Raw genomic sequence first — 60948 nt, forward strand, 5'->3', positions numbered from 1 at the left:
GGTGCTTTTCCTCGCTTTCTAGCATCACAGCAGTCAGGTCATCAGTGCTGTAATGAGACAAAAGGTAAGCATGGATGCCTTCCGTACGAGTACGGCGGTTCTGGTCCTGCTTACAGATGGTGAGTGGAAAAGGTTGTAGTTAGAGGACTTTAGTCCGGCCACAGCGTTGCCAGAGGCAATCCATGGCTCCTGGACCAGAGCTATGTCGACGGGCCCTTGCTCCATGGCGATGAGGAGCTCCGTCGACGCGAGTTTGCTCTTATGGAGGTTGAGCTGCAGCACCCTCACTGACATGGGAGGCTGGCTCAACTACACTCGACGGGTTGACTATTACTGTCAGGTCTCCGTCCTCCTCCTCTTCGGAGTCGTCCAGCGCCATACCCTGAGCGGCCTCCACGATGGACTCCAGACCGAGGTCCTTCTCCACCTCGCCTGCCTGCAGGGTGTGCGTGTCCTTGTCTTCGGGGTGGCGCTTTTTGAGGCGGAGGTATACGCTACCCATGCCCCACGCCATCTTCCCGAATCTGGGGTACAGCAGATCCTCTGCCTCCTTGCTGATTTGGAGGATCGCACTCTGGGCCCCGTTGGGTAGTGGGCTCCCAATGTGCAGGATCCTCCAGTTCGCCGTTGGCACGTCTGGGTTCTGCCGCTGTAGCAGCCTCAGCGCACGGTCTCCTTGGATTGCGATGGGGAAGAGTACCTTCGCCTTTGGTATGGACGGGATTAGCTCCCTTTCCACAACCTCCAGTCTGGCCCCCTCCCACATCGCCTCCATTTGGCAGACCGTTTGCGTCAGCCACTTGAGTGTGGGGTCGTCCATACATTTAAGTATTTTGACCCCGTTAAGCCACCCAGCACCATCGAACGTGGGCATGGGGGCTGTTGGGTCCTCCTCCATTCTTCCGAACAGCGACTCTACGAGCTGCGCGTGCACCATCTTCCACCGCGCCTCCGTCATCTTACCATTCTCGTCACTCCGGTCAATGAGTGCCACGATCAGATGTCGTTTGGTCACCTCATTGACCTTCGCCTTGGGTTTGGGCTTCTTTGCCGTTTTGGGTGGAGGTCCCACCCCCTTGGGCCCGCGTTGCCGCTTGCTCGCCGGAGTGTCCTTACTGACGCTCTCGGTCGAGCGTTGCCTTTTGGTGGCGAGAATCTCCTCCACCTTATTGGCAAATTCTCCCTTCGTCGCTTTCATTTGCGGCATTTGCGCAAAGTGTAGGCGGCCCTCCTCTACCTTTTGCTCGGCCCAGGCTAGCTTGGACTTCTCCTCTTGGGAGATGTCTTCTCTGCCTTGGAGCCGGCTTCGGATCTTGAGCGCCGCCTTGTATTGAGCCTTAGCCTTCATCCCCTCCCTAGAACGCTTCGGCCCTTCCCTACGCAGGGAGCTGGAACCTGGTTCAGGCGAGCGGAGAAGGCTATCTTCCTCCGTCTTGCTGACCGAGAGCACGCTCTCCAGGTCCGAGTCTGTCTCGACTAAGGCACCTGTGCGGCTCAGCTTGGAGTGAGTCCGTTTTGTGGCAGTAGCATTGCAACTGACATGACCTGCTCCCGCCATATCAGAGGTGTGACCGCTGGCGACACGCAGAGAGGATTGCTCCTCCCCGTGCCCGCCGGTGGTAGCAGTCACGCTTTCCACCGACGTTTGGGTTGACATCCCAACCCGTGTTTGACCTTCTGTCCGCTCCATATTAGGCCCGAAGGTCCATACGTGGTTGATGTTTTTGGGGGGACCACCCCCTAGCGTTTTATGCCTACCCCGCCAGGCACCTCCAGCCATGGCCGTGGTTCAGTTCCCCCGATTTTTGGTCGGGAGGACCTGGACCCGGCCTTGGCTAGACACTGCATTACCCCGGACAGGGCAAGCGACAGTGCATCACCCGATCCGGGATAATGCAGTGCCCATTGCCCGGCCGGCACCCTCGGGGCGGGTTCAGCTGGAGGATTTTCGCCGGCCAAGGGAAAACATTGAAAATACATAATTTTTAAATGTAGGATATTTATTATATACTAGCGGACCCGGTGAACGTTGTATCGCCCCATTTTAACGCCTTCAGATAAACTCCACATTGATTAATCGAACAGACTATCAAAGATTGGCCTTGCGATTTATTGTATGAATGCAGCTCTCCAGCGATTTGATCTTGTATAATGGAATTCAAGCTATCGACATCCTTCGTCTCAACCCGTGTGTCGATTTTCCGACAGTAAACTAATCTTTCAGCTGCGCCTTTTTATCCGTTTGTTCCACATGAAAATCATTTCTAGAGGACCCGACAGACGTTATGCTGTCTTAACTATAAATATAAATTTCGAATTGGTATAATTTACTAAAAAAAATTTCAGAAAGAAAGTGTTTATTATTGTAATGCTTTATGATAAACAACATTCTTTGTTTTTTTTCTCTGGCGCGTATATAAATAATTTGGTTGGTACTCCGACTCGGGAACAGGCGACATATAACTGGCCATGCGAAAAACATTGATTTTCAAGATTAATGCCACAAACAACTAGCGACTGCCCTTGAGATTTATTTATCGACCTTGCAAATGCTAGCCTCACTGGAAACTGTAACCGTTTAAAGTCGAATGGCATGTCGTTCGAAATCAAAGGAATCCGTGGAATCAAAACGTCTTCTCCTTTATATTTCCCTTTCAAAATTGTGGCTTCGATGACGTTGTTCATTAGTTTCTTCACCGAAAAAGAAGTGGTTGGTTTATATTCATAATAATTACCGATCCGATCTTTAGTTGCAGATTATGAGGTGGTAGTCCGGACAATTCCATCAAATCTAAGAACTCCGTTGGATAGTTGATAACATCATCTTATTATGTTATCTTATGTTATTTATTCGCCAGCAATATTATTTTGAATTTGGAAATTCATTTCGTTAACATCAACGTTTTTTGGAGCCAATATAACTCTTTCGCTCAACCATACATGATTTTTGAAATTTTGAGCAATGTTTGGGAAAACCTTCTCAATGAGTTGTGTCTTTGTTTCAGTAAAGTTACAAAAATTGGTAGGAAATGTGTATCCAGACAATAAGTCAACAGGTATTTTTTCTTTACCAACATCTAGCAATTGTTTGGAAAAAACTTCTCCAGATTGCTTGTTCTGCAATTCGACTCGCTTGTTTATATTTAATTTGAGCGTTTTAACGTCTTTTCATAAAACGGATGACTTTAAACATCGGTTAAGTTCGTCGGCTGGTGTTGATCGAGGTATTACCGGTATTGTTTTGCGAAAATCTCCTGCTAATAAAATCAGTGCACCACCACACCGGGTTTGGTTCTTTCGAAAATCTTGCAACGTGCGGTCTAATGCTTCGAATGATTTTTTGTGTGCCATCGTGTACTCATCCCAAACTATTAATTTGATCTGTTGCAACTTTGGCCATCGCAGAATTTCTTGAAAGGTTGCAATTTGGTGTTTTATTTATTTGCATGTTCAACGGCAACTTAAGTGTGGAATAAGCTGTTCGACCGCCTTCCACCAACATAGCTGCAATACCTGATGAAGCAATTGCAAGTGCTATATCATTTTGCGATCGAATCGTTGCGTAAGTCAATGATACCAAAAACGTTTCTCCAGTCCCACCGGAAGCATCTAAAAATAAAAATCCGCCAGTTCCATCGTTCACAATTTTTATTAGCGTACCGTAGACATATTTTTTTTACTCATTTAAAATGGGGACGTTTCTTTGAAGTGTTTATTTTTATGCTTCGGAATCATATATCGTTTCGCGTCTCAACTCTTGATTAAGTGCGTCGTGCATTTGGCTATTGGGCGTTGTCATTCCTAACTGTATTAATACTTTGTTGGCAAGCATCAAGCACATGTCTTCAATTAAAATTAATGCTTTATTGTACATTTCTTCATTTATTTCCAAATTATTATTTAAGGTTCTAACACGCTACTGATGTAATATATCTTTGGCCATGTGATCTTTATATTTGTTCCATAAATCAATCGGTGTTGATGGGAAGCATGTAGACAAAAGTGTGGCAAACAATGTTCGTGTTTGTTTGGCATTTGACGAAATCACAGCATCTTCGAGAGTGTGGTCCCAATTAGTGTCATTTTCGAGCAGTCCCATACGTTGAAATGCTTCTCTGTATGTACCGCACAATACACCATTAACAGCTCGCAGATATTGGAATGATGTTGGGCCACGAACATTGACTAACAGTAAACGCAAATAAAAACCCTCGTCTTGACTCCAGGTACAATATCGTGACATTTCAGAATAAAGCAGTGCTCTTGCAAAGTCATCATTCTGGCACATTTCAAAGAAGCTGGTCAATGTTGTCGATGGCGGCCTCTCAATTCGTTGTAATACGTTTATCGTTGTAAGTACACCCTTTGGCCATTTTCCAGATGTGCGGCCAAATGAACAACAGTGGGGTATCTTTCATGTATTGGAAATTAAAAAATACGCCACATCACCTGATTACTACTGACATAGCGTCCCATTTAAAAATGAGTTCTCATCGTTTGAATTTTCGGCAGCAACTCCGAACACAGCGATGTCACTAGCTTTTTTCACGTACTTGCAGATATATTTGATTGATTTTACGGAATGGCAATATTCTACATTTATGTGTGCTTTAAATGTTTTGGAGAGTAACGGCGAAAACGGAACAACCCAACGATTATCAACTTCAATGTCATGCTGATTCACTTTGACTGTTGTCGTCAGTGGATCGCCTGCGATAAAGTGGGTAACCATCATTTCCACTAATAGTTTCTGCTACTAATTGTCTTGGAAAGAGTTTTGAACATTTTCCATTCACCATACACGGAGAATTTTAATTTAATGTTCCACAGGGACATTGTTTTTTGTAACAATCTCATATAACAATGGATTGTCATCATTATTAGCGTCAACCGTCAACGACTACAGACGTATTTTTGTATCGCTCCGCGGTGAAAATCAATTAAATCAATTAATCGCGATTAATCATAAATTAAATTCGCGAAAAAGCGCTCGGGGTAGGCATGGGTACTAGTGATCGTGCTGCCCATGAATACCATCCAATCGAGTAATAAAGAAAAGAACAAATGTCAACGTTTAAGAGCACCAGCTCGGTAAAGAGCACAAGCACTGTAACCAAAGCCAAAATGAGCCAAGCCCGGCAACAACAACAAGACGAGCGTCGGCTCTCGCAAGCAAAAAAACAACGCGTACTTCTCTATACGCTCGCCAAAGGCAGCAGTACCAACAAAAACTGCATCACTGCAAGTGAACGAGGAGAGAGCACGCTCTCTCTCCCCTGCATTGCAAAGTGGGTCATGGAGTGCTCAGTGCCCACCCCCCGACTCGTACTGCCCAACCAGCGATTTGTTAATATCGACAACAACTAGTACAATGCCCTCGCTCAAAACTGTGTCTTCGACCACAACAACGACAACAACCACTGCAATTGCTCAGCGCCCGATACTGTCGACCCACTGCGACAAGCCCCAACTCTCCCAACCAATAAGTTCAAAAAATGCTAACGGAGCGTTAATTCAGACTGGGCTCGATCGCTATGTGCAAATCAAAAGAAAATTGAGCCCACAAAATGTGAAGAACAACAATGCAGCTAAAATAACTAAAATAACCGAGAACACTGTGCCACATAAGGCACTAGCAAACAATAGATTTGCGATACTAAGTGTCCCAAATGAAGATGAGATCACCCAAACACCCAAGGCCAAAAAATTAAGACCGCCACCTATTTATGTTCGACAGGCAAATTGTGCTGAACTGGTTTAAAAAATAACTGATACAATTGGCGCAAACACATTCTATGTCACGTACATAAAAAGGGGTAATATAAATGAAACAAAAATACAAGTCAATGACGAACAAAACTATCCATCAGTTGCGAAATACCTCGAAAATGAAAAAATGAATTACTACACCTACCAACAAAAGAGCAAAGGATTACAAGTGGTTATCAAAGGAATCGAACCAACAGTCCCAATCAATGAGATAATAGATGGACTGAACGATAAGGGCTTCGAAGTCAAAATGGCAATGAACATAATAAATAGAAATAAAATTCCCCAGCCAATGTTCAAAGTAGAACTGACACCTGAAAGTATGCATATAAGTAAAATTGAAGTTCACCCAATATACAAGCTTCAATACCTACTGCACCGTAGGATCACCGTTGAGGAACCACACAAACGAAATGGACCGGTCCAATGCACAAATTGCCAGGAATATGGACACACGAAAACCTATTGCACTCTACGGGCAGTCTGCGTTGCCTGTGGTGATGTTCATCTTACTGAGGCCTGCCCCGTAAATAAGGAGGACCCATCTGCCAAAAAAATGTAGCAACTGTGGGGGAAACCATACTGCCAACTATAGAGGTTGTCCTGTCTATAAAGAATTGAAAAATCGCCTTAACCAACAAATAACTGCAGCTCGAAACCCGGTCGTCCGACAAAACTTAACATATATACCATAAACTACGACTCCAGGAGTTTCTTTTGCTCAGGCGTTAAGTTACAACAACGGGTCGTACGCCTCAGTCTCTAAGCCGACACTTCAACCAACCACAGCTGGAATAATGCAGAATCAGGCATCAAATCAGATCCCAGAAATCTCTGCCCAACATACCCCTGCTAATCCATCCCAATTGCCTAGTGGAATTGAGTCAATGCTGGTAACTATAACAAATACAATGGTAGCAATACAACAAACGATGCAGGAGATTATGCGCAACCAAAATCTCCTCCTGGAGCTCCTAATCAAACAGAAATCTGTTTAAATGTCCTGTCTTAATATATGTTTCTGGATTGCAAATGGCATTTCGCAGCACAAATGCGAGCTCTTACAGTTCCTCGCTCAACACGACATTGATGCCATGCTCATATCAGAGACTCACCTAACAAATAAAAACTATTTTCACCTCGATGGCTATAACTTCTATGCGACAAATCATCCCGATGGTAAGGCACATGGAGGTACTGGCGTTCTGATCAAGAATCGCATTACGCATTATCCATTGCCTTCATTTGCTACACCTTATCTACAGGCAACAGCAATTCATATTGAAATTCAGAGCGGCTACCTAAACCTAGCCGCAGTATACTGCCCACCACGTTTCTGTATTTCCGAAACAGAATTTGTAACATTCTTCGACCTACTAGGTGACCGATTTATAGCAGCTGGTGACTACAATGCCAAGCACACCCATTGGGGATCTAGACTTACCAACCCGAAAGGAAGACAACTATATAACGCTATAATAACCCCACGAAACAAGCTAGACTTTATCTCTCCGGGCAAGCCCACATATTGGCCCACAGATCCAAACAAGCAACCCGACTTGATTGATTTTGCAGTTACACGAAGGGTGCTGCAAGCTCAGATTAATGTAGATCACTTAACAGATCTATCATCGGATCAGTCGCCCATTCTACTTCACCTTTACGACCATCCACAGCTTTCGGAACGCCCACACTTTCTAACTTCTAGCAAAACAGATTGGCTCAAATACAGAAAGTACATAAGCTCTCATATTGATAGCTGCCCAAACATTAATTGTAAAGATGACATTGATAGGTCAGTCGAAGCATTGGTTTCCTCAATGTCACTGGCGGCAAAACACTCAACACCAATATTAGCATCTAATAAACTTTCCAACAGCAGTCGTATTTCTAGGCACATTGAAGTGCTGCTACGCGATAAAAGAAGGCTTCGCCGAGAGTGGCAAGCACACAGATCACCTGCATCGAAAGAGCGGCTAAAAATAGCCAACCACCTACTACGCAGAGCCCTAGAAGATGAAAAAAACCGAGCTCAAATATCCTATATGGAGCAACTCTCCCCAACTAGCAAACGATTCCCACTGTGTAAAGCAAAATCAGGCGTATGCCCACCAATCGAGAGTGAATCACCTTTGCGTACACAAACAGGAGAGTGGGCAGCAACAAAGAGAAGGCAAATACATTTGCCGTCCATCTAGAAAACGTCTTCAAACCACACCCAGCATCGAATAGCTTTGTGCTCCCACCAATCAACAATCCCGAAGCTACTCCGCCTATCATATTCCAATCAGGAGAAGTCACAAGGTTCATTAAAGACCAAATCTCAAAGCAAAAGAAAGCTCCGGGCCACGATTTCATCTCTCCTAAAATGATCATAGAATTGCCGAGCTGTGCAGTGTATTTCCTTACTATGATATTCAACAACATTATGAAATCGGGCTATTATCCTCAAGAATGAAGGAAATCAGTCATCACAATGATCCATAAAGCCGGAAAAGACAAGTCCAAGCCATCATTATATAGACCTATCAGCCTACTGCCTTGCCTATCAAAGATATTTGAAAAGCTGCTCCTGAATCGTATCAAACAACACCTACACATCAACGGTGCCATCCCGACTCACCAATTTGGATTTCGCGAAAAACACGGAACCATTGAACAAGTAAACCGTATAACCTCTGAGATACTAAATGCATTTGAAAAACGGGAGTATTGCTCCGCTGTTTTTCTGGATGTCGCACAGGCTTTCGACCGCGTTTGGTTAGATGGCTTAATCCACAAAATATTACTTCCACGGAACATCCATGGAATAATGGAGTCATACTTACAGCAAAGAAGTTTCGCAGTACGATGCAAAGATTTCCTCTCTGAATATCATCCAATTGAAGCTGGTGTACCACAAGGCAGCGTGCTAGGACCGACACTGTATATCATATTCACAGCAGATCTACCGACAAACAGCCTAACCACAACTTCGACATTTGCTGATGATACTGCCATATTAAGTCGCTCCAAGTGCCCAAGAAGGGCAACGGATCACTTATCATCTCATCTCGTGGCCTTAGAAAAATGGCTAGCAGACTGGCGGATACATGTAAATGAGCAAAAGTGCAAGCATGTCACCTTCACGTTAAACAGACAAACTTGCCCTCCATTATGTCTGAACAATATCAACATTCCACAAACCACCGAAGTAACATACCTTGGTGTTCATCTGGATAGAAGGCTTACTTGGAGTAAGCACATCGAAGCGAAGAGAAATCTACTTAAATTTAAAGCTAGTAATCTATATTGGCTAATAAACACCCGTTCACCACTAAAACTGGAGTACAAAGTACTTTTGTACAATGCAGTTCTCAAACCCATCTGGACATACGGCTCCGAGCTATGGGGAAATGCTTGCGTTAGTAATTTAGAAATAATCCAGAGAGCTCAATAGAAGATACTAAGAACTATCACTGGGGCACCATGGTACATACGGAATGAAAATATCCATAAAGACTTAAATGTAGGATCAGTTAAAGATGAAATTGGCAAAGTGAAAGCAAAGTACCAGGCCAAGCTTCAAGCCCATCCTAATAGACTTGCGCAGTCTTTAACTTGGCACACTAGCCATACACGACTCCGGCGAAGAGACCTTCCCACCCAGCAATAATACTTAGCTAGGGACGTACTCTAAGTAATTAAGTGTAAATAATTAAATAAATATATTAGGCTAAGATTTGTATACTTGTCGTAAGTCTCTAATAGGGAAGATTCGATAAATAAAATCCCGTAATAAAAAAAAAAAAAAAAAAAAAGTTTCAATATTATTTGAAACGAGAAGGAACGTGTGAGTCGCTTTTGGGGACGCGACTCTACTTATACCCGTACTCAGTCAGTATATACATTTTTGAGCTTATGATTTTTAAGACTTTTAGAAAAAAAAAAAATTTTACATTTTACATTTTTTTGCTACATATGCTATCTACATCTACATATACAATGTATATTCTACATCTAACATGTAGATTGTACATGTTCCAATTAGATTCTACATCTCCTCCGCTAGGGGTTGCTCGCGCACTCAACGCGGCAGAGTGTGCGAGCGAGATGGAAAATGAGTTGAGTTGTCGTTGGCTAGAGGGGGGGCAGGGAAAGCAACAGAAAATTAATTTCTTCATTCTGGCTATAATTATGATCCGATCTGATTCAGATTTGGCAATCTGGTAGATATGGGCATTCTCTACGATACTGCGTTTTTAGTTTTATCGTATCTTTAAAATTGTGCCTGCCACAGATTTTCGTCTTTTGTGGGGGCGGAAGGAGGCGGGGCGAAATTTTGAAATACACTTGTAGCAGTGTGATATCACATGAGTCTGGAAACCAAATTTGGTTGCTCTAGCTTTTATAGTCTCTGAGATCCAGGCGCTCATCAAGAAGGACGGACGGACAGACGGACATGGCTATATCGACTCGGCTATTGATGCTGATCAAGAATATATATACTTTATGGGGTCGGAAAATTTTCCTTCTCTGCACAAATCTAATATACCCCTTAACTCTTTTTTGAGTACGGGTATAAAAATCATTATTAGGAATTTCCGCAGATATCATATCGTCGATTTTATCCGGTCTTATCCTCTCCACCAACCAAATGAGAATGTGAGCATGTGGCAATCTGCGTTTTTGCCATTCGACTGAATACATCTAACATAGCGTTTCGCCGAATACACGATGCTTAACAATGTAATCCATGAGTGATTTTAACTCTCTTTTGAACACCTTTGGGTGTTCACCCTTGGGTGATTGGCCATGAAATAATTCTTGTCTAATTTCTGTCTACTTTGGATTGCATGTGAACGTTATAAGCAAATCTGGTGTGCAATAACTCTTTACATACGACATAGCATCCTGAGCGTATTCATGCATATGTCGCGGACTTCTGACGTATGTTGCTGGGAGAATAGTTGTTCTACCTACATTCTGTGCATTTCCGTCAGCATTGATAGCATCCCAAAGATGAATGTATTCTACACAATGCAGTTTTTCCTGGTTTAACCTGATAAATGTCAATCGCTCCGTTTCAACTTTCACGTACATATCCACAGCATATTGGTGGAATAGACGCCGACATTTTAATATATGATTGTCCTCATTTTCCCGAACCATCAGTCTGTATGAATAATAATTCATTGAACTAATTTTTTTTATTAGTTTCTAGACCTGTGACTGGATTTATCATCTTCATTGAAAAATAATACCCATCTTCACCTTGCCAAAATAAGATAGGATATTGTAACGCATCATATGATCGATGTGTTTCTCGGTTTTCTAAATTTGCACCCAAGACGACAGTAGCGACTTCGTCAATTGTTGGCGCATTAAAACGTCTCGCGTGTTCTCCTACAGGCGTCTTATCAGCTTTGATGACAATTCTGTGGTTATCAGACGGCATGCAGTCCAATGCGGTCGTTAATAATGCAACCAATTCGTTATGTTGATGGAAAAACGTTTGGAGTTGTTCCACAATTGGTCTTTTCACTGAATTTTTGTGTGCACAACGCTGATCGACTTGTCTTGCTGAAATAAATTTGCAAAAGTTTTGAGTCAAAAATGTTGGCAATAATGAACCTGTTAGATGATATATTTGACCCTGAATCCTGAAAGTTGTCATAAAATTGTTTTGAATAACTTTTGTTACGCCAAATGATGTCATCTGAAAGCAATTGTTATATTGCTGGATATTATTCAAAAAATGATTAGAATATGGCCCATTTCCTGAAACCATTGAATGTAGTGGCTCTGGTGGCGGTACCAGGGTATCAATTTGACTTGACCGCTCGCGCAACACAATCCAGTAGCTTTATTTTTAAACTTAAATGCCTTGCATTATTGGCACACAACGTTCATTTGTCCAATAGCAACGATTTTCTGTGAACTGTAATCTATTACCGCGTTATAATTGAATGCAGCTCGATAGGGGTCTAAAGCAACAAAGCTTTAGCTAGCTTTTCTACTGATAGGTCTCTCTGTCAAAGCTATAACCATTTGTTCACGTTTTTTGCAGCCAATATATCGGGGTTTCTAGACAATAACCTTCTCCTGACAATAACCAACACAACAAAAAAAGAATTAGCGAAATCGGTCCAGCCGTTTACGCGTGAAATAGATATAGATGTCTAAAAATTGATCAGAATTGATCTTTGACGACTGATGTGTCAGCGCCTACTAAAAATGTTAGTATTCCACCTGTGTGTTCATTTTTTATGCTAATAAAAATATTAAGATTAAGATTGATAGTATGAACCGTTGTTTTTGATTTCTTAAGGGGGCCTACAGGTTTTCCGGCGTGGTTTGCACCTGTCGGATATTATTATTTTGCCTGTTGGTGTTGGCATTATTTCCACTATAGGATCCATCGTTTTGACGGTTGTTTCCTCTATAGTTTTTGTTGTTGCTAAAGTTATTGTTGTAACGTCGGAAATTTCCTCTGAAATTCCCGCGTCCTCGGCTTAATTAATTACCTTGGTATCCACCTCGGCATGAGTTTCCTCTATGTGAGTTATTACTCTGCCGATTATAGTACAGTACGGTATTGGTTTTACCGGTTGCATCTGTGCAAATGTGTACGAATTTTGAGATAGCTTCGTTCATGTTATCGAAGTGTCCCGCTTCCATGATAAGTTTAACTTTTTCAATGGAGCAATTCTTTGTCATCGCTGTTACAGCTTGTTGGGTCGAATATTTTGTGGCTAGTGTCAGGGAAAGTCCGTCGGCAATATAGGCGCTTTCTATGGCCTTTGTCAACTGCTGATTTCCTGGGTATAAATGTTGGCAGTTTTATTTTTCTGCGTTCATTTTAGCGTTCAGTACTTCAACTGACACGCCTTTTACATCACTTTTAAGCTTACGAATAACGTCTGCTATTGTTGTTTCTGAATCTATTAGGTTTCTGGCATGTCCTTTAAGTTTTGATATTATTGATATTGATTCAGTTTCTGATATTATTTTTTCTTCTATATATATTGTATCGGGCAGAAATGATTTATAAAAGCTGTCTAGCAAGCTTTTTATTGTTCTGATCTTAATAATTTGTTCTTGTAGGTTTGCTAACACTTCTATAACACTACTCGACAAAACCGAACTTTTTTTTTCCTCAAGGATCCAAACCGACTTTTTCTGATAGATATGGGGCTTTAAAATTTTTTAAAGAATTATGGTTTTTTTTCTATGGCAGAACTTTTTTTTGAAGAATTTTTGAAGTCTGGTATTTTTTTTTAAGCTTTTTTCAGAGGTAGCGATAGTTTTTTTCACATAACTTTAATATCTTACGTCTGGTTGTACAGAACTTTGCTATTTTGAAAAGGTAATTAAAACAGCTAGAAGTTGAGCCCAAATACTTTGTGATTTCAGCTTACCGTCTGGGAAATATAAAGCATTGAAATGCAAAAATGATGATTTTTGTGGGGTATTTTTTACGAAATTTTGACTTTAAAAACTCAGGAAAAGTCGAAAAAAAATTATATCTTGTGTTATCTATTTTTTTGTGTATAGGTGCATTAATTTGGCGGGCCCAACTGCCAATTGGGAACAAAGCAAACGAGCAAGGGTTGTACATTTGGTACCTGATCGCGTTCCTTTGTTCCCAATTGGCAGTTGGGCCCGCCGCCTTCAAAAAGGTATTTTTTGTTCATTTTTTCCATATTTTAGGTTTGGTTAACGAATTTTAGCTCCAAAGTGTCTCCATAGATCTTAATGAGCGATACCTTAAACGACGCCAAATTAATGCACCTATACACAAAAAAATAGATAACACAAGATATAATTTTTTTTCGACTTTTCCTAGTTTTTAAAGTCAAAATTTCGTAAAAAATACCCCACAAAAATCATCATTTTTGCATTTCAATGCTTTATATTTCCCAGACGGTAAGCTGAAATCACAAAGTGTTTGGCATCAACTTCTAGCTGCGTCAATTATCTTTTCAAAATAGCAAAGTTCTTTACAACCAGACGTAAGATACTAGAGTTATGTGAAAAAACAAGCGTTACCTCTGAAAAAAGCTTAAAAAAAATACCAGTTTTCAAAAATTCTTTAAAAAAAAGTTCTGCCATAAAAAAAAAAAATATCATCAAACCATTTCTAAGCCCCAAATCTTTAAGAAAAAGTTCGTTTTGTTCCTTGAGGAAAAATCGTGTTGACTAGTGTAATTTGAGTTTCATGTAAATCGGAAAGTCTTTCTTGGCAATTTTGATAGATAAGTACTATTTTATTATATTGTGCAATAAGTATTTCTGTATGCTTTATTTTAGTTTTTAATGTGATGTGCACATTTTTTTTTAAACATTTAAAAGATTTGTCAAATTCTGTTCTAATTCTTGTAATTGCTTTTGTTATCTGTATCCAACCATTGTCTATAGATAGATTTTTTTTATTTTTTATTTACAAAGTGGTTGTTGCGTACTTTTTCTTTAATATCTTATTGTGCATTGCATACAATTTTAGCAAAAGCATTGTGGATAGCAAAATAATTATTATTAGTAATAGTGTCCACAGTGAACCTATGTCTTCTGTGTGATCTACTATTTCAAGTTTATTGACGACATTTGCCGTCGGATTTTCGATCTTTGATTCTGTTTTACCCATGATTGAATTATTGGGTTTTTCTTTTATCTCAAAAATTATTTTTAAAATTTGATATTCTTATATATATATAAAAGAAAGTCGTGTTTGTTACAACACTTATAACTCGAGAACGGCTGGACGATTGCCATGGTTTTTGATTTGTTGGATTTGTTTCCGTCCCGAATAGCAGAATACATCTTAAAAACAATGAAAACTCGATATGTGTAATGAATACTTAATCATTTCAATAGATGCTGATTTGTTTATTACATGTCAGACATTTGTTGTCCAATCCTGTCAAATAGTCTAACAACTTTTTTTTTTTTGGAGCTTATGGCCTGGTTGCTGAGACCTTTAAGCCACAACTTTATTTTTTTCTGAAGACATCATGTGTGCGTTCAGAAATTTATTTTTTGTAAAATGTCTACAAAGTTCAGGTACTGTTATATTTGCTTGTTTTAGACATTAATTTTCGAAAATTATTTATTAATTATTTAATTTTTAATTACCTAAGATTTATTCTACAGTAAAAACATAAAATCATCGGAAAGGAACGGAATTTAGGGAATAAAAAATCAGTTTGGTGGTTTTATGCGAGTGCACATTTTAATAACAATGCCGCGTCCTAGAAGATCTAATCTTTCCCAGCGAAGCCGTAATACAATTAGGCAACGGAATGTCGCGAGTCAATTATCTGATGGAGAACGAGAAATTGCACGAGAACAGCGCAATGACTCGAGATGTTTTGGTGGTGCAATGATTTTATTATCTGGCGATTTCGGACAAACACTACCAGTCATTCCAAGATCTACTGCTGCCGACGAAATAAACGCTTGCCTCAAAGCATCAAATCTGTGGCGAAATGTAAAGAAACTTCAACTGTCTGTAAATATGAGAGTTGCATTGTTGAATGATCTATCTGCTGATGATTTCTCGAAGCAATTGCTGACTATCGGTAATGGCCGTGTTCCTGTTGACAAATCGAGCGGTTTGATTTTATTTCCTCCAAATTTTTGCAATTTCGTATCATCAAAAGACGAGCTTATCAACAAAGTATTCCCGGATATCATTGCTTACCACAAAAATACTAAATGGTTAAGTGAGCGAGCAATTTTGGCCGCTAAAAATAAAGATGTAGATGACCTCAATTTTATAATTCAAAATCAAATCGTAGGTACTCTGTATTCATTCAAATCTATCGACTGTGTAACAAACGAAGAAGAAGCCACTAAATATCCAACTGAATTTTTAAACTCCTTGGATGTGCCTGGTTTACCACCGCACAATTAAAAACTTAAAGTTGGCTCGGTAGTCATCATGCTTAGAAATTTAAACCAACAAAAACTGTGTAATGGAACGCGTTTGGTGATAAGAAAACTGATGAAGAAAGGTCGGTATATACTGGAAAAGTATCAGAAGTATTGCTTGTTTTTTTGGTATGTTTCGACCAACCTCGAAAAAGATATCAGTTTGATATATTTTGCCAGCAAACACGAAGCAAACATTGCAATAAGAGAACAAATGAAATATTTTAATAATGAAGACAAATAGAATCTAATTAATTCAGCATTATATAAAGGTCTATTATATGGATATTATAATATAATATTTTTATTAATTTTCATATAATTAAAACAAATATTGCTTTCAAAACAGTTTTTCTTCACGGTGGACGGCACGGGTGGCGTCGCCATCTGCTGCTGCTGATAGTCAGACACATTACCTTGCCAATAAAATATTGGGGAGCCCAGGATATGCCTGGGGAAGAGCGGCCCCAGCCGAAGAAGTGCATTTTGTTAACTTTAAACAAAACCAAGCAGCGGTCTGAGCAGTGTAACCGTTCGGAATGCAGTGCACACCTCTGGTCACACCACTGGTCGCTCGAAAAATATATGACATCTGTTTGCTAGCAAACAGTTTTTGGATCTGAGTACTAGGCTTTAAAAAAACGAGAAGCAACGTGTGAGTCGTTTCTGGGGACACGTCTCTACTTATACCCGTACTCAGTCAGTATATACATTTTTGAACTTATGTTTTTTTACATTTTACATTTTTTTGCTACATCTGCTATCTACATCAACATCTACAATGTATATTCTACATCTAACATGTAGATTGTACATGTTCCATTTAGATTCTACATCTCCTCCGCTGGGGGTTGCTCGCGCACTGAACGCGCCAGAGTGTTGCGAGCGAGAAGAAATATGAGTTGCGCTGTCGTTTGCGGGAGTGGGCAGGGGAAGCAACTGAAAATTAATTTCTTCATTCTGGCTATAATTATGATCCGATCTGATTCAGATTCGGCAATCTGGTAGATATGGTCATTCTCTACGATACTGCGTTTTTAGTTTTAACGTATCTTTAAAATTGTGGCTGCTACAGATTTTCGTCCTTTGTGTGGGCCGAAGGGGGCGGGGCGAAATTTTGAAATACACGTGTAGTAGTGTGATATCACATGAGTCTGGAAACAAAAGTTGGTTCCTCTAGCTTTTATCGTCTCTGAGATCCAGGCGTCAAACAAGACGGACAGACGGACAGACAGACATGGCTCTATCGACTCGGCTATTGATGCTGATCAAGAATATACATACTTTCTGGGGTCGGAAACGTTTCCTTCTCTGCGTTACACACATCCACTTTTACCACAAATCTAATATACCCCTTAACTCTTTTTTGAGTACGGGTATAAATACTAAACCATAAAAAAACCATATTTTCTTAAAAAATTGTATATCCCGAAATCCATCAGAAAATGTTATTTTGGGCCATAGCGGAAATGTCGTGTCGACTAGTGTTATTAATGGGTGTGATATTTGTTAAACGCTGAAGTATGATAGGCCGAAAAGCCACTAGACATAGTACACACGGACTTGTACCCAGTTAATAAGCAGTATGTCATGACCATAATTGACCAGTTTTCAAAGTACGCTGTAGGTTACACGATTCCCGCTAGGGACACATTAAAAATCGTTAAGTCAATGAAGCGATTCATTTGTCAGCATGGAGTACCGAAGAAAATAGTTTGTGATCAAGGGACGGAGTAAGCTTCAAATGTCTTCAAAGATTTTTGTAAGCAGTATGGAATTGAATTTCATGTGACGTCATTTCAGAAGTCATCCAGAAAGTCACCCGTAGGGCGACTCCATTCAACGCTCACAGAAATATACAGAATTATCCCAAAGATAAGAAAGGACATGAAGTTAGAATGTGACCATGACGAAATAATGGACGAGGTATTTATTACCTATAATAGTGCCATACATTCAGCCCCGAAGTTCAAACCGTGAACTCTTCTCAGGTAGAACACATAGCTTTGAAAGAGAAGTAGTGTTCAATGATGAACATTTGAGGAAGTTAAACTTGTACAAAAAAGAAGTGTACAGTAAGGTAAACGGAGGATTAACAGTCAGAAAACGGCCAGGATTGAAAAATTTAATGAAGAAAGGCAGGAGCCAACGGAGGTTGAGGAAAATGACATAATATATAGAAAGGAAAATATGAGAAATAAGTGACGCCCAGGTTCCTTAGTTAACCTTAGTTACGAAAAGGAAACAAAAAATATACAAATCAAAAATAAAACGAGAAAGAACGAGTGAGTCGCTTCTGGGGACGCGACTCTAATTTTATACCCCTACTTAGTCCGTATATACATTTTTCAGCTTATTTTTTACGTAGAATTAAAAAAAATTTTAAACTTTACATATTTTTACTAGATCTGTTATCTACATCTACAATGTATATTCTACATCTAACATATAGATTCTACATGTACCATTTATATTCTACATCTCCTCCTGGACGAGCGAAAAAGAGAATGAGTAGCGGGTCTCTTGCTGGAGGAGGTGGGGGAAGCAAATGAAAATGAATTTCTTCATCATCATTTCTTCTTCATCGAATCTTTGATCTGATTCGGCAATCTGGTAGATATGATAATTCGATACTGCGTTTTTAGTTTTATCATATTTTTAAAATTGTGGATGTAGCACTTGTAGCAGTGTGATATCACATGAGTCTGGAAACCAAATTTGGTTGCTCTAGCTCTTATAGTGTCTGAGATCTAAGCGCTCATCAATACGGACAGCCGGACAAAAGGATAGACGGATATTGATGCTGATTAAGACTATATATATACTTTATGGGGTCCGAAACTTTTCCTTCTCTGCGTTGCACACATCCACTTTTACCACAAATACAATATACCCCTTAACTCTTTTTGAGTACGGGTATAAAAAAGAATTAGACAGCAATAATTTTTGCAATTACGACATGGTCTACAGACCATAGACATTCGGAAGTTATAACCAGAAGAAGCGGTGGCAAAGATGGACCTTGGATCAGCAAGGGTCGCAATGGGAGAAAAAATATTTGACCATGTTATAAACTTTAAGAACTATGATATTGGGCAGATCAGAGAGGCTATAGATGCCATTGAAGACATACAATTTTCAAGAGATATGCTTAGAATGCCCCTAAGTGCAAAGTTAAATCAGTTAGAGGGAAGGCTTAGTAAACTAATGCCGACAAGAAGGTCAAAGATAGGGGTCTTGAATGGATTAGGAAGCGTAATTAAGGTAGTAACGGGAAACATGGCTGATGGAGATGCGCAAGAAAGAGACGCTAGTATTCAAACTTTAAATAATAAAACTGAAATCATGGAAGAGGAGATCATAGGACAGGAAAATTTTAATCAAGAAATACTAAACAGATTCAAAAACATAACCGAACACATCAATAGAGAGCAGGAAGAAATTAAAAGTTTTATTAATAACTACAAAAGTAACGTTTTCGGATAATTAACACAGGAGCATAATGAGATTCATATGTTACAATATATGAACAGGATAAGCTTCAACATTGATTTACTAGCTATGCACTTAGACAGCGTAGCAGAAAGCATTATATTATCAAAATTAAAGATACTACTTAGGTTTATATTGTCTGGAGAAGAAATAAAAAGAATATCGGAATTTATAAATTAAAAATATAAAGAGATTGTAGCAGAGAAGCAGCTATATGGATAATTGCAAATGCAATCAGTAGTAAACGAAACCGATATAATCTTTATAATTAGGGCCCCAATTTACACATAAAATGATATAAGTCCACAATATTTAGCTATTAATAATTATGAGATAAGTTCATTCTAAAACAAATCGTCAAAAGTACATAACATATTCATATGGGAGCAAGAAGAGTCGAGTGTTGGCATTCAGGGAAAGGATTGTTTGAAAAGCATCTTATAGAACCAACCATCAACATGCATGTCAAGGTCATAGGTGCAAAGGAAATAATACTAACACCGGAGGTCAATCATATTTTCATGTTCAATGCAAAGGCGCAATGTTTGAACTCAGCATGCGGTGGACCCATGAAGATTAAATACAAAAAAATGCATGATAGAAATCAATGGCAAGATATACGATGATGGAGTACCACAAGGAAAAGAAGAGTACATAGGGCTCACAACAATGATAAATGACAAGATAACTATTAATGACACCATGGGTGAGCTAACCCTTGAGCAAATCCATTTGGCAGATATTCAGCCACAAATCAACGGCACCTGCGATGATGTACCAAAATCGTCATGTAACAGCAATATATAAATCTTAATATTCATCTGCATAACTGTAACATTTATCTGGAAGATTAGCATATCAAAAACGACCTTCTTACCAAATACCTTGTTTTCCGATGTCGCGATGGACATTCCATCATTGTGGGCGTCGTTCCATTTTTGGGGGGAGGAATTACCGTACCGATACCCGGCTACCCGCCGGCCAAACCTCCTCGGGATACCCTGCCACCTACATAAGCATACGACAAGTTCAGTGCTCCAAATCTAAATGCAACATCAGCATTAGCATTTAGCGCAAAAAAAGTTATTCAAAACAATTTTATGACAACTTTCAAGATTCAGGGTCAAATATATCATTTCATTATTGTCAACATTATTGACTCAAAATTTTTGCAAATTTATTTCAGCAAGTCAAGTCGATCAGCGTTGTGCACACAAAAATTCAGTGAAAAGACCAATTGTGGAACAACTCCAAACGTTTTTCCATCAATCCATCAATCTTATTTTGGCAAGGTGAAGATGGGTATTATTTTTCAATGAAGATGATAAATCCAGTCACAGGTCTAGAAACTAATAAAAAAATTAGTTCAATGAATTATTATTCATACAGACTGATGGTTCGGGAAAATGAGGACAATCATATATTAAAATGTCGGAGTCTATTCCACCAATATGCTGTGGATATGTACGTGAAAGTTGAAACGGAGCGATTGACATTTATCAGGTTAAACCAGGCAAAACTGCATTGTATAGAATACATTCATCTTTGGGATGCTATCAATGCTGACGGAAATGCACAGAATGTAGGTAGAACAACTATTCTCCCAGCAACATACGTCAGAAGTCCGCGACATATGCATGAATACGCTCAGGATGCTATGTCGTATGTAAAGAGTTATTGCACACCAGATTTGCTTATAACGTTCACATGCAATCCAAAGTAGACAGAAATTAGACAAGAATTATTTCATGGCCAATCACCCAAGGGTGAACACCCAAAGGTGTTCAAAAGAAAGTTAAAATCACTCATGGATTACATTGTTAAGCATCGTGTATTCGGCGAAACGCTATGTTAGATGTATTTAGTCGAATGGCAAAAACGCAGATTGCCACATGCTCACATTCTCATTTGGTTGGTGGAGAGGATAAGACCGGATAAAATCGACGATATGATATCTGCGGAAATTCCTAATAATGATGAAAATCCATTGTTATATGAGATTGTTACAAAAAACAATGTACCTGTGGAACATTAAATTAAAATTCTCCGTGTATGGTGAATGGAAAATGTTCAAAACGCTTTCCAAGACAATTAGTAGCAGAAACTATTAGTGGAAATGATGGTTACCCACTTTATCGCAGGCGATCCACTGACGACAACAGTCAAAGTGAATCAGCATGACATTGAAGTTGATAATCGTTGGGTTGTTCCGTTTTCGCCGTTACTCTCCAAAACATTTAAAGCACACATAAATGTAGAATATTGCCATTCCGTAAAATCAATCAAATATATCTGCAAGTACGTGAAAAAAGCTAGTGACATCGCTGTGTTCGGAGTTGCTGCCGAAAATTCAAACGATGAGATAACTCATTTTCAAATGGGACGCTATGTCAGTAGTAATGAGGCGATGTGGCGTATTTTTTCATTTCAAATACATGAAGGATACTCCACTGTTGTTCATTTGGCCGCACATCTGGAAAATGGCCAAAGGGTGTACTTACAACGATAAACGTATTACAACGAATTGAGAGGTCGCCATCGACAACATTGACCAGCTTCTTTGAAATGTGCCAGAATGATGACTTTGCAAGAGCACTGCTTTATTCTGAAATGTCACGATATTGTACCTGGAGTCAAGACGAGGGTTTTTATTTGCGTTTACTGTTAGTCAATGTTCGTGGCCCAACATCATTCCAATATCTGCGAGCTGTTAATGGTGTATTGTGCGGTACATACAGAGAAGCATTTCAACGTATGGGACTGCTCGAAAATGACACTAATTGGGACCACACTCTCGAAGATGTTGTGATTTCGTCAAATGCTAAACAAACACGAACATTGTTTGCCATACTTTTGTCTACATGCTTCCCATCAACACCGATTGATTTATCGAACAAATATAATAATCACATGGTCAAAAACATATATTACATCAGGAGCGTGTTAGAACCTTAAATGATAATTTGGAAATAAGTGAAGAAATGTACAATAAAGCATTAATTGAAGACATATGCTTGATGCTTGCCAACAAAGTATTAGGAATGACAGCGCCCAATCGCCAAATGCACGACGCATTTAATCAAGAGTTGAGACGCGAAACGATATATGATTCCGAAGCATTAAAATAAACACTTCAAAGAAACGTTCCCCTTTTAAATGAGTAAAAAAAATATGTCTACGGTACGCTAATGAAAGTTGTGAACGATGGAACTGGGGGTTTTTTATTTTTAGATGCTCCCGGTGGGACTGGAGAAACGTTTTTGGTATCATTGATTTAGCCAACGATTCGATCGCAAAATGATATCGCACTTGCAATTGCTTCATCAGGTATTGCAGCTATGTTGTTGGAAGGCGGTCGAACAGCTTATTCCACACTTAAGTTGCCGTTGAACATGCAAATAAATAAAACACCAAATTGCAACCTTTCAAGAAATTCTGCGATGCCCAAAGTGTTGCAACAGATCAAATTAATAGTTTGGGATGAGTACACGATGGCACACAACAAATCATTCGAAGCATTAGACCGCACGTTGCAAGATTTTCGAAAGAACCAAACCCGGTGTGGTGGTGCACTGATTTTATTAGCAGGAGATTTTCGCAAAACAATACCGGTAATACCTCGATCAACACCAGCCGACGAACTTAACGGATGTTTAAAGTCATCCGTTTTATGAAAAGACGTTAAAACGCTCAAATTAAATATAAACAAGCGAGTCGAATTGCAGAACAAGCAATCTGGAGAAGTTTTTTCCAAACAATTGCTAGATGTTGGTAAAGAAAAAATACCTGTTGACTTATTGTCTGGATACACATTTCCTACCAATGTTTGTAACTTTACTGAAACAAAGACACAACTCATCGAGAAGGTTTTCCCAAACATTGCTCAAAATTTCAAAAACCATGTATAGTTGAGCGAAAGAGTTATATTGGCTCCAAAAACGTTGGTGTCAACGAAATGAATTTCCAAATTCAAAATAATATAGCTGGCGAATTAAGTTCTTAAATTTGATGGAATTGTCCGGACTACCACCTCATAATCTTGAAAATCAATGTTTTTCGCATGGCCAGTTATATGTCGCCTGTTCCCGAGTCGGAGTACCAACCAAATTATTTATATACGCGCCAGAGAAAAAAAACAAAGAATGTTGTTTATCATAAAGCATTACAATAATAAACACTTTCTTTCTGAAATTTTGTTTAGTTAATTATACCAATTCGAAATCAATATTTATAGTTAAGACAGCATAACGTCTGTCGGGTCCGCTAGAAATGATTTTCATGTGGAACAAACGGATAAAAAGGCGCAGCTGAAAGATTAGTTTACACTCGAAAAATCGACACACGGGTCGAGACGAAGGATGTCGATAGCTTGAATTCCATTATACAAGATCAAATCGCTGGAGAGCTGCATTCATACAATAAATCGCAAGGCCAATCTTTGATAGTCTGTTGGATTAATCAATGTGGAGTTTATCTGTAGGCGTTAAAATGGGGCGATACAACGTTCACCGGGTCCGCTAGAATATAATAAATATCCTACATTAAAAAATTATGTATTTTCAATGTTTTCCCTTACTTTTGATTGGGTGAATTTTACTTCCTCTTATTACATGTTACATCCTCAAGAGAATAATAGGATTCGTTTGAAACAGGTTTTCCAAGCGAGGTACTATTGAATGTATTTATTGATTGAATTTCACATTCTATTACTACAGGTACACTTATGTAAAGTAATTTATTTAAAGAAATACAATTTTTCATTGATTAATTTTAATTCTTTGTTATGCTTTAATAACATATGCATATTGAAGCCAAATTTCAGCCAAAACATCCTAGGCCAAGGACATAAGTAACATCGATAAAATGACGATTTTGATTTTGGATAACTAAAATTATGGATTTTTAAGGTGTGTTTTTTCAGTCCGTTGAGGGAACTAATCGATGTTTTAGCATAACACAACTCGCAGTGAAAAGAACTCATTTCAAATTGAAAATGAACTTAATTATTTTAAGAACGTGAAGTTATTATATTATAGTATAGATATATATATACATATATATATGTATATATACATTTATAATATATGAAAACATATGCTAAAGTAGTATAGAAAGAATTCATCCCTTATCACATCTGGATTTACAACATTAGAATCATTTACTTATTATCATTCTACTACCAATCAGCGTAGATCCCTTTTGTATAAAATTGGAATAATGCAAGTATAAAAGATCATGTAATCTTAATTAAATAATTTAGTAAATAACAGTGTCGTCTACTTTGAGAAGTTTCATTTTTGTTTTTATTTTAACTAATTTTCTTAAACATTTATCTTATTAACTTGTCTTTAGAATTAAAATCATTTTTCTTAAATTGTTTTCAAAAACAATTTAATATTTTAGTATTTCTCTTAAAAATACCATAAAGAATACAGTAATGACCACATGTATTTGAAAAATATCCTTGCAGTGGTTGTTCATTAAATGTAAATTTAATTGCATTTTTCCTTAATAATTTTGTCAATTCTACCTTCTGAGCATATTGACCATATGAATAAAAAAATTCGGCTGAATTTTTGCTATCAAAGTAAAAAGCAACCCAATGAGTTCCTGGATGTTTTGAAGAATCTGTGTTTGCAGGATGTTTCGAAATTAATTTAGGAAGCTTATCGGAGGGATAAACTCCTTTAAAAATTTGTCTTGTTTTCGAAAGCTTGGAAAGCAAATTATCTATTTGCAATGTATTCATTTTACAATAGGACACGTATATTTCGATGTTTATCAATATCAAACATTGAGTCATATTCACAGTATACCAAACAAGTAACTGCTTCTGTAAGAGGCTCAGAAAAACGTCCTTCAATTCGGATGGCTCCTTGAGAAATTAAATTTTAACATACAGTTGGATTGGAATGGTCTGCAGTTAAAACTATTTTTATCAAACATTTCCTTTGTAATTTGTAAGCCTCAATCAAAATGTTTTATTACACTTGATCTGAATAGCATATTATATCCTCTAGAGCTTTGAGCATTTTCAGAGTTCGAGAAATCAAACTCAAGTGCCTGTGATGGAACTTGAACTCCATTAACCAATAGATTAAAGCGTTGAATTTAAAAATGATCATTTTTAGTTTGGCATTTTTGGCGTTTTTAGTTTGTAAAACATGATGATGAGCTAATAAAATGCTTGGATTAATAGTTATGTGATTCATGAAGAGATGTGCTTCCAATATCTTAAGATTTGATTCAGTTTCCATCAAATAAAATGTTGTTTTTCCAATGTTAAAAGTAATCCTCACATCAACATTATTTATGTTACATTTGTTTATCTTCATATGTCAGGTCTGCGTTTGGATTTAGGGCTACAGAACCAAGGCATTCAAAAACAGGCAGTTAAGCTTTAAAAAATTGAGTATCTATAACATTCCACCCACCGTAAAACAACTATGGAGTTTTACCCAATACGTCTAGCATAGCTAATATGGATATGGGTCGCTTCAAGATTCCCTTTGATGTTTCGATTTCTGCAATTCTAACTTGTCCATCCTTTGCTTTTACAGCTCGTACAACTACGCCTCTTTTCCAACTTCCTCTTGACCCGTTCTCATCTTAGATTAACACAACGTGGAGATGTTGATTGGTTTGATATCCTGATTGGTTTCACAGGTGCAAACCATTTCGTTCGTCTGGTTAGTACTGCTTAGTAATGGTAAGTGCCTCTGCTTTCGTGAGCTTCACCGTTTGTTTTCATCGCTCCGCTGGATCGTCTGCCGCTGCTGCTGATCGTCGCTCGCTCTGCTGCCTGCTTTCTTATTTCGCTTACGTTCCCACTTTGCGTTTTTCTTCGAGCACAGTGATTCAACTGCTGTCAAAAATGGCTGTTGTCTGTAGTGAAAACAATGCGAATTCTGTGGCAACATAGTCGGCTGCCTGCTCTCTTATTCGCACCTACTTTGCGTTTTTCTTCGAGCACAGTGATTCCACTGCTGTCAAAAATGGCTGTTGTCTGTAGTGAAAACAATGCGAATTCTGTGGTAACATAGTCGGCTGCTGCTCTCTTATTCGCACCTACTTTGCGTTTTTATTTGAGCACAGTGATTCAACTGCTGTCAAAAATGGCTGTTGTCTGTAGTGCAAAGAAATGCTTATTCGGTGGCAACATAGTCGGCGATTCATTCCTCAGCTGCTGGCTATGCGACATATAAAATGTGCTGGTGGTGGTAATTTTGGACGGCTACACGATCTTATCTCAAAACGTATGGGTCTGACTTGGTCATGCTGGGCCTGCCGGGAGATTGCGGCCGGAATGCGCACTTTTATGAGACAGACTCGTACTGGTTTTCAGGATGTCCGAAAGCAATTTATCGCTCTCAACGGTTCGGTTTTGGTTCAAACTCTTGAGTGAATCTCCTAGACGGAAAATCCCTCATACCGATAACAACAACCTTTTGCAACCTATTGGAGTTGGAACGCCAGCTTCTCATCTACATACATCGGAATTCTTTGCTACCCCGAGCGGTCATGCCTCGCCGTTGTCAATCCGCCATCAGTCGCTCCGGTGTTTCTTACCCCGAATATCAATGACGCAGTGATCCATCACTGTGCTTGCTGCTGATGATGTGCCCACTGTTCCTGTCACCGTTCTAGTTCCTTCCGTTGCTACCGACGCTGCCATCGTTTCTGCCCCGAGATCTCTTTTGGGAGTGACTCCACCTTCGCTCTCTCGCTCGGGACTTCAACTAAAGTCAGTGGTACCTCGAAAGGATATCTTTGTCTCCCGTCTTATACCGGAGGCTACAATAGCGGATGTTAAACAACATCTTTGCTCTAGACTTAACGCCTCGCTTAATGATAAAATTGTGACCAAATTCATTTTTAGACATAAGCGCATTATTTCCTCCTTTAAGATTCTTTACTATCTTGATCACTTGATCCGTCTATTTGGCCTGAGCATACAATTATGCATGAATTCCTACATAAAGAATCTATCCAGAGTCCCAATATTACTGTCCCTGGTAGTTCAATAAACTAAATAACCTTTTTATCACTCATTACTAGAACGTACGCAGTTTTTTAGGCAAATTGTGTCAAATACATACGAATAGTGCCTCTTTTGACTTTGACGCTGTCGCTTTAACTGAAACCTGGCTTAACTCTTCCGTCTATGATCATGAAATTTTCGTTCTTAAAATTATCACTTATAGAATGGACCGTCCATCTTTTGCTGGTGGCGTTCTGATTGCTGTTAAAACGGATTTCTCATCCGAGTTGTTCCCATTCAACAATATTTATGGCATTGAATTCATTGCAGTCAAAGTTTGTGTTGGATCGGTATCGATCTATTTGACTTGCTTCTACATTCCTCCCAAATCAGAGGCTGAGGTTTACTCATATCACCTTTCTGCAATTCAGACTTTCCAGTTCTTTCTTGGCTGCCTAGTGATGAGTCTAACCTGTTGCTACCTAATTACTATAACGATTTTATCGACGGGCTTACCGATGTCTCCCTTTTCCAAATCTACCGTACGGTCTCCAGAGGAAGTCCAGTATCACTTCCTGAAGACGCCTACCATCCAACTTTAGCTATATACCTTGAGTGTTTCCGATCCAGTTGTGCTGCCAGTTCCATGGCACCCAGCCGCATAAAGTGTTTTCGGAAAAAAAATTTTGCTGAGCTAAGTCATCACCTCTCGCACGTTAACTGGTCTTTTCTCCACGCAATACAGAACATTGACGAAACAGTCAATTCGCTCTATGATACTATTAACGATGCCCTTAATATATATGTTCCTGTTATCAAATCTGTTTCGTCAAAACCTCCCTGGTTCTCCAAGAATTTGTCCTACTTAAAGAACAGAAAATCTAGGCTCTATACAAAGTATCAGAATACTGGATCTATGTCTGTCTTCGCCCAATATTCCTCTGTTTGTTATCAATTCCTCACTATTAATAGTCTGTGTTATAATCAATACCTCTCTCGGTGTAGTAAAAATTTCCGTAGTGATCCAAAAAAAATTCTATTCGTTCGTAAATTCTAAACGTAAGTCCAATGCATTTCCTCCATCCCTTCATTATCAAAACAAATCAGAATCTTCTGCTGATGGTATTGCAAATTTATTTGCCACCTTCTTCCAATCAACGTACTCGTCACGCATCTACTCCGTATCCCTACCACCTCATGCCAACAGAATTTTTCTGCCTTTCTTTGAGGAAAGTGAGGTTCTTGAAGGTTTGTCAACGATTGACATATCGTTCTCTGCGGGCCCAGACAAGGTACCAAGTTGTATTTTAAAACACTGTGCGCAGTCCTTATGTAAACCCTTGACATATCTTTTCAACCTATCATTGGAACGGTCTTGTCTTCCAGTGATTTGGAACGAATCCTACACCATTCCGCTTCACAAAAAGGGTTCAAGATCTCACATTAAGAACTACCAAGGTATTGCAAAGCTTTCCATAATTCCGAAGCCGCTCGAGTTCCTTGTTACCAGGCAATTGCAACACCTATGCAGTAGTCTGATATCTCCATCGCAACACGGTTTTTTTAAACATCGATCAACATCAAAAAACCTTCTCGAGTTCTCTTCTGCAATTAACTGAGGATTTCAAAGCTCACTGCAAACAGACGTAATTTTCACGGATTTAAGCAAGGCCTTTGACTCCGTGAACCATTCTCTGCTCATTCACAAGCTTTCTTTAATTGGTTTCCCCAAAAATCTTCTTAGCTGGATCTCGTCATTTCTTTCTAACCGCACACAACGTGTTTTGTTTAGTAATGAGTTGTCAAATGTTGTCAATGTTACATCAGGAGTGCCACAAGGTAGTCATTTAGGTCCACTTCTTTTTATCTTATTTGTGAATGACCTTTGTCAAATTATAACATACTCTTCTACACGAATGTACGCTGACGATGTTAAAATCTATCTCACCTACTCTGATTGGTACCTGCACAAACGCCTTCAACTCGACATAAATGAGTTGCTAATTTGGTGTTCACAAAAATCTCCTTTTTCAGAACCTTTCTAAATGCAAACTTATGACTTTTTATCGTCGCACTCCACATTTTTTCTCGTACGCTCTAGGAAATCATGCTCTCGAACGAATTTCGAGCTCAAATGACCTTGGAGTTATTTTCGATCATAGACTGTGTTTTAGATTTTAATGAGCAATACCTTAAACGACGCCTAATTAATGCGTCTATCTTAAACTAAAAATGTTGGACAAGAATTATTTTTCTTTCGACTTTTCCCGAGTTTTTAAAGTCGAAATTTTGAAAAAAAAAAGTTCTATGCAACCAGATATAAGATACTTAAGTTATGTTAAAAATAGAAGCACAACCTCTGAAAAAAACCATGAAAAAAATACCCGATTTTAAAAATTCTTAAAAAACAATTACACCATAAAAAAAAAATAAAGTAAGTACTACAAAAATTTTTAAATCCCGAAATCTATCAGAAAAAGTCATTTTGGTTCACAGCCTAAATAAAAAGTTCAATTTTGTTGAGTAGTGTTATTTCTTATATCCCCTTTTTTCCTTTAATTTTAATCATAGTTTATATTAGTAGATAGTTGCTGATCCTCTATCAATAAATAAATTAACAAATTCAGTCGAATGACAAAAACGCGGATTGCCACATGCACACATTCTCATTTGGTTGGTAGAGAGGATAAGACAGGTTAAAATCGACGATGTGATATCTGTGGAAATACCTAATAATGATGAAGATCCATTGTTAAATGAGTGTTGAGCTATTAAGTGTTCAATAAATGATCAATAACAGACTGATCGCAGGGCAAAATGGGCCTGTGCCCTATGCATAACGAGAGCGTGAGAGCATTATGGCATAGTTCGGCGCGACTTCTGAGCCGAGTAGGTGCAGCAGCAACACGAAAGCAGCGGGAGAAATACCAGAACAGCCGCTGCCTTGCGTAGACATATGCGTTATATTGCTTGACCCGACATACTCCTCCCGTTGGAAGCCTGACTTTCAACAGCATCTTTAAGGGGAAGCAGACACAGCATGTTAACGGCTCGCTTGGTGATTCCAGATGCAGTCTTCAGAACAGCGACTCGGGCGACGCCATCTCTTCCGAGTAATAGCTAGACCACCCTAGCTAGTGGCCACTTCATGGGAGGCAGATTCTCATCCTTAACAAGGACCACATCTGCGACTGCCAAACTAGGCTTCGGCATGCGCCACTTTGAGCGCTTCAGTGAAGTGATGTATTCTTCCATCGGGACCAGAAGATCTGATGCAAATATGAAAAGCGCTGCCATCCGTTCAGACGATCGAAATTTAGCTGAGTTACGTCCGGCTCGGCGAAAGAAGCAGGTGGTCCGCCATTCAAGAAATGAGCTGGAGTTAAAGCGACTAGATCGGCAGGATTCTCTGAAATGGATACTTGAATTAATAACTGCCGTGATGTGGCATAACAGCGTACGCAGTTCCTCAAATCCAAGCATTGAGGTGCCTATAGCACGATAGAAGTGATACTTGGCCGTCTTCACTGCAGCTTCCCACAGGCCTCCAAAGTACGGGGAGCGTGGCGGTATGAAGTGCCAGTCAATGGCCTCAACGAAACAAAATTCCAGGACCACCTTCTGATGGTCGTCGCTGAGAAATAGGCGCTTTAGATCCAAAAGCTCATTCCTAGCGCCGACAAAATTGGTTGCGTTATCTGACCAAATTTGTCGCGGCCTTCGTCTTGTGCATATGAACCTCTTTAGGCCTTGCATAAAAGAGACTGTAGACAAATCCTTGATCAGCTCCAAATGAACAGCCTTAGTCGCGAAGACGCAGAGGTAGCATTTGATTGCAGCCTTGTTGCGTGCCTCTGGCTTGTAGAAAAAAGGGCCACAAAAGTCGACGCCTGTGATCTCAAAGGCATGAGAACCGTCTCGCCGCTCCTTCGGTAGATCCGCCATGATGTGCTCCAATACTCTAGGCTTCGTTCGAAAGCATCTTACGCACTTGTTTACTGCCTTGGTAACCGTCTTCCTCCCCCCAATAGGCCAATATTGGGATTGGTTTAATCCAAGCAGAGCTCGAGGTCCAGCGTGCAGATTTCGTTCGTGAAAGTGAGAAATGATTTCAAAAGTAAGCGGATGATGCTGGGCAGGATGATAGGATGACGGCTATCAAAATCCAACGACGAGTTCTTCAGCCGGCCATCAACTCTGAGAAGTTCGAAATGATCAATGAAAGAATTCAACGATACGAGGGAACTAGATGAGGAGACCACCCCCTTAGCACGCAGTGTCTTCATATCTTCCCATAGTTCCGTACGCTGGACTAGCCGCACCAATAACTGACTTCCATGTTCAATGTCAGAAACAGTGGGTCCGGGGTGCCGAATCTGGTTGACAAACTTGTGAATATATCCAAAAACGCGTTGCATGGAAGCAAAAGAGTTCGCATACTTGGACTCAGAGACGATGTCTACGTAAGGCGATTTTACCGGGAGAACCTTCTGACGAAGCTCCAGGGTTGGCTTAACAGGTAGCACCGTGGGTGGCCAGTCATCAGAGGATCCGCAAAGAAAGGGAGGTCCATGAGCCCAAAGAGGTGACTCGCTCAACTCTATTGGAAGCCCCCCGCGAGAGAATGTCGGCCGGGTTCAATGCTGTGGGAACATAGTGCCATTCTATTTGGGCAGTAAGTTCCTGTATCGTTGTCACTTTACTTGCGACAAAAAAGTTGAATCTGGACGGCTCGTTCCGAATCCAAGAGAGACAGCCGAATCACACCAACAGTAACCCTTCCCTTTGAATAACTTCATTCCGGCTATCTCAGATATGAGCCTATCTAGCAACTCCGCTCCACAAAGCTCCAGCTTATGTACAGTAAGTGTTTTTAAAGGAGCACCACGATATTTTGCACAGAGTAAGTGGCTGCTGAACCGCTGACCCTTAGACACAACATAAATGCAGGCTCCATAAGCCTCAATGCTGGCGTCGCAAAATCCCAGAATTTCTACCTCAAAATTCGGAATAAGCACGAACCGAGGAATTCATAGCGTCGTAGCAGTACAGAGATTTTACATCAGGACGGCGATCTAACTTCCGTTCAAGGGATAAGAACCTACGAAGAGCTTGATGGTACGATTCTCCCAAGAGATCATCACCCAAACCGATTGCAAACCGGCGATTATTGTGTTAGGCTGCCCGCAAAATACAATCTTGATCTCTTGGGGAATCGTACCATCAAGCTTTTCGTAGGTTCTTTGGGCTGCAGTAGCATCAGGGAATCCGAAATGCAAGAGAGTGTGGTGCCTACGCCCACAGGTACAACATTTGCTGGAGCTGCATTGACTCAATTGATGCCCTGTTTTGAGGCAATTTACACACAGGGATCGCCTTTTGGCGATTTGCGGGAGACAGTGCTATAAAATTGGGACAATGATTGATTTCGTGAGCGCTGCCACTCCAATGTGACTCCTATGACGGAATCAAGTTGACGAAGGCTGAGTCCTCTAAACGTTCCTCCCACTTAGCTTGAGTCGCCGGATCCAGTTTACGAAGCAGCACCTGTACGATGATGCATCCTGCGATCTACTCAGGCATGCCCAAAGCTTGCAGCGCCCGAATATGAGCGTTGAACTTGTCAGAAATCTCCCGCAGCATCGACACTGACCCATTCTCAACTGCCTGTAGCCCCAGAATCTCAGTAATGTGCGCCTGAAAAACTAAACGAAGATTATTAAACCGCTTTTCCAATAAATCCATTGCTATATTATAGTTGCTGTCCGAGATTTCCAGCGAACGAACTGTCTCCAACTCTGAATCACGCAGGCAAGATCGCAGATGCTGGAACAGACCTATTGTTGGATAGGTCTGGATGATTGTCGATGATGGTCGTGAACATCGAGTAAAACTCCGTCCAATCCGCATATCCTCCGCTAAACCTTGGCAATTGTATAGGAGGAAGGAATGATCCTGGCCTACGACAAGGTGGCGGCTGAGAACCGGCAAAACCTGCAGTTGCATTTGCTCCCGCAAACGTAGAATGCAGAGGCATGTATCCGCGTATCCCAGCAGTTTCACGCATGAGCAAAATTGTGTATTATCAATTTGATGTATATGCTTGTATGGCAGCTATGTGGTCGATGGCACTGGATCAGAGCGGCGAGCAAAGCAGACGAACGAACGGCAATTAAGCGTAAATTATTATGTTGAAATGTAGTTTGTGATATGTACAAAATTGCACAATCACGACGGGGTCACCAAACGTTGAGCTATTAACCGTTTTTAATAGCTTTTTTAATTAATTTTAAGAACAGAGCCGAGAAGTTTAATTACATAACAATTTATTAATATTTAGTAGCGGCAGTACGCGTATTAAATATGATTGCTAAAGGTATAGAGACCGACGGTTCTGAAGATCAATAACGGAGTATTATGGCATAGCTCGGCGCGACTTCTGAGCCGAGTAGAACAAGAGAGCTGCTTTAACGCAGCAGGTGCAGCAGCAACATGAAAGCAGCGGGTGTAGGCATATACGTTATGCTGCTTGACCCGACAATGAGATTGTTTCAAAAAATATGATTCATTGTCCCTGTGGAACATTAAATCAAAATTATCCGTGTATGGTGAATGGAAAATGTTCAAAACGCTTTCCAATACAATTAGTAGCAGAAACTATCAGTGGAAATGATGGTTACCCACTTTATCGCCGGCGATCCACTGACGACAACGGAAGGACAACAACAGTCAACGTGAATCAACATTACATTGAAGTTGATAATCGTTGGGCTGTTCCGTTTTCGCCGTTACTCTCAAAAACATTTAAAGCACACATAAATGTAGAATATTGCCATTCCGTTAAATCAATTAAATATATCTGCTAGTACGTGAACAATGGTAGTGACATGGCTGTGTTCGGAGTTGCTGTCGAAAATTCAAACGATGAGAACTCATTTTTAAATGGGACGCTATGTCAGTAGTAATCAGGCGATGTGGCGTATTTTTTCATTTCCAATACATGAAAGATACCCCACTGTTGTTCATTTGGCCGTACATCTGGAAAATGGCCAAAGGGTGTACTTACAACGATAAACGTATTACAACGAATTGAGAGGCCGCCATCGACAACATTGACCAGCTTCTTTGAAATGTGCCAGAATGATGACTTTGCAAGAACACTGCTTTATTCTAAAATGTCACGATATTATACCTGGAATCCCAGTCAAGACGAGTGTTTTTATCTGCGTTTACTGTTAGTCAATGTTCGAGGCCCAACATCATTCCAAAATCTGCGAGCTGTTAATGGTGTATTGTGCGGTACATACAGAGAAGCATTTCAACGTATGGGTCTGCTCGAAAATGACACTAATTGGGACCACACTCTCGAAGATGTTGTGATTTCGTCAAATGCTAAACAAACACGAACATTGTTTGCCATACTTTTGTCTACATGCTTCCCATCAACACCGATTGATTTATGGAACAAATATAAAGATCACATTGCCGAAGATATATTACATCAGGAGCGTGTTAGAACTTTAAATGATAATTTGCAAATAAATGAAGAAATGGACAATAAAGAATTAATTTTAATTGAAGACATGTGCTTGATGCTTGCCAACAAAGTATTAATACAGTTACGAATGACAGCGCCCAATCGCCAAATGCACGACGCATTTAATCAAGAGTTGAGACGCGAAATGATATATGATTCCGAAGCATTAAAATAAACACTTCAAAGAAACGTTCCCTCTTTAATATGAGCAAAAAAAATATGTCTACGGTACGCTAATGAAAGTAGTGAACGAAAGAACTGGCGGATTTTTATTTTTAGATGCTCCCGGTGGGACTGGAGAAACGTTTTTAATATCATTGATTTTGGCAACGATTCGATCGCAAAATGGTAACGCACTTGCACTTGCTTCGGCAGGTATTGCAGCTATGTTGTTGGAAGGCGGTCGAACAGCTCATTCCACACTCAAGTTGCCGTTGAACATGCAAATAAATGAAACACCAACTTGCTACCTTTCAAGAAATTCTGCGATGGCCAAAGTGTTGCAACAGAGCAAATTAATAGTTTGGGATGAGTACACGATGGCACACAAAATATCATTCGAAACATTAAACCGCACGTTGCAAGATTTCCGAAAGAACCAAACCCGAATTGAAGGTGCACTGGTTTTATTAGCACGAGATTTTCGCAAAACACTACCAGTAATACCTCGATCAACACCAGCCGACGAACTTAACGGATGTTTAAAGTCATCCGTTTTATGAAAAGACGTTAAAACGCTCAAACTAAATATAAACATGCGAGTCGAATTGCGGAACGAGCAATCTGGAGAAGTTTTTTCCAAACAATTGCTAGATATTGGTAATGGAAAAATACCTGTTTACTCATTGTCTGGATACATCACATTTCCTACCAATTTTTGTAACTTTACTGAAACAAAGACACAACACAAGATTTTCCCAAACATTGCTCAAAATTGTAAAAATCATGTATGGTTGAGCGAAAGAGTTATATTGGCTCCAAAAAACGTTGATGTCAACGAAATGAATTTCCAAATTGAAAATAATAAAGCTGGCGAATTAATAACATTAATAATAATTGATTCCGTAAGTAAACAAGATGATGTCAACCATCCAACGGAGTTCTTAAATTTGATGGAATTTCCCGGACTACCACCTCATAATCTGCAACTAAAGATCGGATCGGTAATTATTATGTTGCGGAAAATAAACCAGCCACTTCTTTGTAATGGCAACCGATGAAGAATTTAATGAACAACGTCATCGAAGCCACAATTTTGAAAGGGAAATATAAGGAGAAGACGTTTTGATTCCACGGATTCCTTTGATTTCGAACTACATGCCATTCGACTTTAAACGGTTACAGTTTCCAGTGAGGCTAGCATTTGCAATGTCGATAAATAATTCTCAAGGGTAGTCGCTAATTGTTTGTGGCATTAATCTTGAAAATCAATGTTTTTCGCATGGCCAGTTATATGTCGCCTGTTCGCGAGTCGGAGTACCAACCAAATTATTTATATACGCGCCGGAGAAAAAAACAAAGAATGTTGTTTATCATAAAGCATTACAATAATAAACACTTTCTTTCTGAAATGTTTTTTAGTTAATTATACCAATTCGAAATCAATATTTATAGTTAAGACAGCATAACGTCTGTCGGGTCCGCTAGAAATGATTTTCATATGGAACAAACGGATAAAAATGTGCAGCTGAAAGATTAGTTTACACTCGGAAAATCGACACACGGGTCGAGACGAAGGATGTCGATAGCTTGAATTTCATTATTCAAGATCAAATCGCTGGAGAGCTGCATTCATACAATAAATCGCATGGCCAATCTTTGATAGTCTGTTGGATTAATCAATGTGGAGTTTATCTGAAGGCGTTAAAATGGGGCGATACAACGTTCGCCGGGTCCGCTAGTTGATTATAAAAACACTAGTCAACACGATTTTTCCTCAAGGAACAAAACGAACTTTTTCTTAAAGATTTGGGGATTAAAGATTTTTCGTTAACTAAACCTAAAATAAGGAAAAAATGAACAAAAAATACCTTTTGGAAGGTTGCGAGCTCAACTGCCCATTGGGAATTGGGATCGCGATCAGGTACCAAATGTACAACCCTTTTTCGTTTGCTTTGTTCCCAATTGGCAGTTGGGCCCGCAACCATCAAAAAGGTATTTTTTGTTAATTTTTTTCATTTTTTAGGTTTGGTTAACGAATTTTAGCTCCAAAGTCTCTCCATAGATTTTAATGAGCGATACCTTAAACGACGCCAATAATGCACCTATACACAAAAATATAGAGGACACAGGATATAATTTTTTTTCGACTTTTCCTGAGTTTTTAAAGTCAAAATTTTGAAAAAAAATACCGCACAAAAATCATCATTCTTGCATTTCAATGCTTTATATTTCCCAGACGGTAAGCTGTAATCACAAAGTGTTTGGGCTTAACTTCTAGCTGTTTTAATTATCTTTTCAAAATATCAAAGTTCTTTACAACCAGACGTAAGATACTAGAGCTATGTGAAAAAAACAAGCGCTACCTCTGAAAAAAGCTTAAAAAAAAAATACCAGACTTCAAAAATTCTTCAAAAAAAAGTTCTGCCATAGAAAAAAATACCATAATTCTTTAAAAAATTTTAAATCCCCATATCTATCAGAAAAAGTCGGTTTGGATCCTTGAGGAAAAAAAAAGTTCGATTTTGTCGAGTAGTGTTACAGGAATAGGAAAAGGATCAATAAATTCAACAGGTTTAACATGTCTCGAATTGAGAACCTGTAACTTCATTATACCACATAATTTTCATACAGTAATTGACGATTTTCCAGTCCCAGGATACGGAATAATTGGAATGGACTTCATTGAAAAATTCAATTGCCAATTAGATTTCATCACAGAAAATTATCTTTTTATCTTAAGACCAAACAATATTGATTATTCAATACAAATTCCAATTTTTCATAATATCAACAATAATGAAATAGTTATACCATCACGTTGTGAAGTAATACGACAAATTAAAGTAAATACCACAGACAACCAGATTCTAATACCTAACCATGAAATAGAAGATGGTGTTTTCGTCGGAAATTCCATTTCAAATTAAATACCCCTGATAACAAAAAAATGTTTAATATAAGACAAATAAATTGTGAATCATTAAATAACTATCAAGTAGCCGACTTAAAGAGCAGAAACCATACTTTCTAAATTAAAGAAGAATTTTCCACCTGCACATAATAAACTAATGACAGAATTGTGTTCAAAGTATACAGACATTTTCGGATTGGAAACAGAACCTGTTAATGTGTGTTTGTGTGTGTGTTTTGGTATGCATACGGTACCCTGCAGTTCTGGCTGTCACGGCATGAAAGTGTCATAGGAAAAATTGTTCGGGCTCGACGTCGACAAAGGCAGCGACGTCGACGTCAGCATGAAATTCTGACCAGCTTCAACTGCTGCAGATCGAAGCTGACTCGTAAGAAAGAGAAGCAGATATCCATAGATTTCCCTCTCTCTCATATTTTTAGTTTTCTCTACCTGCATTCGACCCTAACTCTTCTACTCTCGCGCATTTCGTCTCCTCAAAGGGATGAGGGGAGAAAAACCGATTATTTGGTGCAATCTTTTGTTGCGAGCGGCTGTGATTTTTTTGAGTTGAGCGTCTTTTTACATGTTTATTCCTTTTAAAAGTGGGTTTTCAGTGTTTTTAAAGTCAGGTAAGTGGATTCAGTGATTACAGTGCGCGTTGTTAGTTAAATTAAATTTGTACATGGGTTTCGCAAGAACAAATATGTTTAGATTCTAGATCATTCAAGCGGTGTGGTCCCGTTAACCATGTGCGTCGCTGCGAGTGTTTGTTTTTGCTCGAGGAAACCCATGTAACTGCAAATACAGCATTTTTAATTAAAAAATATATATGTACAAATTGACTTATTTATTTACAGATCAAAACATTTCTGAAGTCAAAATCAAAATATTAGTCCAGGAGTAATTGTTTAAAATGCCTCAAAGGTAAAATCAAATTTCATATGTGTATTGCTTTATACAAATCTGAACATAACTCAGAAGTTAGTTCAGAAAATATTACCTTCCGTGGCTAAATATTTTTATTTTTTATATCATTTCAGGAGCATTGGTGCTTATTAACTTGATCGAGTCAGTTAAGGAAGGCCCTACAGATAATTAAAAATAATTAAATCAATGAAAAATCTAGAAAATCTGTGTAAAATAAATATATTTACTTTTATTTGAATGAAGTGTTTAAAGAAATTTTTGGGTGGCTTTCACTTATGAAATTATCCGTGAAATTCCGTTAAATTTAATGAGAAGTCTCACAGGTGATTTCATATAGGACATTTCAAAAGAGTCACGAGTGATTTCATATGGGATATTTCGAATGAATCACGAGTGATTTCATATAGGACATTTTCGGGAGTTTCCCCAGTGAAATCACTCGTGGCATATCCCGAGTGAAATCACTCCTGGCATGTCACCAGTGAAATCACTCGTGGCATGTCCCGAGTGATTTCACTCCTGGCTTATACGTATAAGCCACCGGTGAAATCACTAGAAAATTCAGTGACAATTTCATATGAAGTTTCACGAGTGACAAAAGCGGACATGTCCATACAAATTTCATCTGGAGTTTCACCAGTGAGTCACCAGTGGCAGAGGACATGCCATGAGTGATTCACCGAATGAATCACGAGTGAAAAGTGACTTTTGGAACTGCAGGGTACATAAACCGTCTACAAATTTGTCGTCGCAACTAGAACTTGAACCAGTTGGACTGCGGAGAGGGATTCCTACGTCGAGCAAATGAGGGTCTGAAGACACGGCGACAGCCTCTGTTGATTGCAGTTGTAGAGAATGAGTGAACAGGCAGTGATGGTACTGTTTCTGATACTGATTTTATTCAACAAACTTAATTTCTATTTATAGGTAACAAAAGGTACAGAAAGTGCTGAGTCTAGTAAGAATATGGTAAAAGGGAATTGGAATTAATATTAAATTAATTTGGATTTAATATGATATTGTGTTATTGGGCAATTGTGATAGTCAGCAATTGCACCAGTGTTTTTGCCCTCTGACGAGCGATCGCATCGTTGGCAGAAATTGCTGCAGAAGCGGTTATTGTTGACTCAGCTACAATGCCTTGTCGTTTGTTATTATGTCTCCCGTTACATGGGTCGACCTGACTTATTCGATAAGTGTATATTATGTAATATTAATTACTGCATAAATATGCGACTGAACATTCTCCCGGCCGTTGAACTGGTGTTCAACCATCGCCCAAGTCGACTGAAAAGCGGCGTGGAATGGGGATTGGGGGTGATGATCCGCGTGGCTCTGCTTGGTTGATTGTTGACGGCCTTGGGTTCCATGATTGATACTTCTTCCGGAGAATGAACGCAATAATCAATAGCATTGATATTGCTAGGGCAGCATAAGTAGCGATTTGATGATGCTGCACTGTGTTGAGATGGTGTGGCAGCCTTTGTTGATTGATTGCCACTAATTGCAGGCGTAAATCTTCCAATTCTTGAAGATAGTCTGATGTCTGGTTCTCCAATTGTGCAGTTGCTGGCGAAGGGGGTGTCGTTGGTAAGCGTATGTCCCCAAATCGAGTGTAGGTTGATTTGACTTCACTGATTGTTGTGCTGAAGGTACTGATGCTTATTTCTGTATTGCGAGCAGTGCATCCAGGTGACAGTGAGAGCAAGCCAGTTCCTTCTAGTTGTATGGTTGATGGAGACCCGTTGCAAACTGCCTGAAGTCTCATTGTAGAGTGTGTTGCAAAAATCCATTTATTTGCTTGCTGAGTTTTGGACCACACCATGTCCGCCTTCGTGTGGGTCACTTCACATAAAGGTGCTGTTTTATTGTTAAACAGCTGAAACTCACAGCGATTGTCGACATTGAAGACTGTTTGATGATCAAAGCAGATGTATTCTGCGTTGAGTAGTTTAAAGCAGCGTCGAAATTCTTCTGGAGTAAATCCCATGAATTGATCTCGGTGAGTGTTTACAGTGATTAGGGTTGTTTTGAGATTGAACAAGCTCCAACTTGTTGAGTCCCAGACCGGAATCGGCATGATACTGAAAACTTCGAGCTGAAATGTTGAAACTAACGGTAGTGTCACCTTGAAAATGACGTGTGTGGTAGTCAGTGTTCCTTCAGCGCGCATTAGCCTGTATAATTGTATCACATTTTGTGTTGTGACAGGCAACATTTGATCAGCTGGCAAGTGATCCCGGATTTGGTCTAGTTGCTCTCTTAATTGCTCAGGAGATACTAGCGTTGGGCTTATTGTCCGATGGTGAATGCCGATTAATACATCAGATATGTCAGACTGCATACGTTGAAGACTCGTTGTCAGCAGAGTTAGTTGTGCTGTGAGCCCTAGGTATGACTGAATTAGATGATCGCCATGATATGTTCCTCTTTCTCTGCTGATGGTTGCCACTTGTTGTTCCAATACCTTTAGGCGGTTGTCCATGGCTGACTTATCCTTCCTGATCACGTTCATTGTGGAGTCGACAATTGACGTTTGATTTCGTAGTAGATGTAGCAGAAAGTCTTCGTTGGTTTGTACCCTTTCGATTACTTTAGCCATTTTCTCAGCATATGTAGAGTCAAGTACACCGAATAGCTGGTGTGCCACGTTTCCTACTATATCCAGCGGTGATCTGCGTTGTCGAGAGGCCTTCATTAGCATATTTCCTGTTTGTAGTTCTTTGTACAAATGTTGAAAGTGTTGAAATATGGAGTTGCACGCTGGAACATTTTTTAGTTCAGGGCACATGTGTCTTAGTTCGGACATTCCGGCTGACATGACTTGCATATCCTTCCAATATGGATCCAAGTCGTAGTATACAATCATGGTCCATTCGGAAGTGGTCATTCTTGAGGTTCCAAGTTTCTCATAGAATATTCCAGGCTTGTTTGCAAATTGCGTCACATTTATTGATTGTGAAAATGCTAATGGCAGCATGAGAAGTAGCACTACCAATGTGGATGTTAGTGTAGGTAATGATAACCTTTTTCGCTGTGTTGGTGGCTCCTTTATTTCCGCAATGTCTTGAATAGCATTTTTTGAGCGTTTTGTTGCTACCTCCTCTGAGAATAATGGGGCGAGACGACTGATGGGGCGTTTGTATACGCCGGACGATGTTTTGACATCAACCACTCGTACATGGTTGTCTTGCCCAGGATAAGTTTTGATGATGCGACCCATTGGCCACTTCATTACTGGAAGGTTGTCTTCCTTCACCAAAACTAATAATCCTTCGGTCACGTTTGGAGAGGTGGTTTTCCATTTATGGCGAGTTTGTAGTTCGTGGAGGTATTCCGTAGACCATTGTTTCCAAAATGCATGTTTTAAGCGTGAAACCAATTCCCAGCGCTTAACCAGAGTTTTCTCTTGACGATCGGTGTTGACGTCAGGTGCTGTGGTCAAAGGTTCACCGATCAGGAAATGCCCTGGAGTAAGCGCACTTGTATCCGTTGGATCATTTGACATTGGAGTTATGGGTCGGCAGTTCAGAATTGCTTCAATTTCGATTATGACTGTGTTCAGCTCCTCAAACGTCAAGGATGCTGTTTCTGTGGTTGTAACTAACAGCCTTTTCGCTGATTTTACCGCAGCTTCCCAGAGGCCGCCAAACGATGGGGCCCGAGGAGGAATGAATTTAAAATCCACTTGTTTTTTGTTGCAATGATTTGTGATCAGAGCATGTGCCTTTTCGCTAAATATTGCTTCTTTCAATTCCTTTAGCTTGTTATTTGCGCCGACGAAATTTGTTGCGTTGTCGCAATGAATAGTCTGACACTTCCCGCGTCTGCTAAGGAATCGCCGGAGTGCTGCCAAGAATGCATCTGTGGTTAAGTCACTTACTAACTCCAGATGTACAGCCTTTGTGGTGAAGCAGCAGAATACGGCAATGTATGCCTTATCTGGCCGTTTTCCTCGGATTTTATGGTGGATCATAATTGGTCCACAGTAGTCAACGCCTGCATTAAGGAATGGGCGTGCTTGCGTGACTCTTTGTGCTGGAAGATTGCCCATGATCTGGTGCATCAGCTTTGGTCTGGCTCTGGTGCATCTAATACAGCTATGTATGATGCTTCTAGCCATCGTCTTGTCGTTGATAATCCAATATTGTTGTCTTGCAATTGCCCTTAATGCTTGGGCACCGCAATGCAGATTTTCCTCATGAAGCTCACGCATAATCATTTTGACAATTGGGTCGTTGTACGGTAGCAGGATTGGATGTTTTGCATTGAACGGAATTTGAGCTTCTTCGAGTCTTCCGCCAACTCGGATGAGCTCATCATCTCCTAGTAAGGGAGATAACGAAATGATCGAACTCTTTTTATCCACTGTTTTATAGCGTTTTAATTGTTTTAAATCCGCTGTGAACTCAACTTGTTGAATCGTTCGTAGGATCATAGTGCGAGCACGCCTTAGTTCTCCTGCGCAAAGTGTCGTTGTAGGTGCTCTATTAGTTTTGTAGCAGAAGCGAAACATGTACGCTACAATACGTTGTAGTTTGTTGAACGTAGTTGTAGTTTGTTGTTGCTATGTCTGCATGTGTATAACTCTTCTCCGAGAGAGCTAGATGCGATTGGCAAGCTGACATGCTTAGCCTTTCTCTCGAGATTGCTGGGCTCAATGATGGGTAGTTTTGTCCATTTATCTTCTGATCCGTGCAAGAATAATGGTTCGTATAGCCATAGACTATGATCACTTAGCTTGCTTGCTAAGATTCCTCTTGAAAGGACATCTGCTGCGTTGTTGGCTGATGAAACATGACGCCATTGTAATTGGTTCGTCAATGCCTGGATTTTGGCGATTCGATTTGCCACGAATGTGTGGTATGTGGACGCCGATGCGTTAATCCAGGACAGTACAACGGTGGAATCAGTCCAGAAGATTCCTGATACTGTGTCAAGATTCATATGGAGATCCTTTCTAACTCGATTGGTGAGTTCGGCACCTAAAACTGCAGCGCACAGTTCTAGACGTGGTAGGGATTGTTTGGCGGTGGGTGCTACTCGAGATTTTGAGCATAATAGTCGTACAGAGACCTGATTGTTTTTGTAGGTGGCTCGTACGTACACTGCCGCGCCATAGGCTCGTTCCGATGCGTCTACAAAGGTATGTAGATCCTGGGTGACTGGCACTTTTCCATCATATACGTGCCGGGGAATCTCCATTGAGTTTAATGATTGTAGGTGCTCCCGGTACTCCTTCCATTCGTTTTGGAGTTGTAATGGCAGTTCATCGTCCCAATCGAGTTTAATCTCCCACAGCTGTTGCATAAATATTTTTGCCTTGACTATCACCGGGGCAAAGAGACCCAGTGATTTGGGCCAATTCTGAGCACACGACCCTTTTGGTGATGCGTGTTGCTTGGCTTTTTGTGGTTCGTCCTCGCAGTTGGTCTTGTTTTGGCATCCAAATGAGACCCAGCGTTTTCACGCTGTATTGCTCTAATGTTTCACCTAGTTTGACGTCGTTGACAATGTCCTCTTTAGGGATTCCTTGCAAGAGCTTGTCGTTGTTGGAGCACCATTTGCGAAGTTTAAGACCGAACGGTAGCAATATTTATTAAGTTCTTGTTGAACTTGTATCGCTTCCTGAATGGTATCCGCGCCAGTAAGACAGTCGTCCACATAGAAATCGTTCTTCAATGCAGCAGATCCAATAGGTAATCTGTGTTGGCTCCGAGTTGCCAAATGATCCAGACATTTCGTTGCCAGGAATGGAGCAGATGTGGTCCCATATGTGACTGTTTTTAAGCGATAGTACCTGATATCTTCAGATGGATTGTTTCTCCAGACTATCATCTGATGAAACTGATCCTCTGGACTTATCCACACTTGTCGGTACATTTTCTCGATGTCCGCTGTGAATACGTACTTATGTATACGAAAACGTAGTAGAATGGACATAAGTTCACTCTGAACTGTGGGTCCGGCATGCAGAATGTCGTTTAGAGACTTTCCACTTGTTGATTTGCATGATGCATCAAACACGACCCGTAACTTTGTGCTGGTGCTCTCAGGTTTGAGTACACAGTGGTGTGGTATGAAGTAGTGTCTCTCCGGCACTTGAGTTGCTGGGACCATCTTCATGTGTCCAAGTCCTTCATATTCATTCATAAATTCCACATAGTCTTTCCAGGTGTCTGGTGAAATCCGTCGCTCTAATGCCAGGAATCGTTTCGTTGCAGTTTCCAAAGACCCCCCCAGGGCTGAAGAGTGTTCGGAAAAAGGGAGTTTTACTATCAACCTGCCATCCGATGCTGTTTGTAAGTTCTCTATAAAGTGAGCTTCGCAATGTGCTTCGATTGGCGTGCGTGGTTTTTCTTCCGTCTCTAAATTGTCCAGAGTCCAGAATTTTTCCATTAGCTCGTTGAGTCCAATTGCACAAATGGATGCGGAGTTGTGTGCAGACCTGATTTTTCCTGCCACAATCCATCCCAATTTTGTATTTTGCAGCAACGGACCTCCTGACTTTGCCTGTTTTTGGTCTGGGAGTAGTAGCGAATAATAGTGTTCTGCTCCGATGAGCATGTCGACCTTTCCCGGTTTATAGAAATCCGGATCTGCCAATGGGCAATTGTTTGGTATGTTCAAGTTCATTTCATCGAGTGCCTGCGCTGGTTGATCAGCAATTATCTGAGGTAGTACGAATGCTTCAATTCTTTGCGTAAATCCGCCGTGAAGTGATTTTATTAGAACATTTACTCGTGCTCTGCTGGTCTTTGACTGACCTCCAATTCCTTCGATGCGTAATGTTGTATCATTAAGTTTTACTGACAACATTGATGCCATTCGTTCAGAGATCAGGTTGATCTGTGATCCTGAATCCAGCAAGGCTCTGAAATTGGCTCTCTGTCCATTGTTTGCTTCTACTGCTACTTTTGCTGTAGCTAACAGGTTGTAATTATTGTTACTTGCTGCGCCAACCGTCGGTGCTCTTGGTTCTGTACTTACGCCCGATGGTATGTCCAAGTGCAGCAGTGTATTGTGTTTTTTGTCGCATTTGAAACATGTCCGACCTGGGCATGCATTTGTTTTGTGGCTTGTTTTAAAACAGTTGACACACAATTTCTGCTTTTGTACCCAATTTAGTCGTTCTGATGGTGATTTGGAGCGAAACTCATCGCATCCGTAGAGCCAATGGCTTGCCTTCTTGCAGAATGAGCAGAGAGGCGTCTTCGATTTTCCAGTATTTACTGTTGCACATGTTGTGCCCTTTGGCTCTTTCCTTGACATGTGTCTTTTTGCCTGTTCCTAGAACTCGAACTCTTTGTTCTAGGAACTGAAGCATTGTGTCCAAGGCCTGTATTTCCTTTGATCTTCCCAATGATTGCTCGCACAAGGCTCTGTTAGTGACATCCAGCTTATTTTTGATGACGGCAATCAATATTGGATCCCATGTGGATATATTGATGCCCAATCCCTTTAGTGATGCCAGGGATTCGATAGTTGTAACGTACAACTCTTTTAATGACTTGGAGTCGTCATTAACTGTGTTATAATTTAGGAAGCGGTTTAATACCGTGCTAGCGACGTCTCTGGGATTGTTGTATGTATCAATCAGAATTTCCCAGGCGCTCAAATAGTTTTCTTCCTTTAGATCGATATGTCGGATCAATCTTTCTGCCTCTCCAGTTACCGTTGTTTTCAGATACCACATCTTCCGAACTGTGGGCATGTTTGTTTCATGTATCATACATGAAAACAGGTCATAGAACTGGGACCATTTCAGTATGTCCCCATCAAACTTGGGAATGTTAATGCGTGGAAGCTGCACGTCATTATTGTTTGATGTGGCTGGTTTTGCCAATGCACTTTGAACCTCTTTTTCCAGGGTCAGGTAGGCTTCCATGTTGTATCCTCCTTCCTCTGGGTTATCGTATTCTTCGTGAATAGTAAAATGGACTTCTTGTGCTTGAGTCCATAGTGATTTTATCAAATCACTTGATGTACGTCCTCCCGCCTCTGAGAATTGTCTCAGAATGCGTTTTATGGACGCTACTATGGCCTTTTGTCGGCGACATAGTGAAGGCAATTTGCTGTAAACCTCCGTTGGATGCTGGCTCTGATCATTCGATTGTGGTTCGTCATTTTTTCCCACCTGAGCACTTGATGCCTGATTTAGCTTGTCCATGCTTTCAGTAAACATCGCAACGTACGTTTTTAGTGTTTTACGCAAGTCCTCACGAAATTTAACGTAGTGGTCGGTCTTATATGCCTTTGATATCTTGGTGTCGATTTCGTTAAATCTGTTCCATGCATCCTCGAGAGCCGCCTTTTTTGTTTGGAAGTACGTTATATTCTGTTTGCTTTCTGGAGAGTCTTTTTTGAAGTTCCTTATTATCTTCGAAATTTCATCTCCAATTTCTTGCTGCTCATTTAATGCCTCTGTGGCGGCAGCGTGTTCCTCCTTGTGTGAATCCATTTCTCCTCTTACTTATTACTTTGGCCCGTTGGGAGTATTTATTTGCTTTGCAGCTGGATACGCTCCTGTTCGCAACCGATGTTGGTCAAAGTAAAAGTACAGACGATGTACTGGATGGAGGTTTTGTGCTGGTGAAACGCACTTGTGATCTTGATATTATTAATCGTTGATCTTGTTGGCTTATGATCTGAAAGTGACAGATCTGCCAATTTGTTCTACTTATTGGTAGGAGATTCTACCGTAAGTATGTGGCTTGTTGCCAGTTTGTATTGAAAAGTCCTGGTGACTTCTTCAGTTTGATCTGCAGGTTTTCCTGCGTCGGGGTCACCAAATGTTAATGTGTGTTTGTGTGTGTGTTTTGGTATGCATACGGTACATAAACCGTCTACAAATTTGTCGTCGCAACTAGAACTTGAACCAGTTGGACTGCGGAGAGGGATTCCTACGTCGAGCAAATGAGGGTCTGAAGACACGGCGACAGCCTCTGTTGATTGCAGTTGTAGAGAATGAGTGAACAGGCAGTGATAGTACTGTTTCTGATACTGATTTTATTCAACAAACTTAATTTCTATTTATAGGTAACAAAAGGTACAGAAAGTGCTGAGTCTAGTAAGAATATGGTAAAAGGGAATTGGAATTAATATTAAATTAATTTGGATTTAATATGATATTGTGTTATTGGGCAATTGTGATAGTCAGCAATTGCACCAGTGTTTTTGCCTCTGACGAGCGATCGCATCGTTGGCAGAAATTGCTGCAGAAGCGGTTATTGTTGACTCAGCTACAATGCCTTGTCGTTTGTTATTATGTCTCCCGTTACATGGGTCGACCTGACTTATTCGATAAGTGTATATTATGTAATATTAATTACTGCATAAATATGCGACTGAACAGAACCAATCAGATCAAATAATTTCTACAAGCAAAAATTAAGATTGAGAGACGATGAGCCAAGTTACATAAAGAATTATAGAACACTGTTCGGCTAAGCGCCGGCCCATGGCAGCGCAAAGAGAGCAGAGCTAATCTCTTACGCACAATCTGCGCAGCAGATGCACTTCGAAATCTCGTATCATCCAAAAAACAACGTATCGTCGGTTGGCACAGTGACCTGCCTGCCACAGAGTTCTAAATTAAACCTAACATAAGCCGGTCCCGCGTCTTCAATCGACCCATCGTTCACTCTCGTTATCAAATCCGCACACCTTTCGCTATTTTTGGATAATACATATATATTAACTTAAGTACAATAAACTGTGAATATATTAACTGAACAATCATCGTCTCTTAAATAATCTCGCAAAACAACGCTGCTGAAGAAGCTCAGTAGCTCAACACCTCATTCCGAACAAGCCGAAATAGCTAAACAAGTAACTAAACTTGTACAAGATAACATAGTGGAACCATCTGTGTCTGAATATAATAGCCCCTTAGTATTAGATCCAAAGGAATCCTTACCAGATTCAAAAGATAAAATATGGCGTTTAGTGATAAACTATCGTCAAATTAAAAAAAATTGCTAGCTGACAAATTTCCACTTCCAAGAATAGATAATATTCTTGATCAATTAGGTCGAGCAAAATATTTCTCGTGCCTAGATTTAATGTCTGGATTCCATTAAATAGAACTTGAAGAAAATTCAAGAAATATAACGTCTTTTCCAACGAGCAACGGCTCTTGTCGCTTCACGCGATTACCTTATGGATTAAAAATAGCCCCTAATTTTTTCCAAAGAATGATGAAAATTGCATTTACTTGTCTTGAACCTTTCTTAAGCATTCCTTTACACGGAAAACCTAATTGTCATAGGCTGTTCCGAAAAACATATGACTAAAAATCTTGCAAATGTTTTTGATCTATGCAGAAAGAACAATCTTAAGTTGCACCCTGAGAAATGCTCTTAGGAAATACCCAGTCCGTACGGACGCAGATAGTGCTAGAAGATTTGTTGCATTTTGTAACTATTAAAGTCGTTTTATTAAAAATTGTGCGGACTATTCTCGTCACATAACAAGATTATGTAAAAAGTATGTAAAATTCGAATGGACATCTGATTGCCAGCATGCCTTCGAATATCTCAAAACGGCATTAATGAATCCAACTTTACTACAATACCCCGATTTTAGCAAAGAATTTTGCATAATTACCGATGCTAGTAAAGCAGCATGTGGAGCAGTTTTAACACAAAACTATAACAACCTTCAATTGCCCGTAGCTTACGCATCCCGCAGTTTCAAAAAAAGGAGAAAGTAATAAAAAAACCACAGAACAAGAGTTAGCAGCAATACATTGGGCAATAAATCACTTTAGACCATATACATATGGTAGACATTTCACAGTCAAAACAGACCACAGACCATTAACTTATCTATTTTCAATGGTTAATCCGAGTTCATACTAACCAGAATGCGGCTTGACTTAGAGGAATATGAATTCACAGTAGAGTATCTTAATAGAAAGGACAACTATGTAGCAGATGCGTTATCAAGAATAACCATCAAGGAATTTAGAGATATACAAACAACCAATACAATATTAAAAGTCACTACAAGAAATCAAAGTAGAATTGCAAAAGCAATCGATCTCTTCAAAGCTCAATATATACGTCATACAAAATGATGACGTTAAAAAGTAGTGACCTTACATTTATCTTCGACTAAATGTAACTTTAAACATGGCAAAAAGATATTTCTAAGAATTAAAGTTAGCGACCTTTATACTAATGGAACCTTCGACTTAGGTCAATTTTTCCAAAGGCCTGAAAAAGAAGCCGGTATAAATAACATCAGCCAACTTAAAATGGCACCGAGCGAAGAAATCTTTGAGAACATTTCAATAGAATCTTTCAAGAACAAGGGCAACAAAATATTAAAGAATTTAAGAGTAGCGCTACTCAAGCCGGTGACCACAATAAAAGGTAAAAAAGATATACTGTCTACATTCCCTGACGATCCAATTCAAGGAGGTTATACAAGTAAAGCTAAAACATTAGCGAAAATAAAAAGGCATTATTATTGGAACAACATGACACGCCAAATTACAGCTTATGTAAGAAAGTGTCCAAAATGCCAAAAATCCAAAACTACTAAGCATACCAAGACCCCATTGACTATTACCGAAACACCCCAAATGGCGTTTGATAGGGTTATTGTGGATACGATCGGTCCACTTCCTAAAACAGATTGTTGTGAGCTGTCGGGCTTTTCCGACCGCTTGAATAATTTACAAATAGAAGGTCAGAACGCGAAATCGTTTAAACTTAACAAATGTTGGTTTTATTCTCGACAAGCGACATATTCAATCCGTGTGTTTTAGGCAAAGGGTTACTGAACATATATGTAACTACTTTCCAAGGGTCGTCGGACTATATTATTCCGTTCCGTTTGCTCTCACGGCTTGCGAGCGTGCATTCGATGTAAGAGCGCCAGCTAGCGCAAAGAGCTTGTTGCCAGCGGCTGCTCCGAACATTCTCTCCCCTGCGGAATATCAGGGACTTCCGCATCAGCATTCACGGGAAGGACGCTTGGTAACAGCTCATCGAGTAGTACCAGTCGACGTACGAAGAACGGCAACTCTGATTACGCCATCAGCTCCAGGGATGACGTCGACGATTCGAGCTAGCGGCCACTTCAATGGAGGCAGCCCTTCCGTCTTGATGCAAACGATGTCTTTGACCTTGACTGACGGCTTCACGGACCGCCATTTCGAGCGCCTTTGACGCAGAGTTAAGTACTCCTCGCTCCACCTTCTCCAGAACATCTACTGAATGCGGGTGACGTGTTGCCAACGATCCAGCCGACTGTAGCTTAACGAGGATAGGTCCGGCTCCGGAAACGGGTCGACCAATGAGGAAGTGGCCCGGAGTGAGGACGCCAAGATCATCTGGATTCTCTGAAAGGAAATAAAAGGGCGAGAATTAGAGTTTGGTTACTCATGAGTGAGTGAACAAAAATGAGCTGTTCACTTCACTGAGTGAACTGAACATGTTCACTCAATTTTTGTTCAGTTGTTCACTTGTTCAGTTGTTCACTCAGTTGTTCACTTACTCACTCAGTTGTTCACTTGTTCAGTTGTTCACTCAGTTGTTCACTTGTTCAGTTGCTCACTCAGTTGTTCACTTGTTCAGTTGCTCACTCAGTTGTTCACTTGTTCAGTTGTTCACTCACTTGTTCAGTTGTTCCCTGTTGACTCACTTGTTCAGTTGTTCCCTGTTCACTCACTTGTTCAGTTGTTCCCTGTTCACTCACTTGTTCAGTTGTTCCCTGTTCAAGATTACTCTGCGATACACAAGACAAAATTACTTTTAGCCATATGACATTAGACTTAGACAATTTTGCTGCGTAGAGAGGGATAGCACTAGAGACAAAATGCAACATTATTGTTCGTAGCAGTCTCTAGAAACGTCTAATGGCTTTTAGTAGAACAACTAAGGCACTACTTGACACACAATGATGTTTTCCAGCAGAACCCAGACACCAAGCCAGCATAATTGCATCCGCAAAGTAAAATTTTCGATAAATTCTGCCGCAGCGCTTCTCCCAGCTCAACTGGACAGCCAGCTTGACGCATATAGTTCTCTCGCTCTGACTGAAGGCATTTCCCATAAGGCCATCTTTATTTTTTCAGCTAGTCAGTTAGCAAGTCTAATGTCATATGGCTATTTGCAGATGTTACACTTGGCGTTTTGGTCGTCCAAATGCTCAAAATGATCCCAAATCGAACTTAAACTGCGTTTTAGGTACAAATTCTGTTCACATGCTTAACGGTTAAATTTTTTGTTGTACAAGGGGCTCAATCTTCAGCATGGTGGCAACACTGTTTCTATGAACTGTGTGGCCACTTTTCTTACAGAGTCGCGTTTTTGCTTTGAATTTCCAATTTTAATACAAAACATTAAGTATGTCTCTTAAACGCAAATTAAGTTCCATTTGGGATCATTTTGAGCATTTGGACGACCAAAAGGCCAAGTGTAACATCTGCAAGGTAATTTTGTCTTGCGTATCGCAGAGCAATCTTGGTCGCCACCTAAAGGCAAAACATCCATGTGCTTTAGTAAGCGTTGAACGCCAGAACACACTGCATTCAAGCGATTCAGGAGGCAATGCAACAGAAACACAGCGCAGGATCGTTGATTTTATCCATCGACCCCCACCGGCCCGAAAATGTGAAGAGATCGATCGACAGCTTGTTCGAATGGTGGCAAAAGGGCATCATGCCCTTAGAATAGTCGAGGAGCCCGACTTTAAAAAACTGATCGAGGATGTTTCCCATTGCCCGGGCTACAAGTTGCCGACTAGGAAAACACTGTCAACCGTACTGATGACAAACGTCCGAGCTGAGCTCGCTGGAAATATAAAAGAGATCGTTTCTTCCGCTTCAGCGGTTTGTTTGACAACAGACGGATGGACTTCATTGACAAATGAGTGTTATATGGCGGTAACAGCTCACTATATTTCCACTGAAACGACAACGTTACATTCGCATATGCTTGCATGTGAAGCCTTTAATGAGAGGCATACTAGCATAAACCTATGCTCGTATTTGAACAAAATTGTGGCTGAATGGTGTATCGAAGATAAAATCGTAGCAATCACGTCCGATAATGCCGCTAATATTGTGGGTGCAGTTAAGCTTGGAAACTGGCGGCACATCTCCTGCTTTGCTCATACACTGAATTTAATTGTCCAAAACGGGCTAAAAAAAATATCCGAGACACGAAAAAAGGTCAAAGCAATCGTGGAGTTTTTTAATCGCAGCGCAGTTGGAACCAAAAAGTTAAAGGAGGCACAGCGGCAAACGCATCTGCCAGATTTAAAATTGGTACAGGATGTACAGACAAGATGGAATTCCACATTTAAAATGTTTGAGCGACTGCTAACTTTAAAAGAGGCGGTTATGGTAGCCGTGTCTATACTTCGCCCTGATCTTATTCTAACCCACCAAGACTGGAAAATAATTGAAGATTTGTTGCCGGTGCTAAAACCTTTCTATCAAGTAACATTAGAAATTTCTTCGGAGAAAAATGTTACTCTTTCGAGAGTCATTATTCTCAGCAATTTATTATTTTTAAAAATGGAAAAAATTGGTGAAAATTGTTCTAATGATTCGGTTTCGTTGGTTGTTGAGGAGCTACAACGTGAAATGACTTATAGATTCAAAGAGTTTGAAAACAACGATTTGTATGCTGAAAGCACAATTTTGGATCCTCGTTTCAAAGGTCGCCTGTTTCGATCAAAGCTTAGCTTGGAGGCAGCAATTGAATCTTTGAAGGCTAAAGTCATTGAAAATAGTTTTGATTTTCCAACGGAAACTGGAAAAACTGATAGCAACGTAGTGAAGGAGGAAACTGGAAATAATGACTTGTGGGAGGAGTACGATCATTTATTTAAAGAGTCATCGAAACCAAGCAACGACATGTCAGCTGCGATTAAAGAGGTGGATAGATATCTGGCAGAGGAATGCCTTAATAGGACTGATGATCCTTTGATCTGGTGGGAGTCAAGAAAAGATGCTTATCCACGCCTACATGCCATCGCATTGAAGCGCTTGTGTTTGCTGGCAACATCTGTGCCTTGCGAGAGACTTTTTTCCGCAGCTGCCGAAATTATTAGAAAGAGGCGAACTCTTTTAAATCCCAATAAGGTGGAGAACCTTATGTTCCTTCACAGCAACATGTAAACACAAAGGTGAACATTTTTATTATTTGTTTAATTTTTCCAATTAATCACAAACCATTTTTATCTAGCACAGCACTTCAGAATCTCAGCCTCTAGTCCAGGGCTCTAAGCTTGTTTTATCCATGAATAATGATCTCCACATGCCGTATTGAAATATATTCTTTTTTTTTTTGTCTTATTTTTTATTAAATATTCCTACCGTATTGAAATACATGAATAAACTTTTTTTTTGCCTTTTCTTTTTCTTAATAAAATATTCTTACTTTTATGTATTGTTATCCGATATTCTTTAATATTTGGGTGGGGGGGTTTTGCTAAACATACTTATTCATGCATATGTAAATCTATTTGTATGTATGTCGAATGAACCACAAAAATAAACTGGGGAAAATTAACAAATGTTTGAAAAACAAAGCATTGAACTGAGTGAACCACTGAACAGGGAACAACTGAACAAGTGAACAACTGAGTGAACAACTGAACAAGTGAACAACTGAGTGAACAACTGAACAAGTGAACAACTGAGTGAACAACTGAACAAGTGAACAACTGAGTGAACAACTGAACAAGTGAACAACTGAGTGAGCAACTGAACAAGTGAACAACTGAGTGAACAAGTGGACAACTGAGTGAACAAATGAGCAACTGAGCAAAGTGAGCGAGTTGTTCACTCACTTAAAAGTGAGCAACTGAACTTGTTCAGTAAAGTGAACACTCTTTACCCAACTCTAGCGAGAATTGATTATTCCCTGTATTTGGAATACCAAGGTCCGAAGCTATTCGAAACCAAGGATGCCCGTTCCGACTGAAGTGTACAGGTGCCGCTTAGTCATTTTGACAGCAGGCTCCCAAAGCCCGCCAAAGTACGGGCAGTGCGCATGAACGTCGTCGATGTGCTTCTGGCTCAAGAACAGGCGTTTTAGTTCCTCCAGCTCATTCCTTGCGCCAACAAAGTTGGTCGCATTATCCGACCAAATGCATCTTGGAATGCCTCTTGTGGCCGTAAAACGTTTGAGGGCGGCCAGGAACGAAGCTGTCGTCAGATCCTTTACCAGCTCCAGCCATACTGCCTTGGTCGATATGTAACACTTCTGTGGGGCCTTGTTGCGTACATCGGTAGAAGGGTCCACAGTAGTCAATCCCGGTCACAGTGAATGCCGGTGACTTCTCCACTCGATCCTTTGGCAAATCTGCCATTATGTGCTTCACGAGACGAGGCCGATATTTACTGCAGATGATGCATCTCCGCAATGCGCGAGAAACCGTCTTTATTCCGCGTATCGGCCAATACTGTAACCGAATCAAGCCGAGCAGCGACTGCGGGCCTGCATGGTGATGCTTCCGGTGAAAGTGCTCAACGACGGCTAACGTCAACGTTGATCCTTCGGTGAAATAATTGGATGGCGATCATCATAATCAAGCGATGAGACAGCAATGCAATGATGCTTGAAGAATCGATTTTACTTTCCTTTTTCAAAGCCTTATACTCTGGAGACAATGACGCCCTTTGAACAATGCGAAGGAGCATGTGGGTTCTCCCACGAATATCCTCGAGTGTGAGCTTTGGTGACCTAATCCCTTTGACGAATTTAAAAACATATCCAAAGATTTGTTTCATCGTTCCAAACGAGTTGATGTACTTGAAATTACGCGAAACGTCCACTCCAGCCGAAGTTAACAGAGCCTTCTGCCGAACTTCTGGAAGGTCTCTCTCTGGCAAACAAACAAACATCCTTCTCCATTTGTAGAAATGCCGGTCCCTTCATCCAAAGAGACGACTGCAAGAGTTCCTGAGGTGAGGCTCCCTTGAAAATAATGTCAGCCGGATTCAACGCGGTCGGGACATAATTCCATTCCATTCCCTGCGTCAGCTGCTGTATGGCAGCGGCCCTGTTGGCAACGAACACGTTGAATTTCGAAGACTGAATTCCTTCAGCCACGAAAGCACCACAGAGGAGTCTGACCAACAAAAGGCTTTGCAATTGAGCGCTTTTATCCTCAAGACCTCGCTAACCAAGCGCGCAAGAAGCGCGGCACCAGCCAAGATTTCGAACAAAATAGATGGGTCTGAACTCCAAGTGAGGTAATCGATCGCAGCGAGACTGGCATCACAAAATGCGTGCACTTCGATCCTGGCTCCAACTTGCAGAACGTAGCGAGGAAACTCAGCACGATCAACTTCGGCAACATCCTGGCAGAATTGGGTCCATTCACTCTCCAAAGCCTGCGGCTTCTCTACATCTTTTGAATAATTATCTTCGCCCTTGTCAACGTTGGTCCGATTAAACCGAGGGGATCGTAACTCCGTGCGATTACAGATAGCACAGTCCGCTTTGTGTGTCGGCCAAGACTGATCTTGGGTGCAAAGGTGAATAAGAACTTGTCCCTGCGTGGATCCCATACGAGCTCAAGAGTCTTTGTAATGTCGCTCCCGTCGTCAAACTTTACAAGGGTTTCCTTGTCGGCCTCTGGGACATCCTGAAGCACTTCTACAAAGCTCGAGACCACTTTCTCAAACTTAAATTACCACGACCAAGGAGTTGTGTGGTTTGATGCATGACCTTCCGCACTTTTTCAACGGCATCGCCTCCTGATATCATGTCTTCAACATAGAAGTCCCGCAAAACGACTTTCGAGCCCAATGGATACGACGAAGACTCATCCCTGGCGAATTGTTGCATTGCACGAATGGCCAAAAATGAAGCAGGCTTTGTGCCATACGTGACCGTGTCCAGCCTAAAAACTTGGATGTCATCTTTGGGTGAATCACGCCACAATATACACTGTAACAGAGAATCTGGCTCTGCCACGCGCACACATCTTAAAAATGTCTCCGGTAATTCCAATGGTGAAGAGCTTCGCCTGAATTGTGGGCCCTGACATTAGGAGCTCATTTAACGAGACTCCAGATGACGTCACTGCTGAGCCATCGAACACGACCCTTAACTTTGTGGACGAACTCTCCTCTTTCAATACGCAATCCAATACGCAATCCCATCCAAGGAGTGTTTTTTGCAGCAATGGCAATCCCAAAGCTAAATGGATTTGGCCAACGCACAGCAATTCAAAAAAAAAAACCTGCTCCGATGAGCAAATCAATTCGCTGTGGTACGAAAAACGATGGATCAGCAAGCTGTATATTCGACGGTACGCTCCAAGATTCAATGTTGAACGAATAGTTAGGCTGCTGGTCTGTTATCCGCGGAGCTACAATGACCCTCATGGTTGTTGAGTACTCCGAGATGCGAGATTTTAGGACGAGATCGACTGAGTAACCTTCTGTGGAAAAGCTGACGTCTCCAATGCCTGAAACTGCAGCAAAAGATTTCATTTTGCGAAGTTTTAGCTACTCCACAAACCGAGAAGTGACGAAATGAACTCGGGAATCAGAATCCAAGAGAGCTCGACATGGTACAAACGTGCCAACCGGATCCTTGATGAGCACAACAGCTGTTGCTAGAAGCACCACATCAGACGAGAGTCGAGAGGACTGGGGAGCGCTGGGCGAAACTGCGACCATCGGCAGATTGGTTCATAGACTGCGTGGATACGGGCGATGGCATGAAATGAAGCAGCGTATTTGCAGGTACGGCAGGGACCTGATCGGCAGTCTCGCATCTGATGGCCCTTATGCAAGCAGTTAATGCAAAGAGACAGTCGCTTGGCCTCTTTATGACGCGCTCTAGAAGACATATTCTCAAAGCGCTTGCATTACGAAATCAAATGGTCTTGGGCACGGCATAGCTCACAAAAACCTAAGCCTGCCGATGCAACGAATGATTTTTTTGGGTAGGTACGGTCTTTACTGGCTTGCTAACCTAACCAGAATGAAGAGCGTGATCAAAATTTTCCAGGGTGCGACATCTTTTGTCCAGAAAGGCAGACAATTTCTCCCAAGTGGGAAGATCTTCATTCGACGAGCCGTCTTCCCATTTCGATTGAGTCGCCCTGTCCAACTTCTGCACGACTGCGTGAACGATTACGCAATCGCCAATCTCCTCCTTGGTTTCCAGAGCGCAAAGATGTGCGGTGACGGAGTCCGAAAACGCCCGCAGCTTGCCAACCGATGAATCGGCTCGCTCCAGCCCAAATACCTCGCTAATGTGTGCCTGTAGGATGAGACGTTTATTACTAAATCGTTTTTTAAGTATATCTAATGCAGTCGTATAGTTGGCCTGGTTTATCTCCAACGAATTAATAACTAATGGTGTCCAACGCCGCGCCGCTCAAACATGATAGCAAATGTTGCAACTTCTCGATATAAGTCAGATCAGCTTCACTATCAATCACAGCAGTGAACATTGAATAGAAGCTTGACCACTCGGTATAGGCTCCGCTGAACTTCGGCAGCTGCAGCTGCGGCAAACGCGATCGATTGGCCATATACATGATGGATTGCGATTCACTGGGATCTATCCGAAAAGTGGATAAGTGGGCTTTGAGTACTTGCCTAACTGCAGAAGGGTTTTCACTTTTAGTAAGGCAGTACCGAACTGCCCAGGCAAGTCGCTAGTAATAGCTTGAAAATCCTGCTCCAATACTTCGTATGCTGCTTCAATACAACCCCTTCTATGGCACACGATTATTGTCCATATGAATTAGTTTTCGGTAAGACTTCAAACTTACCAACACATTTTAATAGCATAGATGGAATAGATGCTCTCTATAATATAGATAATTTTGCTTTTTTTTTTTTTTATTATTACGGGATTTTATTTATCGAATCTTTCCTATTAGAGACTTACGACAAGTATACAAATCTTAGCCAAATATATTTATTTAATTAGTTACACTTAATTACTTAGAGTACGTCCCTAGCTAAGTATTATTGCTGGGTGGGAAGGTCTCTTCGCCGGAGTCGTGTATGGCTAGTGTGCCAAGTTGAAGACTGCGCAAGTCTATTAGGATGGGCTTGAAGCTTGGCCTGGTACTTTGCTTTCACTTTGGCAATTTCATCTTTAACTGATCCTACATTTAAGTCTTTATGGATATTTTCATTCCGTATGTACCATGGTGCCCCAGTGATAGTTCTTAGTATCTTCGCTTGAGCCTTCTGGACTTTTTCTAAATTACTAACGCAAGCATTTCCCCATAGCTCGGAGCCGTATTTTCAGATGGGTTTGAGAACTGCATTGTACAAAAGTACTTTGTACTCCAGTTTTAGTGGTAAACGGGTGTTTATTAGGCAATGTAGATTACTAGCTTTAAATTTAAGTAGATTTCTCTTCGCTTCGATGTATTTACGCCAAGTTAGCCTTCTATCCAGATGAACACCAAGGTATGTTACTTCGGTGGTTTGTGAAATGTTGATATTTTTCAGACATAATGGAGGGCAAGTTTGTCTGTTCAGCGTGAAGGTGACATTCTTGCACTTTTGCTCATTTGCATGTATCCGCCAGTCTGCTAGCCATTTTTCTAAGGCCACGAGATGAGATGATAAGTGATCCGTTGCCCTTCTTGGGCACTTGGAGCGACTTAATATGGCAGTATCATCAGCAAATGTCGAAGTTGTGGTTAGGCTGTTTGTCGGTAGATCTGCTGTTAATATGATATACAGTGTCGGTCCAAGCACGCTGCCTTGCGGTACACCAGCTTCAATTGGATGATATTCAGGGAGGAAATCTTTGCATCGTACTGCAAAACTTCTTTGCTGTAGGTATGACTCCAATATTCCATGGATGTTCTGTGGAAGTAATATTTTGATTTTGTGGATTAAGCCATCTAACCAAACGCGGTCGAAAGCCTGTGCGACATCCAGAAAAACAGCGGAGCAATACTCCCGTCTTTCAAATGCATTTCGTATCTCAGAGGTTATACGGTTTACTTGTTCAATGGTTCCGTGTTTTTCGCGAAATCCAAATTGGTGAGTCGGGATGGCACCGTTGATGTGTAGGTGTTGTTTGATACGATTCAGGAGCAGCTTTTCAAATATCTTTGATAGGCAAGGCAGTAGGCTGATAGGTCTATATAATGATGGCTTGGACTTGTCTTTTCCGGCTTTATGGATCATTGTGATGACTGATTTCCTTCATTCTTGAGGATAATAGCCCGATTTCATAATGTTGTTGAATATCATAGTAAGGAAATACACTGCACAGCTCGGCAATTCTATGATCATTTTAGGAGAGATGAAATCGTGGCCCGGAGCTTTCTTTTGCTTTGAGATTTGGTCTTTAATGAACCTTGTGACTTCTCCTGATTGGAATATGATAGGCGGAGTAGCTTCGGGATTGTTGATTGGTGGGAGCACAAAGCTATTCGATGCTGGGTGTGGTTTGAAGACGTTTTCTAGATGGACGGCAAATGTATTTGCCTTCTCTTTGTTGCTGCCCACTCTCCTGTTTGTGTACGCAAAGGTGATTCACTCTCGATTGGTGGGCATACGCCTGATTTTGCTTTACACAGTGGGAATCGTTTGCTAGTTGGGGAGAGTTGCTCCATATAGGATATTTGAGCTCGGTTTTTTTCATCTTCTAGGGCTCTGCGTAGTAGGTGGTTGGCTATTTTTAGCCGCTCTTTCGATGCAGGTGATCTGTGTGCTTGCCACTCTCGGCGAAGCCTTCTTTTATCGCGTAGCAGCACTTCAATGTGCCTAGAAATACGACTGCTGTTGGAAAGTTTATTAGATGCTAATATTGGTGTTGAGTGTTTTGCCGCCAGTGACATTGAGGAAACCAATGCTTCGACTGACCTATCAATGTCATCTTTACAATTAATGTTTGGGCAGCTATCAATATGAGAGCTTATGTACTTTCTGTATTTGAGCCAATCTGTTTTGCTAGAAGTTAGAAAGTGTGGGCGTTCCGAAAGCTGTGGATGGTCGTAAAGGTGAAGTAGAATGGGCGAGTGATCCGATGATAGATCTGTTAAGTGATCTACATTAATCTGAGCTTGCAGCACCCTTCGTGTAACTGCAAAATCAATCAAGTCGGGTTGCTTGTTTGGATCTGTGGGCCAATATGTGGGCTTGCCCGGAGAGATAAAGTCTAGTTTGTTTCGTGGGGTTATTATAGCGTTATATAGTTGTCTTCCTTTCGGGTTGGTAAGTCTAGATCCCCAATGGGTGTGCTTGGCATTGTAGTCACCAGCTGCTATAAATCGGTCACCTAGTAGGTCGAA

General features: G+C 40.5%; 1 protein-coding gene and 1 long non-coding RNA gene across 3 annotated transcripts; one reads left to right on the forward strand and one right to left on the reverse strand.

Annotated features, from left to right (window-relative positions):
* Positions 1–30274: 30274 nt before the first annotated feature.
* On the reverse strand, positions 30275–31099 carry LOC121404933. Its single transcript, XM_041595351.1, has one exon. It carries the CDS (start codon positions 31097–31099, stop codon positions 30275–30277), a length of 825 nt encoding a protein of 274 aa, XP_041451285.1.
* Positions 31100–38022: 6923 nt separating this feature from the next.
* LOC121404958 lies at positions 38023–38911 on the forward strand. 2 transcript variants are annotated; one of them, XR_005968292.1, is made up of 3 exons: positions 38023–38555; positions 38622–38688; positions 38805–38911. It is a non-coding gene; the product is annotated as an uncharacterized LOC121404958 (long non-coding RNA). The 2 variants fall into 2 exon arrangements; XR_005968291.1 differs by having other exon boundaries at positions 38023–38393.
* The last annotated feature ends 22037 nt before the right edge of the window (positions 38912–60948 follow it).

The sequence above is a fragment of the Drosophila obscura genome, unplaced genomic scaffold (assembly GCF_018151105.1).
Source record: "Drosophila obscura isolate BZ-5 IFL unplaced genomic scaffold, ASM1815110v1 contig_58, whole genome shotgun sequence".
NCBI lineage: Eukaryota > Metazoa > Arthropoda > Insecta > Diptera > Drosophilidae > Drosophila > Drosophila obscura.

Coding starts and splice junctions, on each gene's coding strand:
- LOC121404933 (XM_041595351.1), bottom strand. CDS start 31,099: ATGGCGGATCTACCGAAGGAGCGGCGAGACGGTTCTCATGCCTTTGAG.